General features: G+C 35.7%; 2 protein-coding genes across 4 annotated transcripts in view; one reads left to right on the top strand and one right to left on the bottom strand.

Moving 5' to 3' along the window:
- The first annotated feature begins 16,507 nt into the window (after positions 1–16,507).
- Positions 16,508–54,985, top strand: LOC136040526 (LIM/homeobox protein LMX-1.2-like). 3 transcript variants are annotated; one of them, XM_065724703.1, is made up of 7 exons: positions 16,508–16,625; positions 27,149–27,344; positions 36,052–36,281; positions 38,661–38,788; positions 39,734–39,899; positions 49,657–49,725; positions 52,830–54,985. In XM_065724703.1, exons 1-7 carry the CDS (start codon positions 16,541–16,543, stop codon positions 53,078–53,080), a joined length of 1,125 nt encoding a protein of 374 aa, XP_065580775.1. In that variant the 5' UTR covers positions 16,508–16,540; the 3' UTR covers positions 53,081–54,985. The 3 variants fall into 3 exon arrangements, with proteins under 3 accessions (XP_065580775.1, XP_065580777.1, XP_065580776.1); XM_065724705.1 differs by lacking the exon at positions 52,830–54,985 and adding an exon at positions 52,414–52,514; XM_065724704.1 differs by lacking the exon at positions 49,657–49,725.
- A 10,030-nt stretch (positions 54,986–65,015) lies between these two features.
- LOC136041017 (mitochondrial glutathione transporter SLC25A40-like) overlaps positions 65,016–72,089 on the bottom strand; it is a 32,104-nt gene continuing 25,030 nt past the window's right edge. The window contains exons 6-7 of the mRNA XM_065725524.1: positions 68,496–68,675; positions 65,016–65,298 (exon numbers count right to left, since the gene is read on the bottom strand). Coding sequence (XP_065581596.1) covers positions 65,081–65,298; positions 68,496–68,675 — 398 coding nt within the window. The 3' untranslated portion in view covers positions 65,016–65,080. The remainder of the gene's footprint in view (positions 65,299–68,495; positions 68,676–72,089) is intronic.

The following is a 72,089-nucleotide window of genomic DNA, read 5'->3' as shown; positions in this document are numbered from 1 at the left end:
AGAGTTTAGCTTATTTTTTGACTTTCCCTGACTCTTTTTTTTCCCTTTCTAAGTTCAGCGCTAGCCACTACCAAAAGCTGCATAGTCGTGTAAGGAGGTCTTTTTCATTAAAAATTGAGTTTCTGATTTTTCATAATTTTATAGATATATATGGGTGCGCACATGACCGTATCCCGGGGGGTGTTAGGGGGTTTGACCCCCCCACCCCCGAAATATTTGCCCGACTATAAAAAAAATTATCCTGGATATAAACAACTTTTGATCTGTGTTTTATAGTATTTTAAACACACCCAGCCACCCAAAAAATATCCCCACACTCCAAAAATACCCCCCCCCCCAAAAAAAAAATATCATGGATAGGACCCTGGTCGTGACAGTTTTTATTTAATAATCAAGGAATTAGATTTGATTTCACTGTCCTTAGTAGTTAAAAACAAAAATGTTTGTTCTTCAAATATGTATGTTCTCCATTTCAGTCAATTTTTCAACAGGTTTAATTGTTTTCCATTCAGTCAAAGATATCACTTTCTATTTCACATCTATGTTGTCACTCATGTCCTATTAATCCTTCGATGCCCCACTGCTCAGCACGTGGCTGCACCATAGGCGTTCGTCTTTTATGAACTTGGAAAATGTTGACAGCACACGAAAGGGGAACTGTGGGAAGAGATGTCAAATGAATCGTATCATTGTGCCCCCTGTTGACGGACTGTTTGTAAGCTAACTCAGTGGGAGTAAGGATAAGTTGCAACTTGAAAGCTCTTGATTTACATATAGATTCAGAATGTTAGTTCCCTTAATCTGGAATGTCTCACGCTATTCTTTTTGCGTTTTAGGAGGAAAAGGGTTGCAAAAATGAAAAAGGAGTGAACTTGATAAAAAGATGAACAAAATATTTTTTTTTCAAAATTAAGACGATTTTAGAAGAAAACCAAAACTGTGAACCAAAAAATATTGGTTAGAAGATTTTTCAAGAAACAAAAGCCGTGACCTTGGAAAAGCTGAACTTCCGGTACCATCCCCCAGGGAATTAGGCCTGGATTAGTGCACCAATTGACCCCCTGCTGTACCTTACTGGTACGTTCCGGCAAGACTTCCCGTGCTTTACAAATTCTAACACCATAATTTTAAGGATTTAAATAGTCTGTGAAACACTGAGAAAGAGTAGTCAGTAGGTCCGAATTAAGGAATTGGGATACCAAGGCCAGACCCATAGACCACAGTTGCAAGATAACACAAGTAAGTATATTTGTCGGGCTGGAATAGAATCTCCTACACGCTTTGCAAAAGTTTCAGCTGCTGATCGCTACAAAATTTAATCGAGTTGTAATAGATTCGGACAGCCCATTTGGTAATCCTTCTGGTAACAAAGATTTAACGATATCCTCTTTCCGCAGAAGTCCAATTATATCAAAACACCAAGGAACACAATTAGGATACTAACTGATGCTTTTCTGCTAACTATTGTTGGGATCTGACGTACCCTTTTGATAAAAACACATATTAAAACACTTTAAACACTTCCCTGCCCCCACAGGATATTAAAACACTTCCCTGCCCCCACAGAGGTTGGATAAGGCCTGGATTCCCGTAAGATACAAATAAGGCACTAATTTTTATTCCTAGCAAATTGCGGTTGAGATTTCACAACCGCTTCTGAATGACATCTTGACGACATCCTACCTCTTCTACTTCCACCTCCTCTATTTCCTCAAAGATCGATTTGGTCTGTAACTCTAAAGACGCAGAACAAGCAAATCAAATATCACCTTTACTGGGTTTGGTTGATGCCCAACCAACCCTGCTGATTAGGTTGTGATAACACAAGCTTGGATCACACTGTTTCTTGAACCCCGTAAGACATACCAAAGACATTCGCTCTCACTTCTGACCCCCGAAGGCCTTTTTATATATATCCTTCTGAAAAGAATTTTTGGGTTCCTTTCCTTTTCTCATACCCAAAAAGGTTGCACTGATTTCAGATCTTCAAAGGGCATGGCTAGGCCACTAGATCCTGGTGCTCCCAATTTTGGCTAAGATCCCAACCCCCCTTTGCAGTTAAATATCCTGATGACACGAATATATAGACCGATCCTCCTGGAGAGAATAGAAGACGTCTGGACATCCATAACCGCAACTAGGACATTTACTTTTACTTTTCACAAAAGATGGATTGATTGATCCTTTTAAGATATTATGAAATAAAAATTAGTCCAAGATCAGTGTGCATTTAAAACAGTTTTTTTGTTTGATTTATTTATGACAAATATTTAGGGTCCAGTCTTTCCATCTTTTATAAAGCTGAGTTCCTGAGTTCTATCAGGTTTTCTCCAGGTTCTGTCGCTATATCTCATTGTAAAAAAAATTTACAGACCCCACTTTCGTGCAAGCCTTGGCCCCGTCTGAAGAAACCAAAAGCACGACTAGACGGTTTCCTCTTCTTCCTATAAGTTTGGTTGATGTCTAACAACCTTTTGATAGATGTTCACATGACAAGATTCTGGAAGCCCTCTCCCTTCCCCCGCATATGAGTTTGATTGCAGCTTAACTTGCTTCAGACCGAATTTTATATGCCAACAAATCAGACAGTTCGTGGTAACGAATTGCAAGTAAGGAGCGACCCGGCTCAATAGTAACCAAAACTCTAGAAAACGGAATTTTGGTACCAATAGATGCATCAAAAGAACCGGATCTTTATGCTAATTTTAAGTATGTAAGTTTCATCAAGTTTAATCTTACCCATCAAAAGTTACGAGCCTGAGAGTATTTGCCTTATTTTCAAAAAAAGGAGGAAACACACCCTAAAAGTCATAAAATCCTAATGAAAATCACATCATCAGATTCAGCGTATCAGAAAACTATACTGTAGGGGTTTCAAGCTTCTATCTGCAAAAATATGGAACTTTGTATTTTTTGCAAGTACAAAGATCACGGATGCGTTTTTATTTTTATTCGAACTGAAATTAAAAGTTCTAAGGCCCTATTTAAGTGACTAAAAATCGGAGGGAAACTAGGCCCCCCTCCCAAGCTCATTTTTCCCAAAGTCGCCGATTCAAAATTTTTAGATAGCCATTTTGTTCAGCATAGTAAAAAATCCAATAACTATGTCTTTGAGGATTACTTGATCTCCCACAGTCCCAAGGGGGAGGGCTGCAAGTTATGAACTTGGGACATTGTTCACACATAATATTAGTTATTGGGGAGTATACAGACGTTTTAAGGGATATTTTTTCTGGTGTGGGGGGGGGGGGGGGTCAGTGGGAGAATGTTACGTGGGAGAATCTTTCCATGGAGGAATTTGTCGTGGGGGAAGAGAAATTTCAATGAAAGGGACGCTGGATTTACCTGCATTATTTAAAACGATCAGAAATTAAAAAAAAAGTTTTTTCAAATGAAAGTAATGAGCAATATGAAATAGGCTACCCCCTCCTCAGAACCCCACTCTTTACGCTAAAGTTTGACTCTTTTTCATAACTCTACTTTTTGACTTGACTTGACTGACTTGACTTGACTTTATTAAACAAGAAACGATATACATAAATCTTATACACAGGAGACAGGGAGGCAACTCGTTTTGTCTCATTTAACAATAGAGAGAGAGAGAAGGAATTACACCTCAATAACTCACACGGAGTACATAGAAAGAGAAAAAAAAAGAGAGAGAGAGAGAGAGAGAGAGAGAGAGAGAGAGAGAGAGAGAGAGAAGAAGAAGAAGCGGAAAAAAAGAAAAAAATCGACTCATTGAGACACGAATGAGACTTATAAACTAATCTATAAATCAATCACTTTACATTCAGTCCCCGCTACTATAGGCAGAAAGAACTATCTCTTTCGATTTCTTTTTATATGTGAGTGATGGTGACTCACTTATTAAATCAAGTAGTTTATATTTATTGACAATATCAGGAAGTTGATATCTTAAAATTAGTCTTGATCTCTCATTTTTAACAAAAGGAAAAAGAAACTTATTCCTTGCTCTTGATAAATGGCTGTGTTTATTTTCAACCAAGAGTTTCATTTTATTGAAAAAATTATCCCTCCGTTGAAGATTATTCTATGAAGATTATTTCTAAGAACCATATGCCTATATTAAGGTGAAAATTTTTTAGTAAATGAAGAATATCAAGAAATAAAAATGATGTTTTAGTTTCAGATAATTCTTTTGTCTTCTTAGGGAGTGTTAAAAAAAACTCCAGGATTCTTATTGCCTTGTTTTGGACAATTTGGAGTCTTCGTAAATGTGAATGGAATGTCAACATCCAAACGGTCGGGCAATATTCAAAATAGCATTCCACTAATGAAAAATATAATTTTCTCATTATTTGGTAAGGAAACAGAAACTTTACTCTATGCAAACAGCCAAGATTCCTGAACACTGTTGCCTCGAGTCTATTAATATGCGCCTTAAAAGACAGAGTTGAGTCTAAGTATATACCTAAATATCTAAATACATCCACTCTTTTTATGGAGGAAGTTCCAATACTAATAGTTCTAAATGACACACGCTTCACTGCTCTTAAACTACTCCCAAAAACCATAAATTCCGACTTCTCTAGGTTAGGTGTTAGTCGATTAGCATGAAACCAAGAATTTACATTAAAAGCAACAGTTTCGAGGGCCACTCGTAGGTCCTCCTCGTTGCCAGCCTTCAAACTAATTGCTGTGTCGTCTGCAAACAATATTGGTAATTCATTGTCCGAAGGCATGCATTTTGGAAGGTCATTTATGTATATAAAAAAAAGTAACGGTCCCGATACAGACCCCTGTGGAACCCCTACATTTTCTAAAGGAAAAAACGAGATGATTCCTCACCAACTTGGACTGTAAATCTTCTTTATAATAAATAAGATCTCACTAACAAGAGCTATTCCACGAATTCCTATATTTTCCAATTTATCAAAAAAGAATTGCATGTTCTATTGTATCAAAAGCTTTTTAATGTAAAAAAAAATATAGTATTATATTAATACATATACTATATTATATATTATTATTAAATTATTATAATAATAATATTATACTATATATTATTAATATATAATATATATATACTAAAAGAATAAAAAATTATTCTTTACCAGAAATGAAGTAAATCTACTCTTTATTATTTTTTCAAAAACTTTAGAAACAGGTGATAACGGACTGTAGTAAGGAGCGAGCCGGCTCAATAGTAACCAAAACTCTAAAAAATGGCCATACCCATCAAAAGCTACAAGCCTGAAAAAATTTGCCTTATTTTAGAAAACAGGGTGAAACACCCCCTAAAAGTCATAGAATCACACCATCAGATTCGGCGTATCAGAGAACTCTATTGTAGAAGTTTTAAGCTCCTATCTACAAAAATGTGGAATTTTGTATTTTTTGCCAGAAGGCAGATCACGGATGCGTGTTTATTTGCTTTTTTTTTCCCACGGGTGATCATATCGACCCAGTGGTCCTAGAATGCTGCGAGAGGGCTCACTCTAACGGAAATGAAAAGCGCTAGTGCCATTTTTAAGTGACCAAAAAAGTGAAGGGCACCTAAGCCCCCTCCCGCGCTAATTATTTTCCCAAAGACAACGGATCAAAATTCTGATATAGCCATTTTATTCAGCGTAGTCAAAAAACCTAATGACTATGTCTTTGGGGACCACTTGCTCCCCCACAGTTCCCGTGGTAGGGGCTACAAGTTACAAACTTTGACCAGTGCTTACATATAGTAATGGTTATTGGGAAGTGTACATACGTTTTCAGGGGGATCTTTTGGTTGGGGGAGGGGTCGAGAAGATTGGAATATGTTGGAGGAACTTTCCATCGAGGAATTGTCATGGGGGAAGAAAATTTCCATGAAGGGAGTGCAGGATTTTCTAGCATTATTAAAAAAATTGAAAAAATAAATATGAAAAGTTTTTGCAACTGGAAGTAAGGAGCAGCATTAAAACTTAAAATGAACAGAAATTATTATGCATATGAGGGGCTCACCTCATCCTAATACTTCGCTCTTTACGCTAAAGTATTTTTAGTAATTTCAACTATTTTTTCTACGGCTTTTGTGATTCAGGGGTCATTCTTAATGAATTGGGACAAGATTTAAGCTTTAGTGTAAAGAGCGAGGTACTGACGAGGGGTTGAGCCCCCTCATATATGTAATAAAAACACGAGATAACAAAAGTTCGTTACATAAGCTAATTTATAAGTTACGTATGTCTTTTATTAATAAAAACATTCGTAAAAAATTAAAAGCTCTAGTTGCCTATTTAAGCAACCAAAAAATCAGAGGGCAACTAGGCTTCCTCCCCCACTCGTTTTTTCTCAAAATAATTCGATCAGATCTATGAGAAAGCCATTTAGCCAAAAAGAAATATGCAAATTTCGTTTTAATTAATCCTCTGTGGAGACCCAAAATCAAAACAAGCACTGATTCAAAAACGTTCAGAAATTAAATAAAAAAAGAAGTTTTTTTTAACTGAAAGTAAGGAGCGACATTAAAACTTAAAACGAACAGAAATTACTTCGTATATGAAAGGGGCTGCTTCCTCATCAACGTCCTGCTCTTTACACTAAAGTTTTTTACTGTTTTAAAAAGTAGAGTCGAGAGAAAGAGTCAAACCTTAGCGTAAAGAGCGGGACGTTGATGAGGAAGCAGCCCCTTCCATATACGAAGTAATTTCTTTTCGTTTTAAGTTTTAATGTCACTCCTTACTTTCAGATAAAAAAAAAACTAGTTTTTTTTATTTAATCAAAAAACAAAACGAACACCCAAGATAATTAACATCCAATTTTGTACAGCGCTCACAAAAATAATGCTATTACTCCAATTTCATTCAGAAAATATCAAAGACTTTGATTTTTTTTTTTATATTTTTGATAAATATCAAAGGCTAAAAATTGTATAGTGCAAATACAGATGTTCACTGAATGAATGTTAGTTCAGGACTAAAACAATATAAAAAAAAAGTTTTTTTTAACTGAAAGTAAGGAGCGACATTAATACTTAAAACGAACAGAAATTACTCCGTATATGAAATGGGTTGTCCCCTCCTCAACGCCTCGCTCTTTACGCTTAAGTTTTTAATTGTTTTAAAAAGTAGAATTGTGGCAAAGAGTCAAACTTTAGTGTAAAGAGCGAGGGATTGCGGAGGGGACAACCCATTTTATATACGGAGTAATTTTTGTTCGTTTTAAGTTTTTGAGTCCTACCCTTCCCTACTCCAAAAAAAAAGCAAATTAAAATGATTTTTTCGGAAAATTCAAGCACTAAAAAAGTAATTTAGTAGTACATGTTGTACAAGTTATAGACAGTTATTCTTCAATTTGAGAAACAGATGTGTGTAAGAGGGAATCATTAAAATAAAAAAAGAGGAAAAGTTGGTACTAAAAGTGACCGAAAAAAATCATCGTGAAAAGGAGCCTACAGATATTATATAACCGGATATTTTCTTACCTCCAAGCCCAAAGAGTATGGTGACTTAAAAGACCGAAAACTGACACTATAACCTACAGAAAACAACTATCAACACCATCTAGCGTTCGACGACACATGGTATTTTTTCAAGCTTTGTAATTTTTTTTGTCAGGAACTGAGATCAGACGCTTACTACTATCCTATTTTCACTAACTAAAATAATTAAAGTAATTACTGTTATTATTACACTGGAAAAATTGCCAAGTGTCCCCAAACACTAGATGGCGCCGATAGTTCGACACTATTGTTGGACATGCACTATGACTAGTTTAAAATGTTTGAGATACATTATACGCAGAAATTTAAGGTGTTTTTTATCTTCTTATTTTTTTTTACAGAAAATGTTATAAAAAATCACTAAGACACTTTACCGATGGCAAACTCCCCTAGTGCTTAAGTGTGTGACCTGTTTATTTATAATGCAAAAAAATTACAAAAAAGTACAACACACTTCGGAGCAGCATAAAACAAGGTAAAAATACACAGACTTAATAGAATATAGACATATAGACAGACTTAAATATAATAGACAGAACTTGAAAATTTTCTTTACAGAAAAACTGAAAAGCATACTCATTCAAATTGAACATGCGACGAACTTTTTCATCATAGCATCTACTGTGCCAGGGAGCTTCAAAGGGACGTTCATAATGAGAAACTGTTATGATTTAAGTGTCACTGAATCAACGTGATGACGAACTTTTTCGTCATAGCATCTACTGTGCCAGGGAGCTTCAAAGGGACGTTCATAATGAGAAACTGTTATGATTAAAGTGTCATTAAATCAACGTGATGACGAACTTTTTCGTCATAGCATCTACTGTGCCAGGGAGCTTCAAAGGGACGTTCATAATGAGAAACTGTTATGATTTAAGTGTCATTGAATCAACGTGATGAACGTTTTCGTCATAGCATCTACTGTGCCAGGGAGCTTCAAAGGGACGTTCATAATGAGAAACTGTTATGATTTAAGCGTCATTGAATCAACGTGATGACGACCTTTTTCGTCATAGCGTCTACTGTGCCAGGGAGCTTCAAAGGGACGTTCATAATGAGAAACTGTTATGATTTAAGTGTCATTGAATCAACGTGATAAATACAGGAGGAATCAACCTGTATAATTGGCTATTGAGCCAAACACTAATACCCATCTCTAAAAACATTTCTGTGACGTTAAACAACAGGTACCTGAAGGCAAGCGAGTATTCCTCATTGGGCTATAGGAACCTATAGCCCAATGAGGCTATATTATACCCCAATAAAAAAAATTTTCCTGAAGCACCAGAAGGCTTCAGGAAAAGTTCAATAAATTTTATTTCTAGCTTTGTCGTTTTTAATTTATTTAGTCTCATTGCTAGGAAATCAATTTGAAATTTTCAAAGATTTTTTTGGGGAGAGGAGAAGGGTAATTGAAAATGGAAACAACCTGCAAACAAATGTTGATCATTTTGGGCCAAGGAATGGCCTAAAACTTTTAATTTTTTAGGGCACAGAGATGAGGGGACTAACTTGTAATGGAAGGAGTGATTCTTCCGGTCCTCTGACCTACCTTCGGACAGGTTCTCTGGCTAATTTATGATCTTAGAAATCTAGCCTGAAAAACGGAAAAATTTTAAACTATTTAGTTCCTGAGTGTTTTAGTTTGTTTATTTATAATTTATTTATTTATAAAAAAAAGACAAAGGAACTTAGCAATTTTCGAAACAGAAAAAAGAAAAATCACTAAATATAAGATGAACTTTTCATCATAGCATCTGCTTTGCCGAGGAGCTTTGAAGGGACGTCTATAACTAAAAACTAATTTACAATTTTAGTGTTATTGAATACACGTGGTAAATACAGGATTCTACTTGCATAATTGGCTATTTAGTAAGAGATTTTTTCTTTGGAGAGGAGAGGGGTAATAGAGAATCCAAACAACTTGCAAACAAATGTTGATCATTTTGGGCCAGGGAATGACCTAAAACTTTTAATTTTTTAGGTTACAGAGATAAGGGGACTAATTCGTACTGGTAGAGTGATTCTTCCGGTCTTCTGACCTACCCTCGGACAGGTTCTTTGACTAATTTATGTTCTTATAAATCTAGCCTGAAAAACAGAACAAAATTTAAGTTATTTAGTTCTTGAGTGTTTCGTTTGTTTATTTATAAAAAAAAGACAAAGGAACTTAGTTATTTTCGAAACAGAAAAAAAGAAAAATCAATTTAATATAAGATGAACTTTTCATTATAGCATCTACTTTGCCGAGGAGTTTTGAATAAGCGTCTATAGCTAAAAACTGATTTACGAATTTAGTGTTATTAAATCCACGTGGTAAATACAGGAGTCTACTTGTATAATTGGCTATTTAGTCAACAACTTATCGCCGTCCCTGAAACCAATCCTGTGGCGCTAAACAGAAGGAACCTGAAGGCTAGCGAGTATATCTCATAAGGCTATGCTACCAGAAAGCTTTAGGAAAAGACCCTATTCGTAACTTCATTATTTCTGCCTAGTTTCTTCTCACTGCAGGGGCATCAAGTTAGAACTTTCAGAAAGTTTTTTTTCTTGGGAAAGATAAGGGAGAATACCAACTGGCAAAAATATTGAACATTTTGGGCCAGGGAACGAGTTAAGTCTTTTGTTTTTTAGGGGAGAGGGTTGAGAGGACTAACTTTGTGTTGGGAGGTGATCTTTCCTTCGGTCCTCACAAAAGTGAATAAGCTACATTTTTTTCGATTTTATGATTATCGTCCGACAGGCTCTTCGGATAATTTATGATGTTAGAAACATCCTCTACAAAGACATTTAAGATTTATCTTTCTTTCATTTTTAGGAAAAACATTAAAAGAGTACTAAGAAAGCTTACCAATGAAATTCCCAATAAATATTGTGATTTAGTCTTTAAAAAAGGGAAAATAAATGAAATGGTAAAATAGAAATTCGAAAATCAGTATTCTTTATCTTCTTCTGATAATAAGGTTATATAAAATATTTAAATCCAGCTGTTTCGACAGCATTCCGAAAAGGCGACTGGGCGCGGGCCTTTTGATTTCTTGTTCGAGATTTATTCGAGCAATAAAATTCAAAACAATACCGCGTGCCGGCTGTTTGCAATTCCTCGATAAGAGCTTTTCATAGACTATTTACAAACAATGAAAGCAGTTGCAAAGTTCTATCAGAAGTACGGGATATATAGAGGGAGGCTTGTGGGAAAGTTTATTCTAAAATAGTCTCTAGGGTTTGATTTTTGACTTAGGCGGTAAATAAACAAAAAAGTGTGTCATTATTTATATTCGTAGGTTATACTGCATAAGAGCTAAATGTGAACGCCTGGGTGACCCGTGAAGTGACACAAAGGAAATTCGTCAAAGTATAGAAAATATCTAAACTAGAAAGAGGAGCTATCGATTCAAAATTACGGGGATTTTTGCTTTGGATTTGATTTAAAATTTTTGTTATAAAAATGGTAGAGTTTGAGAAGGTAATGTTGGTAGTTACCTGTTTCAGGCTTTGATTTTTTTTTTTTTATTATTGTTGTTGTTTTTGATAGTGCTTTAGAGCTGATACGCCCTGCAAAAACAATATAAATAGTATATCCAAACACAAAGCATTAAAAACTTTTTGTCGCAAAATTATTAAAAGCTTGAATTCATAGAGAGCTTTTTTGAAGACGACCAGCGCGAATATTCCGCTTGGGGTTGTGTAAAGACTGTCACCATCTTCTCAACACAAAAGAAAACGAAATTTAACTAATATTGTAGACACTATACAAATTCACATTCAGATGTGAAATACATACAAATATCTCTAATATATTGAGAAAAAAAGAAGATGAGGTGACATTGTATAATCAAAATTTATCAATTTAGCAGAATATCCTACAATTTGGACAGACAAACTACTGCCGATTTTTTTTTTTTTTTTAAACTTGTGGTAAAAAAATAATTTTGCGTAATTTTTTATATTTTTATATTTTTTATATTTTTATATCTTTTATTTTTATATTCTTTATTTTATTTTATATTATATATTTATATATTTTATTTTATATATTTTTATGTTTTATTTTATAAATTTTATAAATTTTTATAAAATAAAATTTTTATTTTATAAATTTTTATATTTTATTTTATATATTTTATATATTTATTTTATATATTTTTTATTTTATATTTTTATATTTTTAATTTTTTATATTTTTTTGCGTAATTTAAAATAATTTTTGTGGCAAAAAATAAATTAATTTTTTGTGGTAAAAAAATTATTTGAAATGTCTGCAAGGTGGATTTTTTTTTTCTAAGGTCGTATAAGACCAACTATAAGAATAGTCATTTTAAATCTAGTCATTTAAATCTAATCATTTAAAACTTGACAAGCCTGCGTCGGGAGAGGTAAACGTAAAAGCTGAGAGAGACACACTTTTTATTATATATATCATCAATATACAAAAAAACCACATCAGCCACTTTAGAAAGTCAAAGACTTGTTAGTAGTGGCTTATAAACATTAATGAGCACCAATACCAACAACATAAAAAAAATGAAACGAAATGAAACAAAAAAGTGAAAAGTAAAGGCAATATCCAGAGCAGTGCTTCCACTACCCCGATTTTTCTTTAGTTATCCTAGTTTTCACTGTAGAAAATCGGTTTCTAAAAAATCCCCCTGGAAATAGGCGGTTGATATTTTGTGTTAACAATCGCGTATTTACAAAGCCTAATTTTAGGAGAAATTTTGAAGAAATGAATTTTGTTTCTGGAAAGCCTCGGCAATTCAGGCATTGTAGAAATGCTGGCTCATAGACCGTGGGGAAGTTGACGATAGTACGGAAACTTATAAACTTAGGCGAAATAAAGACATACAACACATTTATGCAATGTGTGAAAAAAATATATATAATTATCTGCATATTGAAACTAAACAAGAAACGGGAACTGATCAAACCGAATCAATGAAAATCGGTATCCTGCCAATGCCTGGTGGTAAAGTTGAACTGTATTAATTGATTCATTAACGTCTCCTTTGTTGTAGGTAACCTTCAAATAGTTTCGAGTAAACGAGGAAATTTATTGCAGAAGGTAAGCCGTAGGACGTCTTTGGACGTCTGTCTGTGGACGTTGGACGTCTCTGAAATCCGTCTACTCTGTTCCATTGGACCAAAATTACTTCCCCCCCCATAAGTTTCAAGCGGATTAGAAGTCGGAATAAAACAGCATTCCTCTTAAATTCATCATTCTTGTGTCCCGTTTACCCAAGGTACTTGCCCCATAAATTTCTAGCCAATTAGAAAAAGAATTAGCTTTCTGCTGAAAAGGTAGTGATGGAAGAAAGTCTTCAGAGGGCCAAACTGTGTCTCTTATCATATGGATCAAGACTATTGTATGGCTCCTTTTCAAACAGAGGAAAATATGCTTATTTCCTATGCTGAAAAATCGGCAGTGACGGGGGAGGGTGTTCAAGAGGCCATAGACCTACTATATGTCTCAAATCATAAATTGAAAAAAAATTGACTTTCTCGATTTTAACAACATGAAAGTTGCCTAGATTCTTCTTAAAATTTAGACATAAGACGGTGGGGGACCTTGATTGAGCAACTATCCTATTCTGGTTTTTTAATCATAAAAATTAGAAATCCTTGCAGGATTTTACTGCAAACATGGTGCAACATAACTAATTTTCTCCTAATAAGTCGATGGAAAGAGAAGGGGGTTGGAAGGGCTGAGGACCAACTTTATCTCTCTGATCAAGTATATTGAAAATCTACACGTTCTTGATTTAAAGAAGATGTGACATGGCTCCACTAAAGTGTTGGAGGTGGAAGCATTAGCAATAAGTTGAAATCGGAAGCATAACAATAATAATAATAAATATAAAAAAAGATAAAAAGAGAAAAACTAATCTGTTGCTTCCACAATACCGTTAAACATTTAAATATGTTTGCTGAATAAAAGAAGATTTATTGTCCAAAAACTGAATTAAACAAAGAATAAAATTATATTTTTAAATATTTTAAAGTTTCAATTAATAAGAACGATCCGGGGAACCTCTTTAGTAAATTGTAGAAATAAAATGAATGCAGACATCCAAAAGCATCCACATGGAAGGTCATCCCCCTCCTAATGAAAGGACAAAAAAAAATTCTGAAATATTTAGAATAACATCAGATATTTCCCTATTATTTCAAAACCTCAGCCTCTTCGCTCCTCCTAAAAACAAGTACATTTTCATCCTACCCCACATCCTTAGGAAATTTTATGTGGGTGATACTGCAGCCAAATAGCTATTTCAGATTTTAATAGCTATTTTACATTTTAAGTGTTTTTATTTAACAAAAGAGTTTTGAGCAATTTTAATTCCCACAAGTTAAAATATGTAGTTTTAAACAGGGCTGGAGAAAAAGAATGAAAAAGAATGAAAAAGAATGAATGAAAAAGAATGCAGCAAGTTTTTAGATGAATAGACATAAAAATAATAATAACTATTTGTTGATTTTTGGCTCTATAATTATATTGTAGATACTTTTTTTGACGTTGCGCCTAAGAAAATATTGATATCAATCTTGGAAGAGAATTTATTAGAAATATAATTTTTTTTAATATAAAAAAAGTTTTTTTTTATGGTTTTAAAAAGTAGAGTTGTGACAAAAAGTCAAACTTTAGCGTAAAGAGTGAGGTGTTGAGGAGGGGACAACTCCTTCACTATACAGAATAATTTCTGTTCGCTTTAAGTTTTAATGTCGCTCCTTACTTTCAGTTAAAAAAAAAACTTGTTTTTTTTTATTTAATCAGAAATAAAACCTCAACCTGAAATGAGAAGAGGTTACAAGAAAAGATTTAAAAAAGCTTGAAGCTAGATGGTATGAGTAAAGGATGAAGCCCTAAATGGAACCCACTGGTGTAAAGGTTGGTGTTTTGGTTGGTGCATTGCTGGGTTGGTATAGTACATGCATAGCTCTGGTTGTTTAAGATGGTTTAGTGTTGTATTAATTTCTTACTGGTTTTGATAGGCTCTAGCAGGGGTGTAACTTCTGGGGGGATGGAAGATACCCCCCAACTTTTCAGCCAGTCGATGCAAAAATTATAGTCTGTAAAATAGTAGCGCGAAGCGCCACTCTTTTACGAGGATGCTTTTTATCTGTATATTAACCACTGGCTGATAACAACCCTCGTCTTTTTCTTAATCGTTGTTTAAAAAAAAACTTAATCTCTTTTTTTTTTGGTTGACTGTCATTTATAGGTAATTCAGTCTCAACCGTTTTATCAACATCAAGATATTTCATGTGATTGAAGAGTAGGAATAGGAGTACTCAAAATACTCACTACCTCAGGTTTAACCCCAGAGTAAAATATCTCGCTATATTAATTTTGGTAAGTCCCAGCCAATCACCTTCTGAAAGCAATCAAAGGATATTAAACAACGGGTAGGTGAAGTATTTTCAAAAATACAACAGCCCGAAGTGTCAGTATGCTCTGATGATCAAAAGAACGCATGCATTTTTCTTTCTTTTTTTTGTCAATGTAGCGAGTTTTATATTTTATTAAAAGGGGAGGTTAAGAATAATTATTATTTTGTGTTCGGAAGATGGGGGTAAAACTAGATTTCTCCAGTCTTCTGAAAAGAGTATACGCTTAGATATTTTTCCCTTTTTATGCATGAAGGCCGGCAGTTTTTAGCTACTTTTATATAGACCTAAACTTGAAGTTTTTCGAACTTCGTTGTACTTTTGTCGATCATTTTTAACTATTAAAAAGGACACTAGAACTTCCGATTTCCAGTCGACTGAGCCCCCTCCAAAGTTCATCTGATCACTCTTTCCATATGAAGTGCCTCTGGGGACAAAAAAGAACATAGAAGTCTAATGGCCTTTACTGTAAACAATGCCGTAGCGTTGGCTCTGATGTCAATGTAGCGAATTTTACATTTTGGTAAATCTACCCTATTTTGTCTTACGGATGAGAAATCGGTTTTAAGCTTTCAGGAAAAGTGTTTCTGGTACTTATCGGTTATATAAGAGACACTATACAAATTCGATCGCGAATGACTCCAGCATGACACAAGAAACTGGCCAAGTAACTTCTTTATACCACACAATTAGCTTTGGCTTGGTTGAAAAATAAATTGTAGCTATATTTTATTTAAGTATTTAGTTTGGGTTTGTGCAAACAAATTTGGGCTATATATTTGCACATTAGGGAGGTAGGGGTAAAGCATAGCATATATTAAATACAGCAATGGTCAGTTTACGCATTTAATATATGCTTTGCTTTACCCCCTCCCCTAATGTGCAAATATATAGCCCAAATTTGTTTCTAAACTATTATATATTCATCATACTTAGTTTTATTTCATTATCATTAATCGAACCTCACTTCCCGAGCGTTTATTATATAACTGATAAGTACGGTGTTTATTAGGGGGGGGGGGTAAGAAGGCTTATAATTTTGCGTTCAAGAGATGGGGGTAAAACAACACGTCTTCAGAAAAGAGCACGCGCTACGGTGCTTTTCTCTTTCTAAGCGAGTAGGCCAATATAGTTGTTGGCTACTTTTATATAGGCCTAAACTTGAGCTTATTCTTATTTATTATTTTATTTGATTTTAAACTTCATAAACTTCATTGTTTTTAATCTTCAACGCATCTTTCAGCTAGTAGACTTCACAAACGTCACTATGTAAGCATTTCAAAGTTGTTCATTATTTCTCTCTGGAGAGAGCAAGCCATCGTAAACACTGGTCTTTAAACAGCAAAGATGACATCCGATCTTTCAATTGCATGATCTTTTGATCTCCCAAAGCATCCTCCCCTCCTTGCTAAACAAAGCGAAGCATTTTTTCTGTCCAAGAATTCCAATAAAACTCCTAGAGAAACGTAAGAACTGATGTGTACACAAGAAGATATTAAACTTCAACCAATCAGATTTCAGATAGTTTAGAAGAGCCAATTGGATTCGACTCTGGTTGGGAATGACCTATCAATTTCCCCTCAGCTGCTTTGCCAATGAGATATTCGAAATTTCTAAGATCGATATATTAGATCCCTCCTATTCCAGTGGATCTCTTTCTCCAGTTTAAGGTATCTTTAGTTTGCAGGAGTGTGACTTTGGAATCAGGGGGTAATGATTATGGTACGTGAGGACTGTAGGATATTTACAGGACCGGGAATCGGAGTTTCACCCCCACGTATTATGGAAACTCAGACAGGTAGATATTGAGATTTTATATCTGAGTTTAATTAGTAATATACGAACAGAACTTGCACAAACTGTTTTGCTGCCACCTAACGGTTCAAACTATGGGCGCGGCTAGAGTTTGTCATTTGGTGGAAGAGGTAGGGTTTGCCATCTTCACTTTAGAATTTAGATTTTAACTCAGTCGAAGATTTTTCTAGGTCATAACAATTCTCTTGGCGGTTGACATCGCATCGGTGTCCTCATTAGCTGTCCCCATGGTTTAAATCTTCTCCTCGACTGCGTACAATAACATAAACATTTATTAAATGATGAAAATATAAGACGGTTCTATAGCTATACATCCTCCCCCCCCCAAAAAAAAAAAAAACTAGGATCACTTGTCAAATAAAATGCAGAATTTATCACGGTAGTCATAATGTTGTTATTGCTTCTTTTCCCCTTAAGGCCAATTCATAGTCAGATTCGACTAATACAAAAGTTTAGCTAGCAGTAATTTGAGCCAATTGTAATTTTTAAAAGAGTGTTTCAGTCAATAAGAAAATCCTTTGAAAAACCTGATTGACTAAGCGCTCGCTACTTGACTAACCTGATTAGCGCTCGCTAAATCTCGGATTTAAATATCAGATTTAACGTATCAGAAAACCCTACTGTAGAGGTTTCAAGCTCTTATCTGCAAAAATGAGGAATTTTCTTTATTTTTATTGTTTTTTTGCCAGAAAAAAGATCATGAATGTGTGTTTATTTTATTTTTTCGGGGGGGGGGGGGTGATCGTATCGATCCAGTGGTCTTAGAATATCGTGAAAGGGCTCACTCGAACGGAAATTAAAAGTTATATTGCCCTTTGTAAGTAACCAAGAAGATTGGAGGAAGACTAGGCCCCCTCCCCCGCCACTTTTTTCCCAAAATCGTCCGATCAAACTTTTGAGAAAGCCATTTTGTTCATGATAGTTGGAAGGCCCAATAAATATGCCTTTGGATATAACATAACATGACCCCCCCCCCCCCCCTCACAGCCCCAGGGGAAAGGTCTTTAAGTTATCAAGTATACCTATTGTTTACACATACCATACGTTATTGGGAGGTATGCATACATTTTCGGGTGGGGGGAATTTTCTTCTGTTTTTTTTAACATGGGGGGATTTTTCGTGGGGTGGAAAGTTTCCAGGGGTGAGTTTTCAGGGGAAAATAAACACTGGGGGAATTTGTAAGAATTTTTATATGTCTTGCTTTCTCTTTTCCTCCTCAATTTTTACGCGTGGAGTTGTTAAGGGCAATTGTCCTGGGTAACTTGTCACTGGGATTCAATTTTTTTTTAATATTTCCATGGGGAGGTTACTTCCCCATGGAAGTAGGGCCAGATTTTCTGGCATTACTTAAAAACAATCAGAAATTATAGTAAAAAAACCAAGTTTTTCCAACTGAAAGCAAGGAGCAACATTGAAACTTAAAACAAAAAAGAAATTATTACGTATATGAAGCAGGTCACCTCTTCCTCAACACCTCGCTCTTTACGCTACAGTTTGAATTTTGTCCCAGTTCCTTAAGAGCGACTCCTGAAACATAGGGGTCGTTTAATTCAAACAATAAGGAGCTTTTTTGCAAGTACTAAAAAACTTTAGCGTAAAGAGTGAGATATCATAGTACTAGTTTTTTGGGACTTTCAGACTTGAGGTTGTTTTGTTTTTTTTTTTCCCCTTTTTGGGGTTGTAACGTGTCTGAAGCTTATTAGTTGGGGGTAATGGCCTTTACCGATGCTATGGATGCAGTACAAAGATATTTATATTTGAATATTGTTATCCATCATTGCTTAGTTTGAAACTATCAGTGCGATTGCTTGTGGTAACAAGACTAGAAATAAAGTTCTTCGTGACATTTTTTTTTTTTAAACATAGAGACGTTTTTTTTCTTTCCGACATTTTTATCTTCAAGACGTTTTTCTCGTGACGTTTATTTAACTTCGAGATGTTTTTTACTTAGAGACGTTATTTTTTTTACTTAAAGACGTCTTTTCTTCACGACATTTTTCAACTTCGAGACTTTGAAATGTTTTTTTCTAGACGTCGTTTTTTAACTTTGAGAATTTTTTTCTTCATGACGTTTTCTTAACTTCAAGACGCTTTGTTTTAACTTCCTGACGTTTTTTTCTTCGAAATGTTTTATTACTCAAGAATATTCGTGACGCTTTTCTTTTAACTTCGAGACGTTTCTGTTTTAATTTCGAGACGTTTTTTTCTTCGTGACTTTTTCAACTTAGTGTTTTTTTCCGTGGCTTTTTTTTAACTTCGAGACATTGTTTTTTCTTTGTGACGTTATTTTCTTTGAGAAGTTGTTTTCAACTTCGAGATGGTTTTTCTTCGTGACTTTTCTTTTAACTTCGAGACGTTTTGCTTTAATTTCGTGACGTTTTTTAACTTCGATGTTTTGTTTACACCTTTGAGAAGTTTTTTCTCTTCGTAACATTTTTGTTTTTACTTCGAGACATTTTTTTCTTCGTAAAGCTTTTTTTTCTTTGAGACGTTGTTTTTTAACTTCGAGACATTTTTTCTTCATTACATTTTTTAATTTTGAGACTTTTTGTTTTGCCTTCGTGACGTTTTTTCTTCGAGATATAAATAATCCGTGGTGCAGTGATGCATGACACCCGTATCATTCATTGCTGGAAGGAGTCATAAAACTCTCAGTATCAATTGCGCAACTAACATCCCAAGGCCAAGGAAATCAGTATAAACCACCCGAAGGCAGTTTTTATGCACTTTAGTTTTAATATTGCTCTTTACTGTCCCCTGAACGCCCAAGTTCTAAAATATTTGAAGAATTGAATTTAAATGTTCAAGAATGACTAGTAGGGGGGGGGGTGTTTTTAAAAACTAATGATTATATATGATATACAAACACATACAATTCAATGACATAGCAAGTGCATGGCATAGGTAGTACACCTATTGCTTAGAATGAATTTCTAAGAATATAAGCATATCATTGACTTCTTGGTTCACATGTATAACGGATCGTTTTTTTATCGTAGGAAATCACGTTTGATTCCTACACCAGACAAATAATTTATAAATTCAACGGGTGTGGTAGGAAATATAAATAGGATACTACTCATTTCATTTAATTGTTAATTCATGAGGTGATATTAGAGGGTTTTTACCAGTATATTTCTCAGCATTGACTTGTTTTTTCAGTTGACTAGCACGTCATTCCATCATTCTTAGGAGTCCCCAGTTCAAATATTACTCCAATCAAGTATTTCTGAAATCATCGGAAAATACTTAGCGAACATCTTAGATCATAACGCAACCCGTTTCAAAGAAGTATTAAGACAGAAAAACCGTTTTGTACGGGTTTCTTCAGAGTTCATTGTTCCTCAAGAGCGCCTTAGAAAATCGTTATTATCGGGTTGGTTCCGATCTCATTGGTCTTAAAGTACACCATTAGAGTCGCCTTTTTCGGGCTTGTTCAGAGTTAGTTGCTCCTCGTGAGTGCCTTAGGGAATGGCCTTGATAGAGTTCATTGATGCCCAAGAGTGCTTTAGGGAATGACCTTGACAAGCGAGGGGATATTCACTCTCTTTGAAAGGTGTAGACAAGTAGGCAAATCCATAATGCAAATACTACTTGAGTGTGGTTGGGGAAGGCTGGTTGCCATCGAATCACTTGACTCTTAAAAAAGGAACCAAAACTTTCAATTTAAAATCATTTGAGTCCCCGCTGAATTTTATAAGACCACCTTTTCCGTGTAAACCTTATATACCCGCGGGGACGAAGCCGGGTCCGCTGGATTCGGGATCTCTTGTCTGAGAGGATGCGAGTTCGAATCCCGGTGTACCCAATTCTTCAGTTGGGACGGGGGTCAGGGGCGTGACTCTGTAAGCTTAGCCAGAGTCGACTCAGCTCTAAATGGGTACCTCGAGAAATCTGGGGAAGTTAAACAGGAAGGATGTGCGAAAGCACAGGATGGCTCGCCCCAACCCCCCATTGCACTTCCTGGCTGAAGGGTCAAGAAACGGAGATCAGCACCGCCAGTACCGACTTTAAAGTCTAATGCCGTATCCTTTACCTATTTTTACCCGCGGGGCAAAAGTTACAGCCCTTCCCTCGGGTTGGGGGAGGGGTCTTCTTGAAATATAAAGAAATAGTTATCCCAAGATTTTGATCAGATCCATTTGGGGGAAAATGAACATTGGGGGTAGGGCGAATTGTCCTATGATCCCTTTTGACTCTTAAAAAGGGCACTAGAAATTCTGATTTATAATCAAAAAATCCATTTCTGAAGTTTATACTACCATCCCTACCATAAAAATCTTATATTCTCCCAGGGGCCAGATTTAACACTTACTCCCAGGTTCTTCGATTGGATGCATTTGGGGAAAACAGGGTTGGCGGGGGAGGGGGGCTGGTTGCCATCGAATAACTTTTGACTCTTAAAAGCGGAATTAGATCTTTTCTATTCATTTGAGTCCCCTCCGAGGTTAATAAGACCAGTTCTTCTATAAAAAAACTGTACATGCCCCCAGGACATAAGCTGCAACCCTTCCGCCAGGCTCTGGGGACTCATAATATTTGACTCATAATAAGGCTTACCCTTTAGAAATAAAATTAAACTCTCATTTTCCAATCAAGGAGTATTTTCTGAATTTTATACGAGTATCCCTTCTGTAGGAACCGTATATGCCCTAGGGCATAACTTCCAACACCTGCCTCTGAGCCCTTGAGGGAATAGTTTCGACCCCGTAGTTTTTATTATCTCAGGTTTGAACTATTTTTAACAAAATGGCTATCACAAAATTTTACCAGATGGGTTTGGAGGTGAAGGGCGTGGGATGGGGGCTAGTTTCCCTCCAATCTCTTTTGACTCTGAAAAGGTGAATTGGAACTTTGGGGAGTTTCCAAACAAACAAAGCTCTCTCTGAAGTTTATATGAGCATCCTTTCTATAAGAACAATATATGCCCCCAGGGCATATATTGCCCTGCAATACCTGCAGGCTTACAACGCCTGCCGCGTAAAAAAAGAAGAAACTGTATTTTTTACTAGAATTATTAAAAACTGTAAATTTTTTAACTTAAAATTTTCCTAAGGACCTTGGTTTACACCTTTCCCTTAGTTATTTATATATATACATATAATATATATATATATATATATATATATATATATATATATATATATATATATATATATATGCCTTTTTTATGCTCTTTACAAATACTAAATAAAAAAAACTAGTTTTTTTTTAACTGAAAGTAAGGAGTGACATTAAAACTTAAAACGAACAGAAATTACTCCGTATATGAAATGGGTTGTCCCCTCCGCAGTCCCACGCTCTTTACGCTAAAGTTTGACTCTTTGCCACAATTCTACTTTTTAAAACAATTAAAAACTTTAGCGTAAAGAGCGTGGGACTGTGGAGGGGACAACCCATTTCATATACGGAGTAATTTCTGTTCGTTTTAAGTTTTAATGTCGCTCCTTACTTTCAGTTAAAAAAAAACTAGTTTTTTTTATTTAATTTCTGAACGTTTTTGAATTAATGCATGTTTGATTTTGGCTCTCCGCACATAAATTATTGAAATGAAATTAGTATATTAATTTTTTTTTGGCTAAATGGCTTTCTCTTAGTTTTGATCAGACGATTTTGAGAAATAAGGGGTGGGGAAGGAGGCCTAGCTGCCCTCCAATTTTTCGGTTACTTAAAAAGGCTACTAGAACTTTTAATATTCAACGAACGTTTTTATTAGTAAAAAATATACGTAACTTAAGAATTAACTTACGTAACAAACTTTTATATTCTTATATTTTTATTATGTGTACGAGGGGGTTTGTACCCTCGTTAATACCTCGCTCTTTACACTAAATCGTAAGTTTTGTTCCAATTCTTAAAAATGACCCCTGAATCAAATAGGCCGTAGAATAAATAGTTGAAATCACTAAAAATATTTTAGCATAAAGAGTGAGGTATTTATCTCCTCCTAAATACCTCGCTCTTTATGCTAAAGTATTTTTAGAACCCTTCATATGCGTATTAATCTCTGTTTGTTTTAAATTTCAATGCTATTCCTTACTTTCATTTGAAAAAACGTTTTCATGTTTATTTTTTCATTGTTTTTTTTTTATATAGTAATGCTAGAAAATCCTGCGCCATTTTCATTAATTTTTTCCCCCATGGCATATTTCTCCAAGGAAAGATCCTCCCACATAGCCCCCTCCCTCAACCCTACCCCCAAAACCAAAAAAATCCCCCTGAAAACGTCTGTACACTTCCCAATAACCATTATTATATGTAAACACTGGTTGAAGTTTGTAACTTGCAACCCCTCCCCCAGGGACTGTGGGGGAGTAAGTCATCCCCAAAAACATAGTTATTAAGATTTTCGACTATGCCAAACAAAATGGCTATCTCAAAATTTTGATCCGTTGACTTTGGGAAAAAAATGAGCGTGGGAGGAGGCCTAGATGCCCTCCAATTTTTTGGTCACTTAAAAAGGGCACTAGAACTTTTCATTTCCGTTAGAATGAGCCCTCTTGCGACATTCTAGGACCACTTGGTCGATACGATGACCCCTGGGAAAAAAAAAAAAAAACAAAAAAAAAACAAACAAATAAACACGCACCCGTGATTTGTCTTCTGGCAAAAAATGCAAAATTCCACATTTTTGTAGATAGGAGCTTGAAACTTCTACAGTAGGGTTCTCTGATACGCTGAATCTGATGGTGTCATTTTCGTTAAGATCCTACGACTTTTAGGGGGTGTTTCCCCCTATTTTCCTAAATAAGGCAAATTTTCTCAGGCTCGTAACTTTTGATGGCTAAGACTAAACTTGATGAAACTTATATATTTAAAATCAGCATTAAAATGCGATTCTTTTGATGTAGCTATTTATATCAAAATTCAATTTTTTAGAGTTTCGGTTACTATTGAGCCGGATAGCTCCTTACTACAGTTCGTTACCACGAACTGTTTGATAATAAGCACTTTTTGACCTCTTGACCTCTTAAAAATGACCTACATATGAGGTCATTACAAATCTGTAATAGTTTAGAAACAAATTTGGGCTATATATTTTCACATCAGGGGGGTGGGGGTAAAGCATAGCATATATTAAATATGTAACCTAACCATTGCTGTATTTTTTTATGTGTTTTTTCTGTTGCACTGGTGATTTCTCTTCTCATTAAAATTCCATGTGCACAAACACACATAAAAAAAAAATAATAATAATACAGAAATGGTTAATTTACGTATTTAATATATGCTGTGCTTTACCCCCACCCCCCTGATGTGCAAATATATAGCCCAAATTTGTTTCTAAACTATTACAGATTTTTTATACCTAATATTTAGGTCATTTTTAAGAGGTCAAAAAGTGCTTAAATCTGAATCAAACAGTTCGTGGTAACGAACTGTAGTAAGGAGCGACCTCAATAGTAACCAAAACTCTAAAGAATTGAATTTTGATATCAATAGCTACATAAAAAGAATTGCATTTTAATGCTGATTTTAAATATATAAGTTTCATCAAGTTTAGTTCTACCCATCAAAAGTTACGAGCCTGAGAAAATTTGCCTTATTTATGAAAATAGGGGGAAACACCCCCTAAAAGTCGTAGGATCTTAACGAAAATGACACCATCAGATTCAGCGTATCAGAGAACCCTACTGTAGAAGTGTCAAGCTCCTATCTACAAAAATGTGGAATTTTGTATTTTTTGCCAGAAGACAAATCACGGGTGCGTGTTTATTTGTTTGTTTTTTTGTTTTTGTTTTTTTTCCCCAGGGGTCATCGTATCGACCAAGTGGTCCTAGAATGTCACAAGAGGGCTCATTCTAACGGAATGAAAAGTTCTAGTGCCCTTTTTAAGTGGCCAAAAAATTTGGAGGGCATCTAGGCCCCCTCCCACGCTCATTTTTTTCCCAAAGTCAACGGATCAAAATTTTGAGATAGCCATTTTGTTCAACATAGTCGAAAACCATAATAACTATGTCTTTGGGGATGACTTACTCCCCCACAATCCCTGGGGGAGGGGCTGCAAGTTACAAACTTTGACCAGTGTTTACATATAGTAATGGTTATTGGGAAGTGTACAGACGTTTTCAGGGGGATTTTATTTTACTTGGGGGTGGGGCTGAGGAGAGGGGGCTATGTCGGAGGATCTTTCCTTGGAGGAATCTGCCATGGGGGAAGAAAAATTCAATGAAAAGGGCGCAGGATTCTCTAGCATTACTATAAGAAAACAATGAAAAATAAACATGAAAACGTTTTTTTCAAATGAAAGGAAGAAGTAGCATTGAAACTTAAAACGAACAGAGATTATTACGCATATGAGGGGTTCTAAAAATACTTTAGCATAAAGAGCGAGGTATTTAGGAGGAGACTAACACCTTGCTCTTTATGCTAAAGTATTTTTAGTAATTTCAACTATTTATTCTACGGCCTTTCTGATTCAGGGGTCATGCTTAAAGAATTGGGACAAAACTTACGATTTAGTGTAAAGAGCGAGGTATTAACGAGGGTACAAACCCCCTCGTATACATAATAAAAATATAAGGTTATGAAAGTTTGTTACGTAAGTTAATTCTTAAGTTACGCATATTTTTTACTAATAAAAACGTTCGTTAAAATTAAAAGTTCTAGTTGCCTTTTTAAGTAACCGAAAAATTACAGGGCAACTAGGCCTCCTTCCTCACCCCTTATTTCTCAAAATCATCTGATCAAAACTAAGAGAAAGCCATTTAGCCAAAAAAGGAATTAATATGCAAATTTCATTTTAATAATTTATGTGCGGAGAGCCAAAACCAAACATGCATTAATTCAAAAACGTTCAGAAATTAAATAAAAAAAACTAATTTTTTTAGCTGAAAGTAAGGAGCGACATTAAAACTTAAAACGAACAGAAATTACTCTGTATATGAAATGGGTTGTCCCCTCCACAATCCCTCGCTCTTTACGCTAAACTTTGACTTTTTGCCACAATTCTACTTTTTAAAACAATTAAAAGCTTTAGCGTAAAGAGCGAGGGATTGTGGAGGGGAAAACCCATTTCATATACAGAGTAATTTCTGTTCGTTTTAAGTTTTAATGTCGCTCCTTACTTTCAGCTAAAAAAAAATTAGTTTTTTTTTATTTTATTTGCGGTAGAAGCGAGTATTATATTTGTAAACAGCATTAAAAAAGGCATCAAGTGGTATATTCACTTTATATGAAAGCCAGTAATACTGTTTGCACCAATTTTACCTATATATATATATATATATATATATATATATATATATATATATATATATATATATATATATATATATATATATACATATATATATGTAAATATATATACATATATATATATATATATATATATATATATATATATATATATATATATATATATATATATATATATATATATATATATATATATATATGTAAATATACATACATATATATATATATATATATATATATATATATATATATATATATATATATATATATATATATATATATATGTAAATATATATACATATATATATATATATATATATATATATATATATATATATATATATATATATATATATATATATATATATATATATATATGTATATATATATATATATATATATATATATATATATATATATATATATATTTATAGTTTTACCAAATAAAGCTGACTCTGCCAAAGTTAAAGGTAGGAGCGGGGGCTCAATTAGTCATAAAGAAGGTAATAAAGACGCAAAACACACCATTTTGAGAATATGTTTAACTGTGATAAAGTTTTAAAAATAGATAGAAATGAATAAAGAATTGACAATTTGGAAGTATTTAATTTGCGAGTAGGTAATAATTTAAATGGTTTCGTAGACCACACCGCTTTTTCGTTGACAAATTTGAGACAGAAAAGTGGCTATAATTTAAATAAAACAGTACAACAAAAAAAGTTTAAATATTAAAAATCTGAAAAAAAAGAATAAAAATAAATGAAACTCACTTCATAATAACCTCCAAAATACTGCAATCGCTGTAAACAACTTGAATAAGCATACCGATATGACAAAAATTTGTCAGATTGTCTCTCGTATAATTTTATTTTGACAATGAGATCTAGAAAAAATTAAATGCTATATTTATTTGAAAGATTTTACATAAACCGAATGGTGGCCGCAAAGTTACTAATAATCATGAAAACTGCGGATACAATTTAAAAAAAGATCCCTTACGATTACAGAAAAACTTTAACTAAACTCCTTTACAATAAAGGTTATAAGGATCAGTGAGGTAAATACAAAAACATTTTGTGAAAACATTTTATGAAAACATGCTATATATCTTACTCAAAACCAACTAACTTGGGAATTCGGGATCACTCTCGTCGCATGATATATAGCCTATAGGAGTCTGACAGTGTAAAAAATAAGCTGACGGCAGCCTAAAGGAGGCTGATCTGGATTCTAGATGCTGATTTGTAGAAGAGGGAGACGCATCGAATGAACTTCAAAATTGAACACTAATTCAAACTTTCTTTTTAGATACTGAGACCCTCTCAGAATATTCCTTCACAATTTGCCAAGCTTGTGGACGGAACATAAACGATCGATATATTATGCGAATAGGCGAGTGTTCTTTTCATGAAGAATGTGTTGTGTGCAGTGTGTGCAGCAACAGCCTATCTCAGTCCTGCTTCTTCAAACAAGGTAGACTCTACTGCAGAATTGATTATGACAGGTAAACTATACCCTTTTTAAATACCTTATGCGGTAAAAATCCTCTCAAGAAAGATCGGAAAACCTAGAGGCCTGAAAAAAAAATTATGAGGAATCAAACCACCACCCTGATAGTGCCCTCTCGATTTATCTATCAGCATGTATACCGGTTTTTTTTATGAAAACATGTTATGTATTTTACTCACTAACTTGAGGCCCATTAACTTGAGAATTAGGGATCACTCTCGTCGCAGGTGTTGCGTGTACGGGTGAGAAAAAGGGTTTAAGACTTTTTTCTTGCGCTGCTTTTCATTAGTTTTCTTCAACCCTGTAACCAAGGATCATCCTCAGCAAAACAAAAAAAAAAAAGAAAACGTAAAAGGAACTAAATCTATCGGCTGAGGAGGGCCTTTGGACATAGGGTCGAAATATTCTTTGAAGTTGGTATTCCAGGCTTGTAAAAAATTCCTTATTGTTCTGCTTGTTGTGTATGATGGAAAAGCAGTGTGGTCTTCGTCACTATTTATTTGAAAGAATGTAGATACGTGGAAATTTAATACGCATTAATGAAGAAGCAGGCCCCTACCTTTTATCGTGTCATCTCTAATTTATCTGTCAGCCTGTGCGCTACGTTTCAAAATGTATGTTCAATTGAAAGCTCTTTAACTTGGTATTTGGAGTTTGCTCCGTATCTTGTGTTATAGAGACAAAAGTAAAACAAATCAAAAACTGAAAGCTCAAGAAAAACTATTTTTCGATGAAAATCATTTATCTTTTTTTTATTGATTTTCTTTCCATTTTGTTGATAAAGCCCCCAAAATTCAGGTATTACGGTTTTCAGAACTCCCGAGAGTGGAACTTCCTGTCTGTTTCCAGCATCTGTTTGAGTTCAATTTTAGATTTCCAAATTTTTTGCAAGACTTTCGGTCCACATTGCATCCCTATAATTTTACTACATATTTGCAGGAGCCGTAGGAGCCGAGAGGTCGTGGTATATAAAATTCTTAAGCTATTTGTAAGTAAAGATAAAAAAAAAACTCCTACTTTACAATCAAAGAATGGTAATTTGCAGTCTCTTGTTGACATATTTATTTTTCAATAAATTTTTTCATTGTTTTTCTTTATTCCTATGGGAATTCACACTTTGCTTACATTCTTTCGTTGATTTGTCTGCGCATACTGAATTTGTTTCTGTCTTTAAAGAAAAGGAACAGAATAGACGCTTATTCCCGTCACAAAAAAAAATGCAACCATTTTTGATATGTAAATATTTAAGCGTCCCAGAACATTAAGTTGATATTTCAAAAGATGCAGATCTAAACAAACCCTCTCTCCCTTATGCCTGGTTCTCACTAAATGCAAAACTCACCATCGCGACGTGATATCCGTACTACCCTGCAAAAACTTTACCACCTTTTTCGTTATTTTTTATTTGTTTCTTCTTTCATAAGAATTTTTTCCCAACATATTTTCATGTTATATAGTAAACACACATGCTTTAACAAAAACAGATGACACACTTATTCCATCTCAGAGGAAATGTTTAAAACTATTTTTTACGAGTAAAAGGTGTAGAAATCAAATAAAGTCTCAAAAAGGACACAGACAGCGTTTTGTTTTGCAGTCTGCATGCAATTTTTTTTTCATGCAATCGAAGTTGATTTATTGTTTTTCAGTTTTTATTGCAATTTACGTGCAACATATAGACTTTTTTATTTTAATTCGATGCACGGGAATTCTCCCCGTATTCCATGAGTGCCTCGTGCATTCTGCATGCACGTGCATTCTTCGTGCAGACTGCCTCGTGCATTCTGCATGTGAAACAACGTTCAGGAGATTCGATACATCAATAATCATTATGTGAGTCTCAGCGTCGGCTTAATATCTCACAGACAAAGAACCCAGTAGCAAATTTTTCCAGCAGCAAAGGAACTCCCGAAGCAATTGTGGTAAAAATTTATATAGGATCTTAAATGCGGTAACTGCTCAAAAAGCTAGGTTAGTTTGAAACCAAGAAAATCTCTAGCTAATTGTTAAATAATGGGCTGTCTATTCAATGTACATACGGTATTCAGTGTGCATACGGCATAAATAATATGCATTCCGTGTCGGCAAGGTTTTCGATCAAGGTGGTTAGCACAAGAAGGAACTTCCATAGCTGTCACATTATTCAAATGGTATTTCTTTTGAGCTGAATTTCAATATTTTCCAAACAGGTGAGCTAGAATATGTTTAAAAAGAACTTTAAAGAACTTCTGCCCCGTTAAGCCGAAAAAACAAAATGCACAATTTCTAATGATGTAAGATTTGTCAAATCCGAATATATCTATCTCTGGCACTAAACAGTAGAAGTTAATGCGCGATTTCTGCGAAAGAGCGCCTTTTAGTTTGCCGTCATTTATTCGGATCTTTTATTCAAGCTCTACAAGATGTGGCAATACTGTTCAATCAATTCTACATAGTCTAGCTAGACCAACTAAAAAGGTTTATAATGAACGAGATAGGATGATCCTCAAAAGTGTGAGATCCTCAAGGTACTTAGCTGAAAAGTTGTTGTGCCCTTTTTAAGTGACCAAAAGGATTGTAGGGTAGCTAGCCCCCCTCCATCGTCCCCTTTTCCCCGAAGTCGTCCGATCGAAAGTAATGAGATAGTCAATTGTTTAGCATAGTTGAAAGATCCAGTAGCTATGCCCTAGGGGATACATGGCCCCCCAGAGGCCCTGGGGAAAGGTCTGTAAGTTATAAATTTGCTCATTGTTTACTTAGTATTTGTTATTGGGAGGTTGATAGTCATCGGTTTCACTGCCTTATATACACTAAACATGAAATATGGCTAGGGAGAGTGAACAATGTTTAGGATATGAGGAGGACAGTAAATTTGAAGGGCTCATCAAGAATCCGGGCTTTGAGCGCTAGCATATGAAGCCTCTTTATATGTACAAACCTGTTTAATATTCCAAAAATGTATTATAAATTTATGCTCTGGTGTATAGGCGCCCGAGTTGGAGGGGTGCAGAATTTTTGCGACATATATTTTGATAAATACCCTTTTTTGGTATCTTCATTAAAAAATACTTTTTTTTGTATATACATCAACAAAATCGAGCAATACATTACTCCCAGCCTAGAATTCAGAAAAAAACATTGCCCCCTCCCCCTACTACATTTTTTGAATTGACATCCTTATGGTGTAAAAAAAGGGTTTAGAAGGACTTTCAAGACAAAAAATTATTTGGAAACGTTTAGTTATGGTCGTAAAACAGCTGAGATAACACGCTTGATAAGAGCTGATAATGCGTCCTGTCAGTTCTCACTGCACTTATTTGCTACATTTGCACAGCATTTATAAGAACATTAAGACGAGGCGATAAATTTTCACTACGATATTTATGGTATTGCAATTCCCTCCATACTATTAATACAAGAAACCCGTCACATATCTTCAATAGGTCACAAATTGACAAGGGAAAAGCTAAGCAGCAGGGAGGTAAATGCCCCCTCCATACCGAATCTGCTCCCCCTAGACCTCAGTTTGGCCCCCAACTGAAATTTAGTTTCTGCAAAAAAAAATCTTGTCAAAATTAAGATAAGCCGGCAGAACTCCAGTACCCAGAGAAACAAGTCAGTTTTTTTAGTTTAGCTTTACTTTATGGTAGTATATGACAAATTTTTTAGTTTTTATCGGCATTTTCACTTGATTTTGGAGAATTGGCTCCAAAATTCCCCCCCCCCCCTCCAGGATTTAGAAAAAATTACACCACGGCTAAGCACCCCTTATTGATATGAGATGAGATTAAGCAGCGGCATTGTTTACGTTTCTTGAATTTTATTTGTGCAAGAATTTGTTTAACGCTTAGATACTTTCACTTGTTTTCGTCTTCATGTTGCATATGTGAGCCACCTGAAGTCAGAGTCGCATCCAGAATCTTTTTTCGGGGGTGTTTTACCCAAAAAAAAAAATTCGGAGGAGAAGGTGCATAAAAAACCTCAAAAACGCACAAAAATTTGCTTATATCTGTTTTTTACCTTTTAACGAGTCAGACAAACATTTTGAGAGGGGGGGGGTGTTAAACCTGGAAGTTACCAGGCGGGTCTTTGCGGCAGCTACCAGACGGGCAACCATCCCTAAAGGTTTTAGTTATTTTTTAAAATGTCATTGAATCATAGGAATTATTCCTTTTAAGAAAACTTTTTGGTACTTGCCTATTACAGCGACCAGTGGCGATGCTTCGATCCAGTGGCGGTGCTTCGATTAGATCCATTATGATACAAGAAAGGCTTCAAGGACTGGCCACTCTCTCAGTTGAACTAACTAATTTATCTTAATTTCACCTTTTTGAAAGAAGTCACCAGTTGGCGCAAATCCAGAAGATGTCCTTAACTTCATCATGAGCAATGACTTGGACAGGCTACTCAGCAATGGCTTCAAGGACTGGCCACTCTATAAGTTGACCGAACTAATTTTTCTTAATTGCATCTTTTTGAAAGAAGTCACCAGTTGGTGCAAATCCAGAAAATGTCCTTACTTCATCATAAGCGATGACTTGGACTGGCCACTCAGCAATGGCTTCAAGGGCTGGTCACTCTATCAGTTGCACGAACTAATTTTTCTTCATTTCATCTTTGTGAAAAAAGTCACCAGTTCGTTCAAATCCAGAAGATGTCTTTAGCTTCATCATAAGCAATGACTTGGACTGGCCCCTCAGCAATGGCTTCAAGGACTGGTCACTCTGTCAGTTGAACGAACTAATTGTTCTTACTTTCATCTTTCTGAAAAAAGTCGCCAGTTAGTGCAAATCCAGAAGATGTCCTTACTTCATCATAAGCAATGACTTGGACTGGCCACTCAGCAATGGCTTCAAGGGCTGGCAACTCTATCAATTGCACGAACTAATTTAATCTTCATTTCATCTTTGTGAAAAAGTCACCGGTTCGTGCAAATCCAGAAGATGTCCTTAACTTCATCATAAGCAATGGCTTAGACTGGCCACTCAGCAATGGCTTCAACGACTGGCCACTGTATCAGTTGAACAAGAATTAGCAAAAGACATCGACTTGAACAAACTGGTGACTTTTTTCACGAAGATGAAATTACTAAAAATTAAATTGTAAAAAGTAGACCTTCTTTCTGCTAACTTTTCATTTTTAACATTTCCCTATAGCCTATGTAAACTTTTAGAAATAAAGTTATTTCTTCTGCAAACTTATTAGCTTTATTTGACAAGTTCGATTATATACGTAAAGAAATAAATGCTCTGACAATAAGGGTCTTGCTTATAGTTACCATTTATAATTATGGTTGTACTAGTAGCCACGCAGGCTAGATTTTCTTCGTTAAGTATTTTTTATATTGTTTGCATTTTTATGTGTAATTTCTGTCTGTAAATTATTATAATAGTCTCCTTAAGTGCAAAAAATGCATAAGAAGTGGTAATTTTGGGTTAAGGGTTCAGTTGAGGAGTAGAATAGAAACAAACAAAAATGTGAGGAAGGCGTGGGGGCGCAAAAAATTGTCTTGCCTAGGGCAGCAGAATAGGTTGCACCGGCCCTGGCAGCGACCACACTCAAGAAGTGAAGTTAGGTTAATCTTAAATGAAATTAAATATAAAAAAAACAAGTTTTTTAACTGAAAGTAAGGAGCGACATTAAAACTTAAAACGAACAGAAATTACTTCGTATTTGAAATAGGCTGTTTCCTCATCAACGCCCCGCTCTTTACGCTAAAGTTTGACTCTTTCTCTCAATTCTTCTTTTTAAAACAGTAAAAAACTTTAGCGTAAAGAGCGGGGCGTTGATGAGGAAGCAGCCTCTTTCATATACGAAGTAATTTCGGTTCGTTTTAAGTTTTAATGTCGCTCCTTACTTTCAGTTGAAAAACTTGTTTTTTTATTTAATTTCTGAACGTTTTTGAATCAATGCATGTTTTGATTTTGGCTTTCCGCAGAGGAATAATCAAAACGAAATTGGGATATTTTTTTTTTTTTTTGCTAAATGGCTTTCTCATAATTTTGATCGAATGATTTTGAGAAAAAAAAGAGCGGGTGAGGAAGCCTAGTTGCCCTACGATTTTTTGGTTAATTAAAAAGGCAACTAGAACTTTTAATTTTTTACGAATCTTTTTATTAGTAAAAGATTTACGTAACTTATAAATTAGCTTACGTAAAGAACTTTTGTATTCTCATGTTTTTGTTACATATATGATATCGTCGGTACCTCGCTCTTTACACTAAAGCTTAAATTTTGTCCCAATTCATTACGAATGACCCCTGAATCACAAAAGCCGTAGAATAAATAGTTGAAATTACTAAAAAATACTTTAGCGTAAAGAGCGAGGTATTAGAAGGAGGTGAGCCCCTCATATGGGTAATAATTTCTGTTTGTTTTAAGTTTTAATGCTGTTCCTTACTTCCAGCTGAAAAAAACTTTTTCATATTTATTTTTTAATTGTTTTTTTTTAATGCTAGTAAATCCTGCTCTCCCTTCATGGAAATTTTCTTCTCCCATGACAAATTCTCGATGGAAAGTTCCCCCAGCATATCCACCTCTTCTCAACACCTCCCCCAAACCAAAAAAATCCTCCTAAGAACGCCTGTATACTTCCCAATAACCATTACTATATGTAAGCACTGGTCAAAGTTTGTAACTTGTTGCCCCTCCCACGGGAACTGTGGGGGAGTAAGTCGTCCCCAAAAACATAGTTGTATGGTTTTTCGACTACGCTGAATAAAATGGCTATCTCAGAGTTTTGATCCGTTGACTTTGGGAAAATAATTAGCGTGGGAGGGGGCCTAGGTGCCCTCCAATTTTTTGGTCACATAAAAAGGGCACTAGAACTTTTCATTTCCGTTAGAATGAGCCCTCTTGCAACATTCTAGGACAACTGGGTCGATACGATCACCCCTGGAAAAAAAAAACAGGCTCGTAACTTTTGATGGGTAAGACTAAACTTGATTAAACTTATATTTTTAAAATTAGCATTAAAATGCGATTCTTTTGATGTAGCTATTGGTATCAAAATTCCATTTTTTAGAGTTTTGGTTACTATTGAGCCGGGTCGCTCCTTGCTACAGTTCGTTACCACGAACTGTATGATATACCATAATATGATGAAAATACAATGCTTTAGTAACAAAATTATAGAAAGTACATTAAAAAATTTTGAATACTGGCCGCCAAGTAAGTATTATACGAAATGCCTAACCTATTTTATACGATAATTATTCAACATAAAATACATACTTGGCTATCGCACTCAGGCTAAGCTAATTATTTCCCAATACACACATATAAACCGGTTTTACAGCAGATGAACAACTGTAAAATATTGGTGTGGTCACTACAAGATACAAGTACCAAGTTTTTCCTTCGAAACAAAATGGAGGACAAAAACTGTTTCTATGGACTGTCTTACAGAAAAGTCTCATTGTAGCCCAGCTATTTTCACTTATTTTCGCCCTTTATGAAATAGAATCCGTTTTTTTTTTTACCTATTATTTTAGCTGTTTTTCTTAGAAAAATAGATACAGTGCCGGTGCTTCATTTCATTCCATACAGGCCTAGGATGCTTAGATATCCCCTTTTTCATTGAAACTGTTCGTGCGATACAGTCTACATACCCTAGACCGTTTAGGCTGTTCTTTCATAGCATTAAATAAAAAGTAAAAAAAAAAAAAATCAGCTGTAAATAAAGGACCAACATTAAAACTTCAAATGAACAGAAATTATTCGGTATTTTATGGGGTAGCCCCCTCATATTTGGAATAAGTTCTGTTAGTTGTAAGTTCTAATATTGCTCCTCATCTTCAGTTGACAAATCTGTTTTTAAAATTTGGATTTTTGACCGTTATACAATTATGCCAAGAAATCCTGCCCCCCCCCCCCGGTAAAACTTCATATAAAATTCTCCCCGAAAAACTTCATCTCCACGGAAAGTTTTCCTCGAAGATAATCCACCCTCGAGAAACTACCCTCCCAAAAAAAAGTAATCTGTTGATATCCTAATAGTAAATACTATATGTGAACAATATGTGAATTGCGTAAGGTAAAACCCTTTCCGCAGGCTTTATTGGGGGCCATACTATCTCCAAAGGCATAGTCATTGGAACTTCCAACTCTGCTGAATCAAATGGCTAGCTCAAAACTTTGATAAGGTCTCTTTTCAGAAAAGGGGACGCGTATGGGGAGGGGGATGGTTGCCCTCCAATGCTTTTGGTCACTTAAAAAGGGCACTAGAACTTTTGATTTTGTTTGACGCAGCCGTCTCTGTAATTTTTGGGACCATTGATTTAATCAAATCTCCCTTGGGAAAAAATATATAAACACATATCCGTGGTCTTTTTTCTGGCAAAGAATACAAAATTCCACATATTTGCAGGTAAAAGCTTGAAACCTCTGCAGTAGGGTTCTCTGATAACCTGAATCTCATGGAGCGATTTTCATTAAGATCCCTTGACTTTTAAGGATTACCATCCCTTTTTTGAAAATCAGGCAAATTTACCAGAGCTTGTAGCTTTTGATGGGTTACATTAAACTTAGATCATTTTATATATTTGGAATCAGCATAAAAAGATAATTTTTTGATGGATTTCTTATAATTAAAATACCTTTTTTTCGAGGTTTTTGTTGGTACTGAGCCGAATATGCTGAATTTGTCCAAAGCACGTAAGCACAAACTTATTTCTTGACAGAAAAAAAAATGCAAGTCTTTGTTGAAACAAAAATTATTTTAGAATATTCAGCTGTCGCTGTGGAAGATGCGGTGATCAAATAATGCCACAAGAGCTAGTGATGCGGGCTGGCAGTCTTCCGTTTCACCTGGATTGTTTCATGTGCACTGCATGTGGAAGAGCTTTAAGAAGAGGGGATCAGTTCGTACTACGAGGTGGCCAATTAATTTGCAGAGCAGATTTAGAACGAGAGCTTCTTTTGCTCCATCAAGCCTCACCAGATGGACTACACGGTAAGAAGATTTTCATTGCCCTTAAAGTGATATTTTCAATTCCCAGGCACGACAGAGAAAGGTGGAGCTTGAAAGGGCACCCACAAGCCGGGACACACCGGGAGTATAACGGCAAAAAATGTGTTGTCTATAATATATTCTAAGGTTTTAAAAATGTCCTTATTTTGTGTCTCATTAAAAAGAAATTGTGTTTCATTAAACACAATGGGCAAATTTCCTGACTTACAAACCTTTTCGCATGGGCTGTGGGGGGTTATCTTATCCTTAAATACAGAGTTACTGGGCTTTTCAATTATGCTGTACAAAATGCCTATCTCAAAATGTTGATCAGATTACTTTTGGGGAAAAGGTGAGTGTGAGAGGGGCCAATTACCCTCCAATCTTTTTGGTCATGCATAAATTGTAGTAGAACTCCTAATTTGCGTTCAAATGAGCCCTTTCTTTATTTACTAAGACAAGTAGTTTGATGCGATTACCCCTGAAAAAAAAAAACAAACAAACACGCATCCGTGATCTCTCTTCTGATAATAAAAAAAAATACAAAATTCCACATTTTTGCAGATGGAAGCATGAAACCTCTAGATCAGGGCTCTTGGATACGCTGAATCTGATGGTTTGAGTTTCATTAATATTCCTTGACTTTTGGTTTTTTCCTCCTTTTTCGAAAATCATACAAATTTTCTCTGGCTCGTAGCTTTTGATGAATCTACGAAAATGGAATTTTGTATTCTTTGCCAAAAGAAATATAACGGATTCGTGTTTATTTGCTTGTTTGTTTTGTTTTTTCAAGGGTGATGGTATCAAACTAATGGTCCTAGAAAATCGGCAGAGGGCTCATTCGCACGGAAATTGAAAGTTCTAGTGTCCTTTTTGAGTGACCACAAAGACCTACACCAGCCCTTTTCCCCCAAAGTCTTATGATCGAAATTTCGATATAGTTATTTCGTTCAGCATAGTTGAAAGGTCCAAAACTATGCCTTTGGGGACAACATGATCCCCCACAACCCCCGAAGGCTGTAACTTGCGAAATTTGTCAGTATTGTTCACATAAACTGTTTGTTGTTGGTATGTATAGCTCATTGAAAATGGTGGGGGGGCACCCTCCTTTTCAATACCTCGCTCTTACCGCTAAAGTCTTGAGAAACTTAAAATTACTTCTAATTCAAATTCAGCGGCCTTTGTGTTTCAGGAGTCGTTCATAAGGAATTGTGACAAGAAGTGAAATTTTAGAGGAAGAGTGATATGATTGAGGAAGGGGTGGCCACCCTTGAATACGGAATAATTTCTATTCGTTTATAAGTTTTAGTTTTTCTCCATAATTTCAGCTTAAAAAAACCCCTTCCCCCTCAATGGAAAATTACCCCCATGAAAATTTTTCGGACAAAAATTTAAAATAAGTGACTCTTATTTTGGTTTTCTTAGACGAAAAACTGGCAATCTATAACCATTTATAACCCAAAACAAATCCTACGCCGCTTTCAAACTCAACAATAACAAGAGTTCTTATTCCGTCAGATTTATAAGACTTAGTGAAAAAGAAGCTTTGATTAACATTAGAATAACATTACATAGTTTTCTACCTAATGATTTTACTGATTTAATTTGAAAGAATCTTAGCCCCTTGTTTAGTATCTAACGAAAATACTGTTTATTGTTAGTCGCGGATTTTGGTGAGTGGCGAGCTTTTGAGTTAGGTTTTTTGGCTTTTAAAGTCTTTAATTCTATTTTGACTTTATCTTTTGTTTTTTCCAGTATTGTTAGATTTTTTAATTATTCCGGTTTGGATTTTTGTTTCTTTCTGCTTTCTGTGTTGTATATTTTTATTTTATTTTTTTTTTTTATCTATTTTATTTTTGAGCAATGCCGAGCAATTTTGCTCAGAAAATTCCTTAAAAATACTTTGAGTAATTTTTCTCAAAAGACGTGAACATGTTTTTTTCAAACTTTCTCTTATAGTGCTAAAGAGGGGAAGCTGTTCTCCCGAAATATACGTTTTGTTTCTTCCAGTATTTCCGTTAGCCTTAAAGAGCCCCATTCTCCTTTGTTTTCTATTCTTTGTTTTGGCTAAATGCAATTAGTCCATAAAAAAAAAAAAAAAAACAACAAAATACAAACAAGCAAGCAAATAAAAAATGCATCCATGAACATCCTTTTCGGCAAAAAAAAATACAATATCGCATTTTTCACACGCTCAATTTGATGATACAATTTATAACAAAATCGTTCGCCTTTTGAGGGATCCCTTTCACTTTTGATAATTTTTATTTTTTGAATCGGGCAAATTAACACAAATACTGTGGTAAACACAATTCTTCTATTATTCTTTCAATGCTTTTACAGAATACACATTCTTCTAATTTATTCTGACACTCATTTTAGATGATGAAGATGGACTACGCTCCCGGGACGGCAGGAGAGGACCAAAACGACCCCGAACAATTCTTACATCCTCACAGAGAAGACAGTTCAAAGCCTCATTTGAAATTAGCCCTAAACCCTGTCGCAAGGTAAATTCTATCGACTTTTAGCAATATTTCTTACAAATGTCCTTCACATTTGAAAGAGCCTTGGATCAAATAGTTCGTAGTAGCAAGTTCTTCATTTTTTGTATCCCAGATCCAAGACCAAATCAACATGGGCGAGGACCCTAAAGCGTCTATATACAAGATACGAAATTTCTTATTTTTCAACAGAATAATTAAAAAAAAATAACTTTCCAAAAAAGCATTTCTTAAAAATAATCATATTTTACGTTTTCAGTATCTCTTTAACTTAATTTGAGAATTTTGATGTCTTTTTCTTACACATATCGAACTTTTTGTATTTACATTATATTTATTATATTGAACTATATTTGCATTATATTTATATTTATTCATACTTGATGATTCATCCTACAAACAAGAAAACTAATGTGTTTTTTCTTAATCCCCCATGCCGTCAAATCTGTGTAAATATTATGATGCAATAAAGCGCATTCGTCATATTTCCTTTTTGTACTTATATAATTGCATTATATTTTTATATTTATTCATATTTACAATTCTCATATTTGCTTTTCATCCTACTAACAAGAAAACTAACGTGTTTTTTTTTCTATTCCCCACGCTGTCAAATCTATATAAATATTATGAAGCAGGTTATTTTTGTTGGTCGTTCTGGTAGAAGCTATATCTTTGAAATCCGTATCTTCTTCTTGAAATCCGTATTATCTTCACAATATATTTCTTGAATTTGAGGCATATTTCTCTACCCCCCCCCCTTTCTTCTTTGATATTCGTTGTCTCCTTCGTTTTCTTTTGTTTTCAAAGATAGTCCTTGATAATTTTCTCTAAGGGGAATTGAAAAAGTTGTTGGAAAAAGTATACTGTCTTATTTTACCTCTAAGAATGATCCTATACAGATGCGATATTTTGATAACCAGCTAATGAATCATTCATATTCGTTTACAGGTAAGAGAGGCACTGGCAAGAGAAACAGGTTTGAGCGTAAGGGTGGTACAAGTATGGTTCCAAAATCAAAGAGCGAAAATGAAGAAATTACAAAGGAAAGCCAAACTTGAGGCCGATCGAAACAGCTCAAAAAGCTCAGACCCTGATAGTTTGAAATCTGAAAAAAGTAAGTTTTATCATTTCTTACCTTACTTTTCCAAGGCCATAAGCGCTTAACAAAGACACCAAAATAGTGCTAACAAATGTCTGGTTTAAAATTGCACCGCCATAAAAGTGAAAATGCACCAAAACCATCATTTTCTTGTAAAACGTGCCGAATGAATGATTTAAAAAAAAAGCGGTGCAATGCGCAATTTAAAAAATTAACGCGCAACCGACAAAAAAAAATGCGTCCAAATGGCACAAATGCGCCCGAACTGGCAACTCTGTGCCAGAAAAAACACACATAGGTACTACTACTACTAGGATTTCACTGGAGCACCAAGCCACCTGAAGTCACTACAGCTAAGCACACTCTTCCGCCATCCCAGTCTATTCAAATCCACCCTCTTTAAAAGCTCCTAAGAAGCTCCAATTTCCCTTAAATCCTTCCTTACATCCTCATCCTCCCCACTCTTGGACGTACTACTTTTCTGTTGGCCCTAGATGGTTGGCTGAGAAGGGCGATCGTTGGTGATTCGTTTTCCTTCATCCGCAAAATGTCTCCCAGTCATCTCAACTTTTCATTTATTGTAGCCAAAGAAAGCAGGCTAGAACCATATTTGTTACACAGAGTACTGTTTGAAATGGGGGCAGTGAGATGGTTACCCAAAAGAACCCGTAGATAATTCCTCTGGAAAACATCTAACAGCTCGTTCTTCGTCCTCCATCTTTCCATACAACTAGGTTCGGATTTTTTTTTATAGAATTTGGACTGTCGGAGCCTTTGGTTCCATTCCTCGATTCCAGACCCCTACAATAGTTTTCACTTATCCAGCACTGCCCTCTTTTCACTACTTTCACTACTTGACGCTCCTCAGCAAGTACTAACCTGTAGTTTTAGATTACCCAGCGACAACAGCACAAAAATGTATCCCTTTATTCGACACAATATAAATACTAAACTATACACAATAAATAAAAATTTGCACCATTCCTTCAGCTCATATGGCTGTGTATTCGCTATTCTAGTAACTGTTAGACTATTTATTTCTTCATGAAATGGTAATTTGACATACCAGGTTTTTTTGTTGACCTAAAAATGAGACAAAAAAAAAAGGTAAAGGATACGGAATTAGACTTTACAGTCTGTACCGGCGGTGCTGATCTCCGTTTCTTGGCCCTTCAGCCAGGAAGTGCAATGGGGGGTTGGGGGCCAGCCATCCTGTGCTTTCGCACACCCTTCCTGTTTACCTTCCCCAGATTCCTCCAGGTACCCATTTAGAGCTGGGTCGACTCTGGCTAAGCTTATAGAGTCACACCACTGACCCCCGTCCCAAACTGAAGAATTGGGTACACTGGGATTCGAACCCACGTCCTCTCAGACGAAGGATCCCGAATCCAGCGCACCAACCCACTCGGCCAGGACGGCTTTTAAAGGATTTAAATCCTTTAAAATCCGTTATATTAAGCCCCTGCAACTTCTGGTTCGATACGGCCATCCCTGGGAAAAATAAAATGAAAAAGCGACACAACATAACAGTTGTGATACGCTGCTAAAATGTGGGCTAAACTTCCTCAGTTTCCAAGGTGGGGTACAGTAAGCTTTTAATTTTAAAATCGATTAGTTCGATTTAGAATTTGTATTCCTTGATATTTTACCTTTTCTTGGCTAAAATTGATATTTCATGTCGCAGGGTAATTTGTTATGGGATAACCTCTATTTTCATTTCCGTTCAAATAAGCCTTCTTCTGAAGTTCTCGGACCACTGGGTCTACATGTTCACCCTTAAGAAAAAACCTAAAAAAATGAGAAGCCCCAGTACTAATCCCGTACTTTGCTTGTTGCTCAATGTGGGGTCGCGTAAACCTATGTTCTGGGGTTTTTGATAATGGTAATTTCGATAGTGTACTTTTTATTTGGATTTGGCATTACTTTTGACAGGTTTTGGATCTTTTTTTTTAATTTTAAGAAATTTCATTTCATAAATACAAATCATGGTTCAAATTAATCTGAATGCAAATTAATATTTGCAAGACCATTTTCTTTTTAAAATCACTGTTACAAGGCAGCCTGCTGTAAAGGCCGTTCCATTTCGGCTACTGGGCCATGGTTCGTTCTTAATTAGAGAGGTTCGTTCTTAATTAATTAGGTTAATTAATTAATTAATTCGTTCTTATTACTGCAATCATGATTATGTTCCTGCATTTCCTGCGTGTAAATAAATTAGTCACAAAACCCGTCGAAAGCCAGGCATAAAAAAAAAAAATACCGATCTTCGACCTCCCCCCCAAAGAAAAGCAATCCCCCTAGTCAGGGTTAGATTCACACTTCAGAAGCATTCCACGGAGAAATTTGGTTTTATCTACCAATTTTATAGCCTCACTGATTAGCAAGGCGTTAAGGACACTTAAAAGATTATATAAGATTGGTCAAAATATTTTAAGAAGTTCTTCAAAAAACTTTACCAAAACACATTTGCAGATTTCAAAAAGGTCAAAAACAAGATGCATATAATAATAAAAATAAAGATACACAGAGCATAGAATGCATTGTTATGTCCCAAGTGAAAAGGTCTATCTTAATTTAATCTAAATGTAAGTTTTATTCGAATATAAAATTGAATTCAAATGAAAATCCCCCCCCATCAGATGTAGTCCTTAGTAGCAATCAAATGCAAATTGGATCTTGGTTTCTAAAGCATTCCACTGATAAATATTGGCTTGAACCACCTGTTTAATAACCTTACTGATTGGCTTAGTGTTACGGATATTTACAAATTGAAAAATGTAGTTTCCCAAAGACTCTTTAAACGTTCTTTAAGAAGCTTTACTAAAACACATTTGCAGATTTCTAGTAGGTCCAAAAAGATCGATATAATAATTTTGAAAAAGATGCACTGAGCATAGAGTACATTGTTATGTCCCAAGTGAAAAATACATCATATTCTAATTTAAATGAAAATTTTAAAACTTGTTCGACTTAGAGGTAAATGAAGCCAACTTTGTCCACTCATAGCTATTCTTTACTGTTTCCTTTCAAGAAAACACGGAAGATTCTTATCGAATATTGTTTTCTGAATTTGTTGATTACAAATCTGAATTAAAAAAAAAAAAATATTATACGGCTGTTCCTACCACAATCACCGAGACTATGGATCTATATCCCAGCTATTAATCACCGTAAAATATAATTAATAAAAACTATCAGCAAACATTACTACTTTTGATATGCAAAACAAGTGCGTCAATTAAAAAAAAGAGCAGAAATTAAACTGAACAATCTGTTCCAAGTGTATTTTAGCGCAGTGTCTTGTCGTTTTTGCTCTTCCGGGCTTCATTCCGAAGGTTTTTTGTAGCTTGTGTAATATTTTACTTTTTTTCACTATTACTCCATGCAGTACAACGGGTAATAAATATCATATATACTACTACTACTACAAATAACTCACTGCAGCACCAAGCCACCTGACGCCAACAGAGCTACGCACGCTCCTCCTCCAACCCAATCTATTCATGGCTTCCCTCTTTACACCCTCCCAGGAAGTTCCCATTTCCTTTAAATCTTTATTTCTGACATTCTCCCACCCCAGACGAGGACGACCTGCTTTCCGTTTAGCCCCAGACGGATGGCCAAATAGGACAATCTTCAGCAGTCTGTCATCCTTCATCCGTAGAACGTGGCCTAGCAATCTCAACCTTTCTTTCATTATAGCCCCAGAAAGCGGGATTGAACCACACTTTTCGTACAACCTACTGTTTGAAATACGGTCTGTCAGCCGGATACCCAGAACAATCCTTAGGCAGTTTCTCTGGAAACATCCAGTAATTTTTCATCCGCTTTTCGGAGCGCCCATGCTTCAGAGCCATATTTGACCGCTGTCATCTGTAGCTTCCAATATTCTAATCTTGGTTTGCAGACTTATCTTCCTATTCTTCCCAACTTTTTTTAACTGAGAAAAAACACGCTGAGCCTTGGCTATTCTACTTTTAACATCGTCACTGATCCCACCGTCTTTACTAATAATTAAATAAAAAAAACTAGTTTTTTTTTAACTGAAAGTAAGGAGCGACATTAAAACTTAAAACGAACAGAAATTACTCCGTATATGAAATGGGTTGTCCCCTCCGCAATCCCTCGCTCTTTACGCTAAAGTTTGACTCTTTGCCACAATTCTACTTTTTAAAACAACTAAAAACTTTAGCGTAAAGAGCGTGGGACTGCGGAGGGGACAACCCATTTCATATACGGAGTAATTTCTGTTCGTTTCAAGTTTTAATGTCGCTCCTTACTTTCAGTTAAAAAAACTAGTTTTTTTTATTTAATTTCTGAACGTTTTTGAATTAATGCATGTTTGATTTTGGCTCTCCGCGCATAAATTATTGAAATGAAATTAGTATATTAGTTTTTTTTTGGCTAAATGGCTTTCTCTTAGTTTTGATCAGACGATTTTTGAGAAATAAGGGGTGGGGAAGGAGGCCTAGCTGCCCTCCAATTTTTCGGTTACTTAAAAAGGCTACTAGAACTTTTAATATTCAACGAACGTTTTTATTAGTAAAAAATATACGTAACTTAAGAATTAACTTACGTAACAAACTTTTATATTTTTATATTTTTATTATGTGTACGAGGGGGTTTGTACCCTCGTTAATACCTCGCTCTTTACACTAAAAAGTAAGTTTTGTTCCAATTCTTTAAGAATGACCCCTGAATCAAATAGGCCGTAGAATAAATAGTTGAAATCACTAAAAATATTTTAGCATAAAGAGCGAGGTATTTATCTCCTCCCAAATACCTCGCTCTTTATGCTAAAGTATTTTTAGAACCCTTCATATGCGTAATAATCTCTGTTTGTTTTAAATTTCAATGCTATTCCTTACTTTCATTTGAAAAAACGTTTTCATGTTTATTTTTTCATTGTTTTTTTTTTATAGTAATGCTAGAAAATCCTGCGCCCTTTTCATTGAATTTTTTCCCCCATGGCATATTTCTCCAAGGAAAGATCCTCCCACATAGCCCCCTCCCTCAACCCTACCCCCAAAACCAAAAAAATCCCCCTGAAAACGTCTGTACACTTCCCAATAACCATTATTATATGTAAACACTGGTTGAAGTTTGTAACTTGCAACCCCTCTCCCAGGGACTGTGGGGGAGTAAGTCATCCCCAAAAACATAGTTATTAAGATTTTCGACTATGCCAAACAAAATGGCTATATCAAAATTTTGATCCGTTGATTTTGGGAAAAAATGAGCGTGGGAGGGGGCCTAGATGCCCTCCAATTTTTTTGGTCACTTAAAAAGGGCACTAGAACTTTTCATTTCCGTTAGAATGAGCCCTCTTGCGACATTCTAGGACCACTTGGTCGATACGATGACCCCTGGGGAAAAAAAAACAAAAAACAAACAAACAAGCAAACACGCACCCGTGATTTGTCTTCTGGCAAAAAATGCAAAATTCCACATTTTTGTAGATAGGAGCTTGAAACTTCTACAGTAGGGTTCTCTGATACGCTGAATCTGATGGTGTCATTTTCGTTAAGATCCTACGACTTTTAGGGGGTGTTTCCCCCTATTTTCCTAAATAAGGCAAATTTTCTCAGGCTCGTAACTTTTGATGGCTAAGATTAAACTTGATGAAACTTATATATTTAAAATCAGCATTAAAATGCGATTCTTTTGATGTAGCTATTTATATCAAAATTCAATTTTTTAGAGTTTTGGTTACTATTGAGCCGGATCGCTCCTTACTACAGTTCGTTACCACGAACTGTTTGATACTGCCAAGGTAAGGGAAGCTGCCCACCTGATCAATCTTTTCGTTACCCAACGTCACCTTTTCGTCTTCACTTATTCCTAGCCTTAGTACCTGAGTTTTCTTAACATTAATTTTCTAACCTATTCTAGCACCCTCAACTCGCAAACCTTCTAAAAATTAATTCCTTTTGCTCATACTTTCATCTAATATGCTTAAATCATCAGCATAATCTAAGTCCAGGAGAGTTCTTCCTCCCCATTTGATTCCGTGGTCTCCAATTGCCTTTCATGTGCTCTTTTAGACAAAGTCCATCAAAATGATCCATATAAAGGGGGATAGAACCCAACCCTGCTTAACTCCTGATTTAATACAAAACCAGCAGCTAACCTCATTTCCTACCTTAACCGCAGTAGTATTATTCTCGTACATAGCATAAATCACTTTAATGTATTTGTCTGGTATACCAACCAAGGATAAGACCTTAGCTAAAGCTCTTCTACCAACAGAATCGAACGCTTGCTCATAATCTATAAAACTGAGGACCAAAGGTGTTTGACAATGAAGGCACTTCTCAATTATTAACCTAAAAGTGAAAATTGAGTCGACACGACCTTTATCTTTTCTAAAACTGCACTGTTTTTCTCTTAAAACTTTGTCCACAGCATCTCTCAATCTAAAAAGTATCATATTACTAGGTAATTTGCTGCTTACAGAGACCAGACTAATGCCTATAGAATTACGACACTCACTCTTGTCACCTTTCTTATACATTAGTTTAATTCAGGTTTTCATTAGGTACTTCAGATTATAAGGTACTACCCCTTTTTTAAAACTCATATTCGTAATCTTCATTAGCTTATTTCTAACCGCAGAGCCACCATATTCAGGAAACTTATTTATCATACTATCAGCACCTGGAGCCTAATTATTTTTTAATCGTTTTAGTACTGTTTCTAATTCTTCCTCACAAAACATATCTTCCTTCACGTTCATGGTATAACAAACCTTTTCATTTTCATCTATATCTTTTCCTGCAACTGTATCTCGGTTTAGCACGCTCTCAAAATATTCCGCCCACCTCTCTTTAACTCTTTCCTTATCATTAATGTGGCCCTATTCCTATCTTTAATTGGGACTAGTCCGGGTTGAATACTCCCTCTCAAGTTTGAGAGGCCTGAAAAAAAACCTAAAAGAGGCTCATGCCAGATTTGCCTCTCACTCACTCGGACTATCTGTTATGGCTTTTTCTACAATTTGCCATGACTTGATGCCCACAATTACTGAGTGTATGTTTAAATTTTCATCAAGTAATACTAACAAAGGGAATCCCCCTACATTTTTAAAAAACTACCTTTTTGGGGGAGTTTTCGAGACAGAGGAGGCGAAAAATTTCCACCCTCCCCCAAGAAAAGATTATCATGAATTGGCGGCAGTATTCCAATCATGCTTAAAGTATTTTTCCCGCCATCCAAACAAAATAGTTAGCTGACATTTTGTTGGAAATTTTTACTAACAAATCGAATCATTGCTGGACAAAATTGTTGGAGTATTTCTAGCGCAACATACTAACGTAGCAAAGAAAGATGACTAGTTTCTATGCTTACAACATTGATAGAGTTTAAGACTGCTAATTTTACTTATATTCAGCTTGTATTTTTTTCTGCCTTAAGGTCGCACTGGTCCCACAAACAATCCCTGAAATTTTCATGATTATATCCAAGCTTGTTGTTTTTAAATTTTTCACATAATTAGTATTTGTCTGCGAATTATCAGGAAACAATTACTGTTTCTGCCGTCGAACAAAAATTACCAACTACCATTGTTTCTGCCGTCGAACAAAAATTACCAACTACCATTGTTTCTGCCGTCGAACAAAAATTACCAACTACCATTGTTTCTGCCGTCGAACAAAAATTACCAAATTACCATTGTTTCTGCCGTCGAACAAAAATTACCAACTACCATTGTTTCTGCCGTCGAACAAAAATTACCAACTACCATTGTTAGCTATCAACTGGATGGCGGAAAAAAGTTCTGTATAATCTACCATTCTAAAGCCTTGAAATTCCCTCCTCCACCTGAACTTATCATACAAAATATGTGAAATACAGTTGGAATTTGTAAGGAAAAATGCCTACTTTAAAGCTCGACCCCCTCCCATCTCCAACATAGACCAAGTGGTGGTTCTGGTCTCTTTTGTGCTCAGAGCAAAATCTTGATTAGCCCCCCCCCCGTCTCTCAAAAAATTTCAGGCCAAGTTTTAGCAAAAAATTTTCATTTATTAAGAAAATTTTCATTTATTAACAGGATTTTTCCTTAATTTAAATATGGCTTTTCTTACTTTGTATGAAAAAGATATGGGAGAAACGAAATTTTTTGACTCAATTTGTTTATTCTTATTGCCAACTGCGTCCTCTTTACTTTACTTTAATAAAAATAAAATTCCAAAAATCATGAAATGGTTAAAATTTTAGATTTAGAATGTTGCAACCCTAAATTTCTACGCCCAGGGCAATTGCTCCCCCCCTTTAAAACCATATCTGCCTAGACCCCGCTTGAACTGAAATTTTCACGACGTCAAAAACTTTAGTTAAATTTTAAACCAATAAACCTTTTGACACAAGGACACAGTCAAAGACAAACACAAACATGACCATTAAGGTTATTTCATACACTTCCTCCAATAAATCACCCCGTGTCTAATCGTCCCAGGGGCTCCATCACCCCCAAATAACATTTGACTCTTAGCGTTGTAAGATTACGTCGTCAGTTTTTCATGCATGTAATGGATACTACCGGGGAGGGTGAATAATTAGCCGTGAAAGCGTGATCTAAAGGGGCTTGTACATTATGTCACTTCATGTACACCAGATGAAAAAGGAAACATGGATGGCAACGATGCCACTCTTTAAGATTATTCCAAAGAACTTTAAATTGTAGGACTGAGCTTAGGATCTTAGGAGAAGTACATATACTAAATATTGCCTTCAAAAAGTATTTTCAGTATGTATGGATTATTATTGTTGAGCAAGGTAGGACTTTTTTAAAACCTTGGGATTTCTTCGCAAGTGAAACTCGGGGTACTGATAAGTTTGTATCGGCCAGGAGCACACCTAGAACAAAATCTTGGGTGGGGGGCAATGTGACAAGGGTGCCAATAAGCAAAATCTTGGGGGCGGGGGAATGTGACAAGGGCGCCAATAATTGACCAAATTATCAGAAAAAAGAGTGAAAAAACCGAGAGGATACCAGGAAATCTTAGGGAACCCGGGGGGTACACCCAAACTTCTGGATCTGCCAGTGGTACCGGCAACCATATACCACGGAAAGAAAAACGAATAGAGGCATAGAAGTTGGACCAAGCACTGAATATGGTACAAAAAGTCCCTTGACGACATATTACATTTCACACTTCTTCAGTCATACTTAACTACGTACGAAGGGGTACGGCCTGGTGGAATGACCTCCCCTTAAATCCTAAATTTTCTTGAGTATCTGGGCACTTTTTATTCAATTTATCAAATGAGTTTTTTTTATTGTATTCAGTTTTTCTGAAAGTAGTTATAAAAGTGTAAGGGCCTTTAACGGGAGGCCAAGGTTAAAGGCTGAAATTTGGATGTAGAGGAGACAGAATCTAACGTTAAGTGTTATTATATTACCAATAAGTGTTGTTTATACTTACGAGTGACAGTGAGTAACTATTGTGGTCACCTGGAGGAAGGAGGCGGCAGATCAGGCAAACATCTCACTGGACGATAAAAAAAAGTTTTAATATTTAAAACTTGCTTTTCTGGAAAAATATTTATCCTGCTTCTCCCCTTCCTTTATTTTTTGTAGCTCCTACCAAGCCTGCTTTGCCTCCAGGTATTCATCGTCCTTCTTGTCAATGTCTCCAGTTTTATCTCGTTGTCCTTTTGCCTCCAGTTAGGGTGAAGAGACTTAATTCGAGCCCCCTTGGGGTGAATAATTGGCTATGAAGCGTGTTCCCCAGTTTTTTGTTCTTCTGGTGACAAACAATATTGTTTTCAGGTGGTTACGTTTCCTCTGGTGAACAGACAGGAGAGGGAGGAGCAAATGGACGCCCATTTTCACCCCGAGGTAAATTAATTGTTTTCATAAAAAGGGAAAAAGTTAATCTGTCTTTTCTTTTTTGTATGAGGGAAAGAGACATTGACACTGTGATTGACTGTAATTGAGGATTATTTTTTTTTGAGTCTTAGTGGATTTCAGTAAAGCCTACAAACGATATTAGCTGTCCCTTTACACTTTTACATTTTTACATTACACTACATTTCCCTTTTACATTTCACTTTCACTTTTACATTTCACTTTCCATTTTTTACATTACACTTACATTTCCCTTTACACTCTCTTTGTCTAAAGCCTCAAATGAATTAAAAACAGTCAAAAGGATAAAGATCCTCCAGAACCATGGCTCTGGAGGGAACCATGGTTCTGGAGCACATAGGCGGTAAAACCAACGTCTCAGTTGCTTGGTCTTTTTTTACGGAGGCAGATATGAACTCAATCTAATAAAGAAAAATACTTTTTGAATTCATACTTCACATGAACGTAAGAAAAAGGTGAAGAATACGGTATTGGACTTTACAGTCCCTAACGCCAGAGCTGATCACCGTTTCATGGCCCTTCAGTCCGGAAGTTAAATCAGGTGCTGGGGGCCAGCCTCCCTGCATTTCGCACACTTTTCCTGTTTACCTTCCCCAGATCCCAATTAGAGCTGGGTTGACTCTAGCTGAGCTTACATAATCATGCCACTGATCTTCGTTCTAAATCTAATAACCGGCGACACAAAACCCGAATTCCCTGTTGTCACAAACAAAGGATTTCAAGCCTAGCGTGCTAACCACTCGGCTAGGACGGCTTAACGGTCGTTCAGCTAGGAACCACCACTCAAATAAATGGCAACCGAGGAGATATTATGATAAATTTATTGTTATCAAAAAATTCGTTGTAATGAACTATAATTGAGGAGCCAATCCGGCTGTTAGTGACCGAAACTCTAAAATACACAGAAAAATAGTTCTTTTTTTATAAAGATTCTTAATATATAAAATCCAACTTTAATCTTACTTATCAAAAGCTATAAACCTGAGAATATTTGCTGGGTTTTCAAAAAAGGCGGGGAAACACCCTTAAAAGTTAAGCGATCTTAATGAAAATTGTACCATTAGGTTCGCTTTATCAAGGAACTCTACTGTAGTTGTTTCAAGCTCCTATGTGCAAAATAACGAATTTGCATATTTTTTTTCCCAGAAGAAACATCGTGGGTACGCGTTTGTCTTTTGTTTTTTCCTAGGGTAACCGTATCGAACCAATGGTTCTAGAGGGTCGATAGCAGGATCATTTGAATAGAAATTAAAAGTTTTAGTGCCCTTTTTAAGTTACCATAAAGATTGTGCCATGGTAAAGCTGTATTTTCTGCCATTTTGTGGCATAAAACTAAAATGTTACCCCAAAGAGCACCAATTTGCTATCAACTGAAAATTCTAAGATAGCCAATCGTTTTAAAATTCATGAGTGACTACATATTGGGCTACCCAATTGCAGAGGAAGTAATGCCGCATGTTAGTGCATTCGTTCCTGAACAGTTACGTAGTTCATACAAGTTAAATGGGTTATACGGATGGATATTTTCTTAATGCTGGATTTAACTTTTTGGAAATGAACAGTTTTTCAATATAAATAAAGAGCGTAGGTATAACTCAAAACGAGCAAAGACAACTGCTTCGTAACTTACCACTTACCACTTACCACTGCTTAAGTTCCATCCGCCTTCGAAGGTCGTCTTGGGGATACACTTTATAGCGCCACTTGTGTCCACATGTATCAACAACAGCACCACTAAACACTGCCACAAAACATAACGTATAATATTTTGTACAATAGAAACTAAGACTGCCTATTGAGGAGGAGAGTGATGAGGGAATTCCTCCTCCCCAGAATCATTCCCTCCTGGACCTAGAACAATACCTGTTTTTGGTGTTTTCATTGAAAAAATAGGAAAAACAAAATCCTCCCTCCCTAAATCATAAAACACATTTTTTGTATCCTTATCAAAAATAAACTGAAAAAATCCTTGTCTCTGTTCCTATATTTTTGTATTTAATCCTTTGAAAATAGAATATTCATACTTTTATGCTCGAGTTATTCATTTCAACAAAGCACTAAAATTCAAAAATGTGAGTTGAAAGAGGTTAATTTTCACATGGTTGAGTTGAGTAAGGCTTAGATGCATGGTATTGACTTGACTTGCATAGGGAGTTATATTGGGTCGAGTTGAAGGATGGCTCGGTTGAATGAGAATTGAAACGAACAGGACAGAAAATTGGCATTTACACTGAATTGAGTTAAATGGGAGTTGAGTTGAAAGGGGCTGAGTTAAACGGTTGCACATCTGTATATACTGTTTGCACATCTGTATATCTATATTCTCCTATTTTTCTTTTGAAGTCATTCCGATTAATCTTCACCATACTCACGGACACAGGGGTGGGGATGGGGAAGCCGGGGTGTCTGATCAGCCTAAATATATAGAATCAATTTCTGAATTCTATGGATTTGCTTAATTGTTCAGATGACAAACTATAATATTATGCACAAGTAATACACAATTTTTATATAAATATTTTTTTTAACATGTTAATTTTTTTGTTCAGTATTAATGTATTGATATTTTTATATTAACATTAATATTATACACAAGTAATCATTAATTACGCAAGTAATTATCACATATAAATAATACATTAATCTTTTTTCTTGCAGATGATGACTTTCCTTCAAGTCCTGTTTCATTTTTCATTCTTCATTTTTCATTTTGCCTGCTATTTATGGTTGTTATTTTCCGCTAGTCCCAATAATTAGGGAACTGCCCTCTGCTTGGGCCATTAGTCCTTACTACTGGCAAAAATTTTACAGAGGCAACATTTCACAGAGGCAGAATTGCCATTTGACATTGGGGTTAAGTTCTAGTTTATGGGTTTTATGCTATCATGGAATGAAATTGAATTAGATGAAACTCTCAGGAATGCGTCAAGAGCCTTAATAAACCCCAGGAAAGATATTTGAAATGCCTATTTCAACTTTATAAATGATATTTTTATATTAACATTAATATTCTACACAAGTAATTAATTACGCAAGTAATTATTGTATATAAATAATACATTTTTTTCTTGCAGATGATGACTTTCCTTCAAGTCCTGTTGATAGTTTCTGCGGCTCTGATTTATCTCTTGATGAAAGTTCTGGATTTGAAGACTACGAAGGGCCAACTAGCGGACCAGATCAGCTGATATCGTCCACTTCACCCAGCGCATGTGCAGCTGCTAGTCAGTCTCATCCACTACAGTCAAATTACCAGCAACATTTAAACCCCATTGACAAACTTTATTCAATGCAAAATTCATATTTTCGCATAAATCCGATGTGAACGTACCTTCAAATACTCGTTGTTTATCTGTTGACCTAGTTCTGAACAGCTTAAATATGGTGACGGCATGTTCCTATTCGCCACTCAAAAAGAGAAGATTCATATACGTGTATAGAGATATGTTACAATCGTAGACGCATTGAGTTACGCTAAAGTATAGACAGGGTGTGTTCTGGCGAGATTCTGGCACTTTTTTTTCTCCCACGCCACAACCAAAAGCTTCCTAATATGTTTGAGAGGCGTTTCAAGCATGCAAAACTGGTTATTTAGGTGTAGCCAAGGACTAGTAGCCAAGGACATACCCAGAGATGGGGAGGGGGTTACGGGTTCTGCCTCCCCCTCTCCCCTTGAAAATTTTTGTTTGACTCGTAAAAACGTAAAAAAAAACTTATTAGCAAATTTATTATGTGCTTTTAAAGTTTTTTTTGTCAACCTCCCCCTCCAAAAAAAAAATCTGGATACGCCATTGTTGGTGGTTGTTTGCAAATTTTTAACTTGGGGCTCTTGGGTTAAAATTCACTATTTAAGACTTAGGTTTGGCACTGCAGTCCTAATTTGTTTTTTCAACAAAAAAAGAAAATAAGAAAGGTGAAAATTGGCAAAACCTTGAGCCTATCATTGCTATGAATAGGACACACAACAAAAAGACTAGTTTTTAAGCCAAAAAATTGACTATCATAATTTGACTACTTGAAAAAGCTTCCTAACTTTCTAATTTTATTGAGTTTTACGTTCTATGAGTTCTTAAGAAATTACGATGAGCATCGGTCGCTTAAAAATCAAAGGTACAAGTCTCCAAATGTACAATTGTGCAAAAAAAAAATTTTCCAATTTTAGAATTTGAAGAATTTCTAAGAATTCTTAAGAAATTAAAACGAACATTAGTCATCCCAAAATTAAATTTATGAGCCTCCGAGTGCAAAATTATACCAAAAAAAGTTTACTAAGTTTTTGAGTTTTAAAAGTTTAAGTCCTAAGAATACATAAGACATTATTAGAAACATCAGTCATCTAAAAATCATTTGTAAGAGTTTCTTAATGCAAAGCTGTACCGAAAATCAAAGTTTCCGAAATTTTGAATTCGAGAATCGATATTTAAAGTCCATCGACTAGAGGGAAAATTTCGGTAAACTATTTTGAAAGACATTATGTGACGTCTCAGATTATTAATTTTTGACACGGAAATTTTAGGGGCGTAAATTTCAACCAAATAATCTAATATTTATATAATCCTTTTTTAATTTCGTATTTTTTTTAATAAAGTAGAGGACGCAGTTGGCAGGACAAGTCAAGATTTTGCTTCGGGTGCAAGAAAGGCCTCTACCGCCACTACTTAGGCTGAACTTTTAAATTTGAGGAATATAAACAAAAAAATAACGTCTCTAGACGCTTCAAGGGATTGTAAAATATTATACTAATTATAGAATGTAAAATATTTTCAAGGATTTCAACTTTAATCCTAATGGTTTATTATAAAATACATCTTAATTTTTTCAGGGATTCAAATTGTTCATCAGAGTTCATTTTAGATTACAAAAAAAGCAGGAAAATAATCAAAATTTGTTTCTCCGGGCGCAAGAGGGGCCAGAATCGGCACAGAATAGGAGACATCTGGTTGTTTTTCGGATAATATTATCCGAAATATGATCGGATGATCATATTTCGGAAAATATGATCAATAGATAAATAAGGGACATTTAAATTAGAGCCTTGAAAAATTACATGAATTTCGCGGCAAATGTAATTGCAAAAATGATCTGTTTTTGTTATGTATTTGTGAACTATTATAATTATTTCGTTATTATTTACGTATATTTGTATTCTAGTCAAGCACTATATTTTGAAGAGTAACAATACCAAATGTACCTAGTCATCAAAAATAAAAAGATTTTTCAAACTCTGAAACTTGATCTTTTCTTAGAACTGTCTTGTTAGGAGACATAACGCACAACAATGGCTAAGGCACTAGCTTCATGGGCATCGATAGAATTTTTTAAAGGAAGGGGAGACAAGAGACCTACAAGTATTTTCCGAAAAGGGGGAGAGGGGATGAAGTTTCTTCTGATTTCAAGGATAGTGTTTCTGTGGAAATTTAATTTTGAATATTTATTGGAAATTTTGCAATTTTTACATAACTTAGCTAACAAAGGAGAATGGGGGCCAAAGCTGTTGATCACTGCACAAATAAGGCTTCAAGTACTTATGTTGGGTTTCCATTTGGCATTTTGAAAACTAAAAAAAAAAATTAATCAACCTGTAAAAATGTGAGAAAACTTTTTTTTAGCCCACTGCAGAATAAAGGGGTTTTCCAAGGGGTGATTTTGGTGCTTTGTCCATAAAGCACAAAATAGAAACGTGGCTTTACAATCGTAACTTTAGCACACTCTTGACTTAATGCAAAAAACTTAGTGTAAAAAGCTCTGTGGAGCGTGCTCTTAGCAATGGCCTTTCCCCTAATTCAAATTGACCAACAGCAACACTTAAAGAGGGTGCAGAAAACTGAGGATAGTATTTAAAAATTTGAAACCCTGAAAGGTAAGTAAACAGCTGCGCTTGTTAGCGCATACATAACTCTAAAAAACAGAAGTTTCAATACAATATATACATCAAAAGAATCGCGGATTAATTAAAAAAAAAAATCCGCAAAATAAGTTTTTCAGAGAAATTAAAAGAGCTCCATTAAGCCAAAAATGATTAGAAATGCAGTCAAATAATCTTCCAAACGCATAAAATACCGCAAATCACAGTCAATAAATAAATGAAACTCAAAACAAACGGAAATTACAATTAATAGCCGAGTCAAACTCAAAACGAGCAAAAAAGGAACATGAGTAGGGCTGATAACTCCCATACCTTCTCAAGACCAGAACATAATTTGCGCCTTGCTGAAAAAAGCAAAAAAACAAATGACCATGGATTTTCAGTTAAAATCACATACTGATATGTATTCCTTTAAGTTTCGATAATTTTTTAATTATGGAAGTAATTTACTGAGCCTTTCAAAATGCTGAAATAAGTCAATGTCTAAAAACTTTCTTGGATGTTTGTTTTGGGAAATGATGGGAGTGGGAGAATGACTACCCTCAAATCACTTTCACTCTTTAAATGGGCTCTATAACGTCCAATCTAAAATCAAATGACACCCATCTGAATTTAGTACGACCACCCATTTTATGAAAACCTTGTACACCCCCAGGGCACAAATTAAAGCCCTTGCCCTGGAGATCTGGAAGGTTGTTTCAACCCTAGAGGCATTGGTGTATATTTTTTTGGACTGTTTTAGGCAAAATTGCCATCGCACAATTTCAATCAGATGCGTTTGGTGAAAAGAAGGGTAGTTGGGGTGGGGGGACCTAGTTGACCTGCATCACTTTTGACTCTTAAAAGGGAACTAGAACATCTAATTTTAACCAAATGAGCCACCTCTAAAGTTAATACAACCAGTCCTTCCACAATAACCTTAAATACCCGAGGGGCATAACTTACAACTCTCGCCCTCAGGCTATGGCGGTTTTTATCAACCCCAAAAGCCTTTTTATATGATCTTAGGACTATTTTGAATAAAAGGTCTGTCTCAAAATTCCTATTGGATGCATATCGGGAAAGCATGACGTGTGTGTGGGGGGGGGGCTACGCACTGATCACTTTGACTCTTAAAAAGGACACTAGAACTTCTGATTACCAATCCAATGAGTTCCCTCCAAAGCATATACCACCACACTTTCTATAAGAACGTTATATGCCCAAGGACATAACTTACAACCCTTGCCCTGAGCGCTGTAGGGGGGGAGGGAGTCTTCCTTAAATACATAATCCCCAGGCCCTTCAACTACGATAAACAAAATTTCTGTCTCCAAATTTTGATCGGTGATCTTAAGAGAAATGATAAGCGTAGGGGGGAGGCTTGTTGCTCTCAAATCACTTTTACTATTAAAAAGGCACAATAACTTCAAGTTTCAAATTGATTAGCCCTATCTGAAGCTTATACGACTGCCCATTTCATATACCCTCATGGCATGACTTACAATCCTATCTCAAGGGCGCTGGAGGTTTCTGTCAACCCTAGAGGCATTGTTATATGTTCTTTGGGCTATTTTGAACAAAATTGCTATCTTATAATCTCAATCAAATGCGTTTGGTGAAAAGAAGAGTTTTGGGGAGGGGAGGGGGACTAAATACCCTCCATCACTTTCTAATCTTAAAAAGAAACTAGTGGCTCATTTGATTTTCAATCAAATGAGCCACTTCTAAAGCTAAACAGCCATCCTTCCATAAAAACCTTAAATGCTCCTGCGGCATAACTTACAACCCTCGCCCCCAGGCTCTGTTGGTTTATGTCAACCCCAACAGCCTTATTATATGATCTTTGGACTATTTTAAATAAAAAGAGTATCTCAAAATTTCCACTCGATGTATTTTGGGAAAACACGACGTGTGTGGGGGGGGATAATTACTTTTACTCTTAAAAAGGAAATTCCGATTACCAATCCAATGAGTCCCCTCCAAAGTACATACGACCACCCTTTCTATAAAAACCTTGTATTACCACAGGGCAAAACTTACAACCATTTCCCTAAGAGCTATGGGGGCCGGGGGGTCTTCCTCAAAGACATAATCAAATAAGCTCAACCCGAAGTTTATACACCCACCCATTCCATAAAAACCTTATATCCTAAAGGGCATGACTTACAACCCTATCTCCAGGGCACCCGAGGGTTTTGTCAACCCTAAAGGCATTGTTATGTGTTCTTTGGACTATTTTGAGAAAAATCACTATCTCACAATTTCAATCAGATTAGTTTTTTGAAAAGAGGGGTAGTCAAGGGGGGGCTAGCTGTCCTGCATCACTTTTTACTCTTAAAAGGGAACTAGAACTTCCAGTTTTTAACCAAAAGAGCCTCCTCTAAAGTTTATGCAACCATTCCTTCCATAAGACCTTAAATGCCCCCATGGCAATTTTACAACTCTTGCCCCCAGGCTCTGGGGGTTTGTTTTAACCCCAAAGGCCTCGTTATACGATATTTGGATTATTTGAAATAACTTAGCAACCTCAAAATTTCTATTAAATGCATTTCAGGGCAATACGATATGTGTACACGTATGTGTGGGGGGAGGTAGCTTCCCTGAGATCACTTTAACTCTAAAAAGGGCACTAGATACAATCGAATGAGCCCTTTTCGAAGTTTCAATGACAACTTCTTCGATACGAAGTGCCCTTGTCTAGGACCAAAAAAAAATGAATAATACATTGTCCTTATATCGCTCTTTACTTAGGTAATGCTATTGCGCTACCTATGATTACTACTACTACTACTACTAATAACTCGCTGCAGCACCAAGCCGCCTGAGGCCAACACAGCTACGCACGCTCCTCCTCCAACCTAATCTATTTAAAGCCTCCCTCTTTACACCCTCCCAGGAAGTTCCCGTTTCCTTTAAATCTTTATTTATGACATCCTCCCAACACAGACAAGGACGACCTTTTTTCCGTGTAGCCCCAGACGGTTGGCCAAAAATGACAATCTTCGGTAATCTGTCATCCTTCATCCGTAGAACGTGGCCTAGCCATCTCAACCTTTCTTTCATTATAGCCCCAAAAAGCGGGATTGAACCACACTTTTCGTACAACCTACTGTTTGAAATACGGTCAGTCAGCCGGGTACCCAGAACAATCCGTAGGCAATTTCTCTGGAAAACATCTAGTAAATTTTCATCTGCTTTTCGGAGTGCCCATGCGTCAGAGTCATATTTGACCACTGTCATCACTGTAGCTTCCAATATTCTAATCTTGGTTTGTAGACTTATCTTTCTATTCTTCCAAACTTTTCTTAACTGTGAAAAATCACCCTGAGCCTTAGCTATTCTACTTTTAACATCTTCACTGCTCCCACCATCTTTACTAATAATACTACCAAGGTAACTGAAGCTCCCAACCTGATCAATCTTTTCGTTACCTAATGTCACCTGTTCATCTTCACTTATTCCTAGCCTTAGTGACTTAGTCTTCTTATCATTAATTTCCAAGCCTATTTTAGCACCCTAAACTCGTAAAACCACTAAAAATTCATTTATTTTGCTCACAATCTCGTCTAATATGCTTAAATCATCAGCATAATCTAAGTCCAGGAGCGTTCTTCCTCCCCATTTGATTCCATGGTCTCCAATTGCCTTTCCTGTGCTCCTTAAGACGAAGTCCATCAAAATGATCCATATAAAGAGGGTTAGAACAAAACCATGCTTAGCTCCTGATTTAATACAAAACCAGTTGCTAACCTCATTTCCTACCTTAACCGCAGCAGTATTATTCTCGTACATAGCGCAAATCACTTCAATGTATTTTTCTCGTATACCATATAACGATAAGACCTTTGATAACACTCTTCTATCAACAGAATCGAAAGCTTGCTCATAATCTATAAAACTGAGGACCAAAGGTGTTTGACAATGAAGGCACTTCTCAATTATTAACCTAAAAGTGAAAATTGAGTCGACACGGCCTTTATCTTTTCTAAAATTGCACAGTTTTTCTCTTAAAACTTTGTCCACAGCATCTCTCAATCTAAAAAGTATCATATTACTAGGTAATTTGCTGCTTACAGAGACCAGACTAATGCCTATAGAATTACGACACTCATAGAATTTAAACTATATTACAGGGGTCAGTCGCAGCCACTAAAATCAGTTTTTGTCACTTTTGTTTTGGCCTGTCACTTTTTCTTTGAGATTGTTACTAAAGTCACTTTTATGCCATTTAAAAATTCTTTTGATTTAGCTACTGCTTATTCACTGAGCTAGAAAGGTAATGTAAAAATATATTGGACAACAAGCTGTGACACGTTGGAAATTAGTAATGGCAATATGACACAGGAGTATGAAAAAAAGAAATAACTGGAAATTCCAAAGCTACTACTACTACTACTACTAATAACTCACTGCAGCAGAAAGCCGCCTAAGGCCAACACAGCTACTCACGCTCCTCCTCCAACCTAATCTATTTAAAGCCTCCCTCTTTACACCCTCCCAGGAAGTTCCCATTTCCTTTAAATCTTTATTTATGACATCCTCCCAACCCAGACAAGGACGACCTGCTTTCCGTGTAGCCCCGGACGGTTGGCCAAAAAGGACAATCTTCGGTAATCTGTCATCCTTCATCCGTAGAACGTGGCCTAGCAATCTCAACCTTTCTTTCATTATAGCCCCAGAAAGCGGGATTGAACCACACTTTTCGTACAGCCTACTGTTTGAAATACGGTCAGTCAGCCGGATACCCAGAACAATCCGTAGGCAATTTCTCTGGAAAACATCTAGTAAATTTTCATCTGCTTTTCGGAGTGCCCAGGCTTCAGAGCCTTATTTGACCACTGTCATCACTGTAGCTTCCAATATTCTAATCTTGGTTTGTAGGCTTATCTTTCTATTCTTCCAAACTTTTTTTAACTGTGAAAAAACACCCTGAGCTTTAGCTATTCTACTTTTAACATCTTCACTGCTCTCACCATCTTTACTAATAATACTACCAAGGTAACTGAAGCTCTCAACCTGATCAATCTTTTCGTTACCTAATGTCACCTGTTCATCTTCACTTATTCCTAGCCTTAGTGACTTAGTCTTCTTAACATTAATTTTCAAGCCTATTTTAGCACCCTGAACTCGTAAAACCACTAAAAATTCATTCATTTTGCTCACACTTTCATCTAATATGCTTAAATCATCAGCATAATCTAAGTCCAGGAGCGTTCTTCCTCCCCATTTGATTCCATGGTCTCCAATTGCCTTTCCTGTGCTCCTTAAGACGAAGTCCATCAAAATGATCCATATAAAGGGGGATAGAACACAACCCTGCTTAACTCCTGATTTAATACAAAACCAGTTGCTAACCTCATTTCCTACCTTAACCGCAGCAGTATTATTCTCGTACATAGCGCAGATCACTTTAATGTATTTTTCTGGTATACCATATAACGATAAGACCTTTGTTAACGCTGTTCTATCAACATAATCGAAAGATTGCTCATAATCGATAAAACTAAGGACCAAAGGTGTTTGACAACGAAGGGACTTCTCAATTATTAACCTAAGAGTGAAAACATGGTCGACACATCTACCTATGATTACAGATGTAAAAATTCTATTAAGTATAAAGACATATTAAGATACGTAATTTGTACAATCTTAGAAAAAAACAAGAAAACAAATCCTGAAAGGATAGCCGTCAATTACCCCATAAAAACCAAAAGTCATGAGAACTCAATAGCAGAACTTTCGCCCTTTATCAACAAAAATACTACTACTACTAAAAACAGACTGCACTGCTTAGCCACCAGAGGCCAACACGGCTGCACATCCCCTCCTCTATAGAATCTATTCAAAGCTTTGTTCTTTACCTCCTCCCATGAAATTCCAATATACTTTTAATCCTTCCTTGAAGACCTTTTGTCTTCAAGTTTTCCTTGAAGACTTCCCATGAAGACCTATTGCCCTCCCATTCGGGAATGACCTCAACTAGAAAAACCCACGGTATTATATGGATCGGTCTACTACTGCGCAAGCTGTACTTTCGTGGGATATTAATGGTGGACTTTTAGTCAAACTTCCTGTAATAAAGGGTTTGCTTTCGAACTGTGACCTATTGTGCTTGCAAGAACATTTTTTGATGAGTCATAGTTTTCTTCTGAAAACTATGACTTTCAGAAGTCATAGCTTTCTGAAAACTGACAATAATTTTGTTAGCTACTTGGCGCCGGATGAACGATCAGCTTCCAGTGATCGCCCCTCGGGTGTTTATGCTATGCTTGTTAAGACATCGTCCGATCGAGTATTTTTGATTCATGTGATTTTTTTTCTTGCTGTCCGTGTAGAAGAGTATGCTATTGTAAACGTCTATCTCCCGACTGATTACCACAATGACCGGTCGAAATTTTTATTTAATTCTGCGTGTGAGAAACTAGGGTCTTGCCTTTCAAAGATTCGTCAGTTAAATAAGTGTTGTATTATTATAGAAGATTTTAACTGTAATTTAACTGATACTTCGTTATTGCGTACTTCTATTTTGTATGGTATTTTTGACGATTGGTTTAGGATCTTGCCGAAATATCTCGATTACACTTAAACACACCATGTATCAAGTCATGTATCGAATTTTAGCCATGCAGTTTCTTCTGCAAATCTTCAAGTGTCACCTGTCCTCCCATTACCCTCCCATTCGGGCCGTCCTAGCCGAGTGGATTGGTTCGCTGGATTTAGGATCCTTTATCCAAGAGGGCGAGGGTTCGAATCCTAGTGTACCCAATTATTTGGTTTGGGACGGGGGTCAGTGGCGAGGCTCTATAAGCCCAGCCAGAGTCGACCAGCTCTAAATGGGTACCTGGAGAAGGTAAATAGGAAGGGTGTGCGAAAGCACAGGATGGCTGGCCCTCATCCTCCCATTGCACTTCCTGGCTGAAGGGCCTTGAGAAGGAAATCAGCACCGCCGGTTCAGACCTTAAGGGTCTAGTGCCGCATCCTCTACCTTTACCTTTTTTACCATTCGGGGATGACCTCTTTATCGTTTTGCCCTAGTTGGATGGCCAAAAAGAACAATATTTGGCAGCCTGTTACCCTTTATCCGTTAAACTTGTATAAGCTCAACCTCCCTTTCATTATAGCCCTAGAAAGTGGGATGGAACAAAATTTTTGGTACAGCTTGTCATTTGACATACAGTCAGTTATACTGGTGCCTAAAACTATCCGTAGACATTTCCCCTAAAAAACATCTAACAAATCTTCTTTGTCGTTTCGGAGCATAACATTTCAGAACCATACTTGACCATTTTCATTACCATAACTTCCAATATTCTATTCTTGGTTGGCAGACTTATCTTCCTGTTATTCCAACTTTTTTTAACTGTGAAAATCTTCCCGGGCCTTGAATATTGCACTTCTTACATCTTCAGAGCATCAACCATCTGAACTAATAATTCAACCTATGTAAGTGAAGCTATCTACCTGATCCTTCTATTTCGTTCTCCGACGTCAACTCTTTACCTTCATCTGTTTCTAGTTTAAGCGATCTAGTCTTCTTAACATTAATTTTCAACTCTATTCTTGCATCTTGAATTCTGGAACCCTTAAAGGCTTTCCTTATAGTTTTAGTCTCAAACCCTAGGACTCGAATTATCTGCATAATCAAAGTCTGGGAGGGATTTACCTTTTCCTTTGATTCCATGGTCTCTCATAGTTTTTGCAGTGTTCCTTAAGACAAAAACAATCAAAATTATTCATGTAAACAAAGATAGGACACAACCCTGCTTTACACTAGACACAACACTAAACCTTTTCTGTCTTAACCGCAGCACTGTGTTCTGGTATATAGCACTATTGTCTTAGTTTACTTATCTGATATAAGGATATGCTAAAGCTCGTCTATCGGCTGAATCAAATGACCAATAACAGCTGATGCCAATGGTAAAAAAAGCTGATCAATAGGGGTGAATCATCAATAATGGCAATAGCCAAAATAATTTTTGTTAAGTTTTTAGTCTTCTTCTTGCCATTTATAATAGAATTTGGGGAATAGGTAAAATATTTTTATTACCACCAACGGCAAATTATGAGCGATCTTCATGTATCCAGGTCATCTCCAACCAGTCTAGCGCTCTCCACGGGTCGAACACCTTACGCCATTCGAATGCTTCATAAGCATGATTCGTGAATTTAATTGACACAAGACAAGATGACTGCAGCTAGACTGCAAGATCTTGGGAGGGGTAAGACCACAGGGCCCACGCCGTCGGAGGCCCCGGCCCTGTCTGAAATCTTCTTGAATTTCCTAGGACTTCTTACTCCAGACAAAGAGAAAGACACAGTAAATAAATAAAGAGGCTCTTTTTTTATGTCCAGAGAAAGGGCTATAGGTCCCAATTTCAGGTTTCACTGAAATTCACCATAATTTTTTGGTTTATGGTGTTGCTTCTTGAGAAAAAAAAGGACCATGATTTTTCTCAAAATCAAATGGAAATGATTTCCATACTTATGAAGCGAAGAGATTAAAAATATTGGATGAAGCTAAATTCAGAGATTCTAGTCTGACAACTAGGAGGGTTTTAATTTGACTTTTATGACTTGATTAACTTTTCTATTTCCCACATCTTAGGACTTGGGAAAATGTATATTTTTTGGACGTCTTACTGCAGAGAAAGACAGAGTAAATAAATAAAAAGGCTCTTTTTTATATCCAGAGAAGGGGTTTTAGGTCCCAATTTCAGTTTTCATTGAAATTCCGTTTTTAGGTATAAATTTTATTTCTTCTTGAAACGGTTGAAGGCCTTTGAAAAACATAATATTTTACTTCAAGGTGCCCACCGCATCTTATTGGTGTATAGCCTATTGCTACTGACCACCGTTTTTTTTGGTGATTCTTGGTGAAATTTTAGTGATCTTTAGTGATTTCTGGTGAAATACTGGTGTTTTTTTTGGTTGTAATGGTAACCCTGGAGAGAGAGTGAAAGAGAGAGTCATCAAGGTAAAACAACGAAATATTATTTTAATATTTCGTTTAATAGAACCGCATTTATAAAATACATAAAAAAAAAAATGAAAATCTAGACAAAAGCAAAAACAAAATATTATGCAAATTAAAACGTAAAATAGTATTTGAATAAACAAAAAGGCTCTTTTACATGTCCAGAAAAAGGATTTTAAGGTCACAATTTCAATTTTTCATTGAAATTCTATCTTTCGGTATGAATTCTCTTTCTTCTTGAAGCGGTTTACAGTCTTTGAAAAAAATAATGTCTTACCTCAAAGTGCTCACCGCATCTTATTGGTGAGAGAGAGATAAGATGAGAGAGAGAGAGAAAGAAAGAAAGAAAGAAGAGAGAGAGAGAGAGAGAGAGAGAGAGAGAGAGAGAGAGAGAGAGAGAGAAAGAGAGTCATCAAGGCAAAACAAGACAAAAAATACTTTAACATTTCGTTTAGTAAAACCACATGTACAAAATATAAAACAACTACCAAATCCCAAGACTAGACTTCTTCAAACTTCCTGCTTAGGGTTCTTTCATGTGTCCTTGCATTATATCGGCAAAAGAAAAGTTTACCATATTCATAGGAAGAAATCATAACAGCACAAGCAGGTGCCACCTTGATCACACGCGGCACCACCCCCGTAAAGAGTCCACTTACACCAGATTGTTGGTAAATCTTCATTATTGCAGCTAATGTACTACTTCGAACAGTCTTTCCTGAAAATATCAATAATCAATCTGGGTAATATCTGGAAAATACCAATCTAGACAAGACACCCAGAAGTTGGAAAGCTAATCATCATAAAAACTGTATTAGGTCACACAGAAGTTTGATTCTCTCCCCAATGGATTTGTTTAAATCTTCGTAAAACATGTCTCGTCATTTTGAATATTTCAACTATATAAAATTTTAACTATTATAAATGCATTAATCGTGGAGCCTAATCAGAAATAACGGTTTGAGCCCAACTAAACAAAACACTTCCCAATTTTGGACACGAGAGTTCTGAAGTTTGCACAGCTATTGAGAGAAGATTTACTAAATTTAATGCAATTTAAGGCAGCGTTGTCACTTCTGGACTAGCGCAAATTTTGTAAGATGCATTAGACTTATTAGAAAGTATTATATTAAATTCAAGACGATATTTCACCTTAGGTTGGAAAGTTATCTTTAGCAAGGAATAAACGACTTCACTGCATGGTAACTAGATATAAGCCAACGGGTACACTCCTCCCCCTTCGAGGCACATATGCAAGGGTAAGGAGTCTCGGGTCCAAGTTCTTAAAAATAAAGCACAAGATTTTGAATGTCAATTGAGTCATTATTTTGAATACTTTAGCCACATAAAATACTAACTATTTAAATGCATTAATAGTCAATGGTGTAGCCTAATGAAGAAAACAAACATTTTAAGCTTAAGTCTAATAAAAGAAAAAATGAAATAAAATAAGTTTTATTTGAACAATACCATAACCTGATGACATTTGATTACGAAATTTGGCGCTTCGCATTGATATTTCAGTTGTATAGTTTCGTCATTCTTTCTCAAAGTGAACTTATGTGGTCGGCATGAATGCAGACACGCAGCTAAATTAAAGTTAGTCACTTCCTTTATATATATATATATATATATATTAATCGTCTGTAGTACTGAGGAGCTCTAATCAAATGCTAGTTTTTAAAAATTTTGCCTCTTTGTTCAAAAAGGAGATATCAAACATTTAAACAACTAAAACTAAATAGCTACTTGCTAGTTTATTTTCCTTGATAGGGATTTCTGTTCATTTTACGATTCTTAAATTTCACTTTGTAATATGGACGTACCGTATAAAATATCGTATAAATTGTTCAAGGGGGAGGTTCTTGCAGCCAACTTCCCAGTTCAAGTCTTTGCACTCAAGCCAAATTCGATGGATTAGTCCTGGTTCACAACAAGAATTTCTGTAATGTTTGAGGGAAATGGAGTCACAGCCTTGCAGACACAAAACAACACCTTTCGAAGGAGCTATAAGGTTGGATCAACGCAGGCTTGACTGTTCGTAGGCTTTTTCTGCCATAAAAGGATATGTTTTGACGAAAACTTCACTATCGCCTTGAATAAGCTTTGAAGCATACATCAGACACTTGTGCCAAAGGAGCAGCTTCTTAACAGCAAAACCAACAATACATGGAAAAGTATAATTTTTAAGGCAGTGAAACCTAATGGATAATCTGTGCTAAAACTATGTTGCCCCTTTACAGTTGCCCCCTTTAACATTTTGTGACAAATTTCAAATAGTCCCACCACTTCGTGGCTTCCTCTCCCACTATTAATGAAATTCCGGCTATTTCTCTGTCGCAGCATTGATTAGAAGTTAGCAGTAGAAATTTCCGTTTTTGCTACAATTTACTCCAAAATTTTAGAAATCCTGGATAGGCCACTCAGTTAAGTCATACCAGTGAGATAGGACAGTAGCACGCCACTTCGCCAGCTCATCACGTTTCCTTCTGCTTTCGCAATTATGAATAGGCCACTCAGTTAAGTCATACCAGTGAGATAGGACAGTAGCACGCCACTTCGCCAGCTCACCATATTTCCCTCTGCTTTCGCAATTATGAATAATACGAATTCGCACCATTATTCAGTGACTAACAATTATAAACTGGATCGTTGATGGGAGATTAAATGGGAGGAACTTTTTATGCGCGCCAAGAGTAGTAGACAAATATTACTGATTTTAACCATACTGGCAAAATTTGCCTACAGTACACAGAGCATAGTAATTAAGCTTGTTCAATACATAATTGCAATTTCATAGAATGAGCTTCGCTGAACGCGGGACAGTTTTGACTTATTAGCTACAAAATTAGTCTTAATAATTCATTTTTAAGAGAGACACTGAATCCAGGAAAAGGTACTGTACGAGTAACGGGGGGCTTTAACCTATTAAGTGAAGATTATCTTGTACCTTGTATATCTATTAAGTGAAGATTATTTAATAATAAGAAGTTTAGCTCAGAACAGAACACGAACAAGATCAGCCTGTCGCCGCCAACGACGACTTGTCGTTGTTCCATTAACGAGTGCCATTGTGCCGTTAATTCTCTGTACTGCACAATTCATCGTGCTGTTAACGAACCCTTATTTCTTTTTTCTGCTCAGGGTTGATGTGAAAGGAAGAAATTTCTAGCATTCTTTTAGAAATTCACAATGAACCCTATGGAAGTTTAAAATTTTGAATTCATTATACTGTTCTACAGGTAATTTTTTTGAATTTACTATCAACTGGAATAGAATTTGAATTCATTATAATAATTCATTATACTATTCTACTGGTAATTTTTTTTAAATTCACTTTTAACCGGAATACAGTTTCAACTGAATAACTTTATTGTAGTCAATTATATTTATTGTCTAGCTAAGAACAAATCATGTATTATCTTTTTTTATTATTATTATCCTTCCCCTTGAAGTTCAGAACTTTCATAATCTAGAATATCTGTACCTTATAAAAGTTATATACTAATCATAACCAGAGCCATGCCACACAGGGGAGTGAGGTACCAATTACCACCCCAGAAATTTTGACTTCTGTATGAATATTCTCTACTTTATTATAGCTTTCAAATTTTGGGTTTATGATTTTTTCCTGTTTTAATATCTGTTTAAAACCATCCCATAAATCATCAAACAGTTCAAACTGGTACGAAATTTCCGGCTTTTAAATTATTTATAAACGCCATCAAGGGCAAGAGTTAGTTAATTGATCTATTAAATTTTATGGAAAGTTAATTTTAGAACAGAAACAAAAAAAGGAAACAGACCTAAGATTAATACCATATATCTGATAGAACAGACAGGGGAACATACGAGATAGAGAGAAAAAGAAGGCCGAGAAAGAAAGGAAAAGAGAGAAAGGGGGAGGGGTCTTACCTGAAATTAACACCTGTTCCCCAAGCTCAATTTGTCGATGTGTTTTGACAACATCAAATGGAAGCGTCACCACAGCAGCAAACGAACCCGCCAATGCCCCACACAAAAAACTCAAACCTAACCGATTCGGGTCAGGCATATACTTCTTTTTCAAAGACTCATAACCAAGCCAATAGATTGCTGAAATGGAACAATGTAAAAAAGAAAACAAATCAATAAATGAAGAAAAGGGACAAGAAAATGAATAATTGAGGACAAGAAAGAGAAACTGTTCAAAAAGAAATTGAGATTGACTTGTAAAATGTTTTTCCTAATCCTATATTGAAGATATTTTGATTTTCTAACTGAGCCAAAACAAATTGAGTCTTTTTGTAATTATTTTCTTTCAGTTCCCAAACTGGACTCGAAAAGACATTAGTCAAGGTAGTTCAGCACGTGAAGAAATTCCTTAAAAATCGATGGCTACAAAAAAACGGAAATGTAAATCAAACAATTTATTCTTCCCAAAATGACTCTAGTGATATTTATTTATTTATTGAAAACTCGTCTTTGTACGAAAAGAAAATAATGCAGCAGAAAAAAGAGAGAAAAAAAGAAGCAAATTATCACTATACAACTATGACAAGGTAACTATAGTTAAAAAAGCTGGCTCCAAACATGCTTTGAAATCTTGGGCTTGTGTTCTCCATAAGTTTAGCTTATTATGGCTAACTAGGGTATAAGCTCCAAATGTACTGCGGGAGGATGGATAAATTTAAACTTAACGACACTGCACTTCGAGTTAGAGACAAATTCGACACTCTTTATGTTTAACACTACATTGCAAATCACATACTATTTGAAAAAAGAAGCTATACATGTGCATATAAATATATATATACATATATATATATATATATATATATATATATATATATATATATATATATATATATATATATATATATATATATATATATATATATATATGTATATATATATATATATATATATATATATATATATATATATATATATATATATATATATATATACAGAGAGAGAGAGAGAGAGAGAGAGAGAGGGAGAGAGAGAGAGAGAGAGAGAGAGAGAGAGAGAGAGAGAGAGGGAGAGAGAGAGAGAGAGAGAGAGAGAGAGAGAGAGAGAGAGAGAGAGAGAGAGAGAGAGAGATTATGCATTAATATTTATTGTGTTTATTAAACAATTAACTACCATTTATTATAACTTTAAAGAGTGCTATCATGGATCAGCCCGATTTTTTGGCAAAAGGCACAAAAATTTTTCGCCATTTGAGTCTTAAAGTCCCAGTTGAAACTTGAGCTACCAGATAAAATTAAAAAGCACATACTAAAGTCTTCCTGAAAAAGACATAATAAAAACATAGTCTATATTTCTACTATTCAATATCATTTTTTATGCGAAGATAATTAGCTATCTTTTAGATGAGTTAGTGCAAAGATTAATATATGTGAAATATAAGCATCATTTCTAGTCATCATCCGAAGAACAAACAAAAATGATCTTCCATTGACTTCTTTGAGATCCTCCTCTTTCAGTTACCATTTCTTGCTAGTAATATGGAGAGCTGATGGAATGACACTTGAGTGAACGAAGTCTGGAGACTGGTGCACAAGTTGCTGTGTATGCCTCAAAGCACTGAGAGTCAAAGTATCTAGGTCATTCCGAAGTTTGGTTTTTATGTTGACCAACTCGTAAACTTGCCTCTCTGCGCGTGTTCTAGAATGAGATAGTGCAGAAAGAAGAAGCGAAAACCTAAGCGGGTCATAAAACCAAGATTAGCCCATGGACACGATAATGTCCCTAGTGCCCTAAATTTACCCATGATGTGAAGCAGACCTTTCCCAAACACCGAGAATAACATGTTCCCAGATCGTATGATAAGCTTTTATTTTGTCTCAGTCAAAAACTGATATCCTTCATTATTGATTATCTCCTTCGTTCCTTCCTTCTTTGCAATTTTGTCTGACTCCTTGTTACTAAACTAAACCAATGAAGAGTTAGTGTTAACTGTGGCATCAACAGCAATGTTCGTGCTCACGCAGATCAGTAGTTTAAGGGCTAGGTCCTGATTGGTAAACCTTTTTCTCATCTGCTGGTAACTCTAACTAATGATGAATTTAAACCATTTTACGGTCGTAACGTTCTGCCTACATATCTACGTTTAGTCGTAAGTTTGCATTCATTCAGCCCATCTTCAGTACTTGGCCCACAAGATATAGTGCTACGATTTGTGTTCCTATTACTTTCGACTCTTAAAAAGGGCACTAGAACTTTCAACTTCTCATTGAATGAGTCCCCTCCCAAGTTTGGAACGGGGGACAATAGCTTGGCTATGTAAGCTCATACAGAGTAGGCCCAACTGGAAGAGTGTGCGAAAGCCCTGGTTTGCTGGGACACAACCTCTCATTGCACTCCCTGGGTGCGGAGATCAGCACCGCCGGTAGGGACAGTTAAGTCCAATGCTGTATTTTCTACCTTTCAACTCCCAAGTTCCTACAGCGAACCCTTCTATAGGAAGAACTCAGGCAAAAAACAACAACAAACACATGGAAGCCCCACCAATTTTTACTAAGTGCCCCCAAGTAGGGGAACGGATTTTGCCCAAAAGGTAAAAGAAAAGCATCCTAATTCTTATTACGTTTGGCTTAGAAAAAAAATCCGAGCCTCAAGCCAATACACACAAAGACATGCTATGCGCATATGAAGCAGTTTATGATCATGTTTCGTTGTATTCACCTCAATTAAAGTGGGTACAATTCCCTCACTTGATTTAAGGAGCTGTATTAATAACAAAAAAAAAAACAGTTCTGGCCCTGTATTCATTAGAGATAGCAGTTCTCATTTTCACAGTTAAACTTTATTTTCATAAAACTGAGTATATAATGATTTCAAGGCATGTAACCTAGCGCTGGGCAAATACAAGGGATGTCTAGAATGAGGCTTCTTAATTTAAATCGATAATTAGCTATCGAGAAAGGATATCCATATTAGTTATGTAGTTAACCCCCTGTTCTTCGATTTAAAGCAATTAACTAGAAAACTGCTCTTTCTTTATTGTGTAAAGAATTTCTCCCGTAATTTATAAACAGAGACTGCAAAATGCTAACCACGTAACCAGTTCCTTTTACATTCAACGCTTGATAAACGGAACAATTCATAATCCCATGTATGTTAATATAAGGCCATATTATTTGGTTGGGCTATAACGGCAAATCTTATTAAACGTCAGGTTCCATTCTAGGTTGTTCAAACAGCTATTTGCATGTAACTTAAGTACAAATTTACTTTTTAGCCATAACGACTGAAGTAACTGTTGCTCTAAACTGACAGTAGATTTAATGCACCAAGGACATCTAAAAAAAGCCCCACCCCACTTTCTCACACCCTTGGCCCTATCTTAGTTTTTTCGTACCAGAAAATCGGAATTTTCTATGATTTTTATGGGCTGTTCGAAATTCATGAAGGTTTCAAGGCAGAAACACATTTTCGTCACTGTTACCGCGCTGAAGCGTGAAAAAAGAAAAGAAAAATAATTACTTATATTTGACAACACTTTTTATCGCATACAATTCA

Source organism: Artemia franciscana, chromosome 21 (genome assembly GCF_032884065.1).
Source record: "Artemia franciscana chromosome 21, ASM3288406v1, whole genome shotgun sequence".
Taxonomy (NCBI): domain Eukaryota; kingdom Metazoa; phylum Arthropoda; class Branchiopoda; order Anostraca; family Artemiidae; genus Artemia; species Artemia franciscana.
Note: the sequence above shows the minus strand (reverse complement) of the source record. Positions and strands in the feature narration are given on the sequence as shown.

Excerpts from the sequence above, each read along its gene's own strand:
- LOC136040526 (XM_065724703.1), top strand. The coding sequence starts at position 16,541 with ATGATTATGGTACGTGAGGACTGTAGGATATTTACAGGACCGGGAATC. Across the intron at positions 16,626-27,148 it reads TATTATGGAAACTCAGACAG|ATACTGAGACCCTCTCAGAA; the intron begins GTAGATATTGAG and ends CTTTCTTTTTAG. Across the intron at positions 49,726-52,829 it reads ACGCCCATTTTCACCCCGAG|ATGATGACTTTCCTTCAAGT; the intron begins GTAAATTAATTG and ends TTTTTCTTGCAG.